The sequence below is a fragment of the Cucumis sativus genome, chromosome 6 (genome assembly GCF_000004075.3).
Source record: "Cucumis sativus cultivar 9930 chromosome 6, Cucumber_9930_V3, whole genome shotgun sequence".
Lineage (NCBI taxonomy): Eukaryota > Viridiplantae > Streptophyta > Magnoliopsida > Cucurbitales > Cucurbitaceae > Cucumis > Cucumis sativus.
In genome coordinates this window covers 17,574,057-17,624,818 of record NC_026660.2, presented here as the reverse complement: position 1 = coordinate 17,624,818, position 50,762 = coordinate 17,574,057, and the positions used below count along the sequence as shown (strand labels likewise).

Below are 50,762 nucleotides of genomic sequence, written 5' to 3'. Positions count from 1 at the left end.
CAATTTCTCTAAATTAAAATAGATATAATATTTCGAAACAACCTTAGAGTTGATTTCCTTCAATTTCTTCTTCCTAAATACCAATTTTCTATCTACCATCCTCACCATTACCATCGGCATCCACCAATTCGTTAATTTGATTTTAAATTGCAATTTCATCACTCATACTTCCTCCCCAAATTGCTTACTGGGAAGTCAATCTTAAGAGTAATTTGGGCTATCTTATTCTCACGCCTTGAAAAAAAAAATTCATCCACACATCAAATTCCATGATAGGATGCAATATACTCGATATTATGCAGCTTCAATGAATTAATTTTTGTTTTTCTAAGTTGGTAACAAATTATTTAAAAAGTAAATTTATTTCATTCAAAATTTTAAACGAAAAAGAAAAGGAAATATAAAACTCGATCCAATTTTGAACATAGGGAAAAGTTTGTGGTATAGTTTGAGGAATTTTTCACACTGACGATGATGCAGAGGACGGAGAATGGTAGAAATATTTTATGGAAATGGTAAACAATATAATATTTAACAAAATATTTATGCTAAAAATCAAGTCTAACATATACGTGAGTATAATAGTTTTTCTAATTTTTTCTATTTTTTTTAAAAAAAACATTTGTAATGATTTATTCTAATTTTTCTAAAATATGAAATTGAATATTTGTTTAAACTATTTTTAAAAAATTTATTTTAAAAATAACTTATTTCCTAAATTAATTCAAAATCCCTCAATTCAGCGGTAAAAGATGACAGTAAAATTTCTAGCAATAATAATAATAATAATAAAATGTTCATAAGGAATGGGAAAAAGATAAAATTTTGTGCTCATAAGGATTAGAAGGAAGCTCTCAAACGGGCATAGCCATGGCAGCTTGGGGTTTATAGGTTTTAGCCAGGGATATCGTTTCATTTTCAATTTCTTTGCACTTCCATCTCCGCTTTTCCTTTTTCACTTCTCCTTTCTTCTTCCATGGATACTTCTTTCAGATACGCCGCAGACTCCAGAGCCTTAAGAATCCACGCCAAGGAGAAGATTTCTCTCGACTCCAACGTTTTCTTGCAGGTACACCTTTTCCTTCTTTAACTTTCTCACTTAACCATTTTAACTGCCATTTTAACTGTGTGTTTGGTAGGATTTATGCTCTGTTATCACATTGATTGGGAACCCGTTTGCTGATTTTGAAGAATTTTGGATTTTACAAACCTTTGTTCTTACATTGTTACATTGTTACATTTTCCCTTTTCTCTTCCTCGTTTAAAGGTTCGTGGCGAGCTAGATACAAGAATAGGAGAACCGAGTCTTCTCGCTGCTTCCGTTAGACAGTTTTACCCGGATGTAAGGTTTTCTTGGCAACCAATTCACTTGGTGCAAGTCTTTGTTTTTCTATTTATTATTGTAAGTCCAATGCAGTTGTCTGCAAGCGCGGGTTTAGGAGTGCAGTATGATAAATATAAGAAACTTCATTATGTTGGCCGTGGGAAAATGTCTTTTCCTGTGACTACCGATGGTTTATTGAGATTTACTATTAAAGGGCAATCTCATCTTGACAAGGATTTTAAGCAGGTTAGTGATGAATGATTATATCTCATCAGGACACAGAAAAAAAAAAGTGTGAACTTCGTATTTCTTTTGTTTTCCTTTGCAACCAAACTTTGTTCCATTGTTTTCTTTGCAGTTTAAGTACAAAGGAGCTGCTGAATTTTCTTTGGGTGTACTAAATTTTCAAAGGGAACAAGATGTAAGAGTCAAAGTAGGATATGAAGTGTTCGAAAAGGTAGAGTAATTTACCCTTTTCTTTTTTTAGCGGTCAGTTCAAGTGTTATGTCTTATCTTATATTTTCTTTCTATACTATATGTTATTTGATTGTCTTTATGTTATCTCATGATTTATTATCTTGTGGACATGCTCTAGGAAAGAAAATGTCAGAACGGTATAACAATTTGAAAAAACAACTTAGAAGATCTCTTTGTATATCATCCACGTCTTAGCCCATCTTCCTTGTTCTTGGTAGTTGGTAGTGAACCTAAGAATGAAATGTTGGCTTCTGGGGCCTTGAGGCGAGGGAACCTGTCTCCTTTATCTTTTTCCACTTTGGCTGTTGATTGGACTTAGATGGCTGTTGGACAGGGGCATGGCTTCCAATTTGATTAAAGACAGAATCGAGTATTCTGGGAGGCATCGTGTTCATTGTTCATATAAAAGCTTACAATAATGGCATAATCTTTTTTGGCATGAGAAATAAAAAGAAACTTGAGGACGGTTTCAAACTCAATGCCTATTAAGTATGTTACCATGAAGCTTTCATACTACAGGAAGTTGCCCACTATAAACTTAGACGTCCCGTGGCACGTATGTAAACACTAAACAGAGCTGAAGATAATATTTAACCAGCCGACTCTCCAAACTTCAAAGAATGTAGATTCACGCTCGCTTGAGTTGCCCTCTCAAATGAATCCTTAAAAAAAAAAAATAATAAAGAATTATTTAAAATATTAGTGAGCATCACATCCGAGACTTTCTTGCGGATTTTCAAATAAAGTAAATATTTGTCATCTGGTAAATAAGGAGACAGTCGCTTATTAGATGCAAAGCTTTATCTTTACCTGATAAAAGGAAAGGTTTTAAAAGGCTAAAGGTGGTTTTAGACGGGGGAGAAAGGATTTTAGGGTGTGGAGGCCTAATCCTTTAAAAGCATCCTCTTCCTCGAGTAACTCCTTTTTCGTAGGTTTATTGATCCTTCTCTATTCGTCGAGTCAACTTTTTCTGCTCTATAAATCGCCTTGTGAAGAAGATACCTCTTTAGTTGGTTGGGTTTACTATGTTCTTTGTCACAAGGTCGATGAAGACTTGAATCACATTCCCAGCAAGTGAGGATGGTCTGGTGAAAGACGACTGCAAATGATGTCGAAGAAGAAAAGATTGAGAAATGGAGGAGAAAAGGGAAGTGGATAGAAAACCAAAATTTTGAAAATGCCACATCTAAAATTTATTATAAATTAGTAAAGTCTGTTTAAAATGACTTCCCTCAACCATCCCCAAATGGTCGCACAAGCTTTTAGAAACTACCAAGCTTGGGACATAAAGTATCCGTTTTGAAACCGTAGCCTCATGAACCAAAAGTATGTTGTGCCGATTATTTTTGTATCTTCATTTTGGATTTTACTTCCAAAAGAATTTTAACCAATGCAGATTGGTATACTTTACTTCCTTTATTTTCTAGTTTAAGCCTGGGGCTATATATCATTCCTAACATGGCAGCTATATATCATTCCTCGTTTAAGCAATTTTACTGGTCTGTTTTGCTTTGTTGTATATTGAAAATTTCACGTAATTTCACCATTTTCATACAGATACCATACATTCAGATAAGGGAAAATAACTGGACACTGAATGCTGACATCAATGGTAGATGGAATGTGAGACTCGACATATAAGAAACAGAAGTTGAACTTTCTCCTTCCTATGTAGTAGTTTCAGTTGCGGGATTCCTTTCTGAGATGTATTTACCTTCATTTCCATTGTTTCTATTCTATTCCGATAAGCATTGTCTCAACAATTACATCTTGCAATTCCTTTATAATGATTGTTATTATAACTTAGTTTTATGTTAAGTTTCATGCAGCTCTTATGTAAGGCATGCGACTAATCTATTTAACTACCACAGCAAATCAAATAGACTTGGTAACGTGAAATGTCTATGCTCTGTTTGTTTGGATGACAGATAGAGATGCTGTTTCATAGGTGTGTGGATATTATATATTTGAGATTTAAATGTCTAAGATGACTAATGTATATGTTCGAAGAATATGCAAATAATTAATGTTCAAGTGTGTACTATAGGATAACGATTTAGTTTAGTATTATTAAATATATTGACACATCTTTATAAAAGAATTTTGTATAACAGTAATTGTATGACAATATTTTTATACAACATTAATTGAAAAAATGGTAAAAAAATTTCTCCATTGAAATCTTCATATTTTGCTATATTTTAAAATATTTTTTTGCAATTTTGTTGTTTTATAACATTTTTTCTTAATCAAACATAATTAAATTATTTTATTAAAGAATAATCAAATAAATATAAAACAATTAGAATATGAATAATTAGTTTGTGAAGTAATTAGGTTATCTGTTTGCTCTTCCATCTCCCAGCTAGGTTTTAAAATTCCACTAGAAAATTAACTAATGTTAGATGAGGAAGTTATCTAAATAATAATATTCTAAACTCTAAAAATGGAATTATATGACATAAACAAAAAGTATTAAATATCTATTTGAAATCACGAAATTCATCCAAGTTAAACTTAAATGTTTCATTGACACATACGAGAAATTTTTGCCATGGAGTCACTTTGCTATGTCCGGATTGGCAAAACTCGCTAAGGCTTGTGCTATGTTTAATGGTACTTTTAGGTCCATTCAACCTAGCATTTTTTCAATTTGAATGGAAACTTATTCAATTTTTTAGAATACTTTTAGCTGGAAAATGTCCTTACACTAGTCATCAATGAAATCTAGATTTCCATCGATGTTATTCAAGAGCTCTGTTGAAATGGATCTATCTATGGTTATTTTGGATCATAAGTGTAACAATGTTTGGGCATGTTTTAGCCACCCATAAAAGATATAGTTTTTCTATTGTTTGGCTTGAAGGTCATCACTCATCCACGAGACTTATTTTAGACCTTTAGATTTGTTGGCTTGGTATGTTGTACTATGAAAAAATCACAAGCAAACCCTTGAGGTTAGTTTCAGTGATCTCATTTTTCTTTTTTTTTTTTGTAAGAAAATAGTATTTCAATATTTTCTACATAAAATGTATATATGTATATATTTTAAATAAAATTAATATAGTAGGGAGTAAGAAAACTATGATGCCAGACTGCCATTTTATTAGTTAGAACTATTGTTCACTGGTGGAGGCATCTATAATACAAAATATATGTACTCCAGCTTGTGTTAAATCAAAATCAAACCAAAGCCTTAAAAAGTTAAGAGCAAAGACGAGAAGCTTTCAAAAATCTAAACCAATCACAATCTCGAATACATTGATGCATACAAATTACATAAACTTAAACCAAAATTCAACATAGGAAAAGAATTTGGACTTGCTGTTTTCTTCTTGTTCATCCTTCCATAGTGCAGCAGCAAGGAGCAGATTTGCTTCCAATCTGGGAAGGAACAGATGAAGTTTCTATAGAGAGTCAAGACTGCCAATTTGCATCATCCTCAACTCAATTGTTACTACCTTTCGCAGCTTGTCTCGCACCGACAGAGAAGAACTCTGCAATGACTTCAAGAGGCATGCCTTTGGTTTCTGGGACTTTCAAGTAGACGAATATCCATGAAATTATACACACAAAGGCATATATGCCGAAGACACCTGCCAGACCTATTGCACTAAGCATCACAGGCAGAGAATAGGTTACAATTATATCACCGGTCCAGAAAACCATAGAACATATCGCAATGCAGAGGCCACGGACCCTTGTCGGGAAAATTTCTGAGCAAAGGATGTTTGGAATTGGTCCATATGCCATGACAAAGACGCAGAAGTAAACAACCACACATATGGTTGAGATTGCTGCATTGACGATGGTGCTCACTGTAACAAGCTTGAACACGATGAGAATGAGGAGTGATACTATTAGCACAGGGATGGTTGCGAGTAAGAGCCACCTACACAAAAACTTTGTTAGCTAGAATTCGATAAGTAAACTTAGAAATTCATATTTAGTGATAACAAAATGTTGCTAGCAAGTATGCTTGAGGCTCTATGATGGTGAATATTCAACAATTTCATGTTAATAAATAAACCAAATTAAACAATTTCATTGTTTCTTATCCCTTTTTTTAAAGAAAAATAAACGAGTAATAGTTTAACAATGTCATTACTTGACTTACTTTTCAAATTTCGATTATAAATAAAAATCTTCAAAGTTAGGTTATCAAATGGGCTCTAAAGACATTATATGAAAGAAAAAAATCAAAACTACCTTCTGCCTGAAACATCCATGAGCCTCATTGCCACACCAATACAGGGAAGCATCAGGAAGGTTGTGAATGCACTAATCAGGAATGATGCGGATTCAGAACCAATCCCCATATTTGAGAGCAAAACTTCAACACCTGCTTCTTCAAGAATTTGAGGAGTATAGTAAAGAACTCCATTGATCCCAGAAAACTGCAAATCAGTTTGAAAAACAGACCAAGGTTCAGTCACTTCGACTTTAAACACAATAAAAGCAAACTGCAAGAGAACCAGCTTTTGCCTCACTTGAAACCAGCAAGAAAATGACGTGCACTTATATGTAAAACCAAGAGCAAGTATTTTAGTACCTGTTGAAGAATCTGAATTCCAATTCCTACAATTAGAGCATGCTTAACGCCTGGTTCGAGTAAAGCAGACCATATTGGAGTCTTTGAAACAGTTTCAGATGGATGAACCATCGCAGGGCCAACCGGGTGCTGATCTTTAAGTTCTTTAGAGACAAGAGCAGGCTGGCTGACCAATGCTGCAGCCTGGATGACCTCACCATCTGCATGGACATCTTCACCAGGAAGAGAAAGAATAGATCCACGTCGCGACCCAGGAATATCCTCTGGGTGCAAATAAATACGTTTAAATCCGCCCTCCTTGCCATCCTCTCCTTTCTCAGACCATTTCCATGCCAACTGCCAGCCCCCACCAATCCCAGTATTACCGACTGTCTCGATATTTCCTTGCATGAGACTGCTGTGGCGCCTCACACTGAAGATACTACCATGGGAAGGAGGGGGGACGATGTCTTTATCCATGCTGGTTGTTTGGCGCGAAATCAGTGGACTATGCAGATTGTCATCTGAGTCCATTCCACCAGCCTCTGATGCATAGTCATCTCCTCTTTGGCTCTCCTCATCCCACTGCTCATTTTTCACATGAGGTTCGGCCGTGCTGAACATGCTGCCAAAGTTTGGAAAAATCATGCTTCCAGACTCGGGGAGCTTCTCATGAACACTACCAAAAAGGGTGACGAGTGGGTCCATAAGCATACTTCTATTGATCAAACTTCCTTGCCGAGATGCAAGCACGAGAGAACTCTGTCCTGTGACAGGCTTAGCAACCCAAGATAGGCCTTCCCCAGGTCCATATAATCTAATTTTATCTTTTTGATCAGCTATGTCCCCATCAATTTCTTCAGCCGGACCTATTATATACTCTTCTATGGATGTCTCACCCCCAATCCCAAGACCTTCAACTAGCAAAGCCATCTCACCTGTTGAGGAAGGCAAAAACCTTGTAAGAAAATAATGGCTTTGGTATTTTTAATGTATGTGAAACCACATGATTCATTATACAAACTCAGAACATTCATTTCTAAAGCTAGTCATCATAGTTCCTAGTAACACTGTAGTGCAAGCTGGCTGAGGAAAATTTTCAAAAGCCCAATACCAAGATGTTCAAATGTCTTTACTTATCAATTTTCAGGTTCTTGATAACATTCAGTAAAGCAAATGATAAATAAATCAGAAATATTATAAACATGCTAAGAAAGTTAAAAACGGAGTTGTTCTCTAAAGCTAAAGAAATATCCTAATAAACTCGTTCCATGTCATGCACTCTTCCATATATAATTGGTAATGTGATATGGAGACTAAAGTAGACGGTTTATGGATTCACTGCCTGTCTTGTTTTCATTTCTAAGAAATTCAACAGCACTCAACATTTATCACTTTCTTCTCATCTTGGATATCATACATATTCATTATTCCAATTTTTTATATTAGTGAGTGCTCAGGTCAGCTTACACACACCTTGATTGATCTCGTGGGACAACCTGTCGAACCTTACAACATTTGGATGTCAAAGAAACTCGTAGGATATTAGTCCTAGGTACTTGAACATCATGGATTAAATACCATGGATTGAAGGACTAAGAGGTCATAACTCATACCCTTATTTACCACTAGGTAAACAAATGACGGTTTGCATACTAAAAATTTTGTCCATTAACTACCCGGAAAATGGAAGGACTAAGCGGTCATAACTCATGCCCTTATTTACCACTAGGTAAACGTATGACAGTTTGCATACTAAAAAATTTGTCCATTAACTACCTGGAAAATGGCATGGCGTAAACATTTTAATAGTGTGGTAAGCAAATGAAGCACTCACAGGAAAAAGGATTAACACAAGCAACTGTTGAAATCAAAGACAAAAAGAATGCTATGGGAATATGAAACTTAATCAATAAAAGAATCTTGGTTCTCATGTGTGTATGACTAAAACACACTATCATAAGGCACACAGCTAAAAGACCATAGAAAATCAGAACTGAAATTAAATAAAGAATAAAAATATGAACCTGAAACATCCTCTATGCCACGGAGTCTCTGGAGAACCTTTTTTGCCTCAAGCATCTTCCCTTTACTAACCAGCCATCGAGGAGATTCAGGCAAGAAAAATACTGTTAGTATAAAATAGAGGACGGATGGGATTGAGAGAACTCCAAGCATTAACCTCCAGCTCGTTGAGACTGACAACGACATGTAAAATACCATACAGTAGGATATGAACATGCCACCTGATCCAGTAAACTGTGGGAGAGTATTCAACAATCCTCTTATTTCTGATGGGGCAGTTTCTGAAATATAAACAGGAACAAGAGTGACAGCAAGACCAATCCCAAATCCATCCAACAACCTAGCTATGCAGAGTACCAACACATTAGGCGACCACAACATGATCAAACCACTTAGAATATAAAGCAGTGATGACAGTATCAACATCGGACGTCGACCGACCCAATCTGATACCGGTCCTGAACATGTAGTAATGATTGTAGCTCCAATGAGAGATATGGCCACTATAAGACCTTCCACTGAAGAATTGAGGACCATGTCTTTCTTGATGTAGACCATAGCCCCTGATATACAAAGGCATTGAATACAGTTTTCAGCGAAAGGAAGAAGCAACAAGAGCATGAAACTTAGAGAAATACAAAGAGTGAAAGAAGTTATAGTGAAGGAGTACCAGCAATGGTGGCATTATCCCATCCTTGCAGAAAGTTCCCAACGGAAGCAGCAAGAGCCACTAGCACAGCTCCCTTCATTTATTCAATCCGAGCTCCAATTGGGTCTCAGAGAGTCTCCAAGTTAATAGCTAGCTCTAGCTAACACCTGCAACACCAAAGCGAAGAGAAGAAAGAAGAGAAAGATGTGAAGTTCAAAGAAGAGAAGGCAACTATTGAACAATAGATCTCAGTGAATCAATCATCAAGCCCTTTATCCCCCTAAAGCCTAGGAACCTCCAAAAACCAACAAAACTGTGACACTCTGCCAACCTATTGAACATCAAATGAAAACTTCAAGAATGAATTGAAAAGCAAAACCAACTAAGCTAGAAACAGTAAACTCCAGAGTAGTAGTCATTACCGCCCAATTGTAAAGGAAAAACAGTGGACAACTCGAAAATTGAGATAGTTTACTCAAAAAGGCGAGCTCAGAAGGGAGAAAAAGGAGACACCCAGGAGAGGGAATGGGACAGAGACAGGAAAGATAACATATCGCAGGCAGAAAAACGCATGAGGACAAAAGGGCTGAAGATGGGGAATAGTCTGGAAAGAGAGAGAATGGACAGTGAAAAAGGCTCAGTAATCTTTCTTTCTGTGAATTGAGAGCACTATGAACTGGCTAGTTGGACGGATTATTGAGAATATAGACAAAACTCTCTCTATCTACCTGTTTTCTGTTATTAATTTTCTCTTTGTCTTTCGTCAACAAGCTTCAGATGCCATTTTTAATCATTATTATACTAATAATTAACATTTGAAAGACAGGGTGGGATGTGGGATGTGGGATCGATCCGATCGACCAACTTTATGAAAATAACATTAAAAAAGTAAAAGAGGGAAAGAAATAATCAATCAACGACGAACAGCACTTCCCATTTCTCCTTCACCCCTTTTATCTCATTCTACAGCTCTATCTTTCATGGTCCACACACACATGCTTAGTGATTTGACCAACTTCATACAAATTCAATCAAAGATGGGAAGTGGGTTTGTTTGAAATGTGTCAAATCTCTCATCCCCCTCCCCCATGTCGTACATACACGGAGATAGCAAAATATTCTGATTCCCATGTGCGAACTAATTCTGAAATCGAAAAGAAAATGAAATCCTCCAACTTCACTACACTCATTCATTCCCCTTAAAAACTGAAGTTAATAATAAACAAATGGGTTACAGAGAATCATTTCAAACAATAAGTAGAAAGAGAAGTGAACCTTGAGGATTTTATGAAGATGAAGATCCAGAGTCCAAGTTGGAAAGTATGTTTTCTAGTGAAAACAGGACCTGGGTATTGCTATACTGATAATGCGGAATCGACAAACAAAAGCTTTCTTTTCTGATTTTTTTTTTTTCTCTTATAGTTTATTAGCTTTTCTTCCTTTTTGCCAAAATGGGTCTCTCTTTTTCCTCCTCAAGTTTTGGATGGAGAAGGAACCCACCAAAGAAAAAGAAGAGAACAAAAAGAACATGCAAACTAAAAAAGAAAAACAGAGTTGAAGTGATTAAAAGAGAGGAAAGTGGTTGAGGATCCAGATTGGTAGAGGTTTTCTTGAACCAAAATCAAAGGAGAAAAATGTATATATAAATTAGGTAACGGGCCAAATACAATTAGGGCGGGGAGAGTGATCAATCAGGCATCAATCATCATTAAAATTAAATGCAGAATATGAATCATTTCATAGTGTGTGTACAGTCACATCATCTTCCATGTGGATCCATGTCACCACTCCTTTGAAGTTTGAACTTGCCATTTCAACTCTCTTCTTCAAAATAAAATTATATTTCTTCTTCCTTATCTTTGTTAAATCATTTGCTTCATTCCTAAACATTCAAAACTGTGCTTCTGAGTTAGCACCTTTCATTTTCTTAGACTGTACTGTTGCATATTTCTTAAATAGATCTAGCCCAATGCTTTTTAGAAAATACTTTCAAAACTACTATTTTTCTTAACTTTCAAATTTTGGAAACATTGATAAAAAAAGTGATAACAAAACAACAAAGTTGGAGCATATGACCATGTTTATAAGCTTATTTTCAAAAAACTAAAACCTAAAAGTCAAATAAGAAATATCAAATGTGACCTCCTAAATATACTATAAGTTAGTCTCATCTAAATTTGACTCTCATTTTGGTTAAAGTTTTATTATAGATACTTCATTTATTGAGCTGTGTTTATGTTACCGATTAACAAATAGCCACATATTTTATAATATCAATTTGTCTTTGTTATTATTATTTTTAATAAAATATTTACTTACATTTGTATCCATGTCACACTGAAAAGGGATTTAGTGAAAAGGGAGATTTATTTTGAATTATTCTCTTTTCATTTTTTAAATAGTGGCATGCACGTAGACAAAGAAAAAGAGACAACGGAGGTGTTATTTCTAAATGCCTCTCTGTACAGAAGAAAAACACTCTTGAACATGAGAGAATTGAGGCTCACATGTTCTTAATTATATATCTGAATTTTTTTCTCTCATTTTTCTTCTCAACTTTACCAATAACTGGGAGATTCAAATCCAACTAGGCCTCTTGTTGATACAACGTCTACGACCGAAGAACAACTGCATATAAAAAAGAAAGAGAGATCTTCGTTGAAATCCAGAACCTAAATATTCAAGAAGGAAGTGGGTAGTTCACCATCATGTATTACATCTGTTTTCGTATAAATTATTATACACACGACAAGTACTAATGGAGGATACAAATGTTAAAGACGTTAATTTACAAAATCAAAAAGAGTAATGAAAGTCGAGTTAGAAGGTTTAAAGAAGATATGATGCTCCCACAGTTTATGAAATCACACGGGGATACAGTGAAGAAGTTAGTATAACGTATGAACTATTTTTCCCTCTTGTAATATATAATAAACTTACAAGACAATTGAACATGTTGCTACCCTATAATCATGGCGAAAACATAAATGAATATAAATATAAGTTTAGTTAATTAATTAGTTGTAACATATATCCCTAAGTTTGAGATTAGTATATATGGAGTGACAAATTTAAACTATACATGGTTAAGTTTATTTTATTAAAAAAATTTAAGAGCCGAACCCAAACATTTGAAGGTAAAAAATATGAACTGTAACTGTGACATAATCGGTGGAAGATTTATGTGCTAAACTGATCTTAAAAATGAATAAATAAATAAAACTTCGTTAACTTAGTAAGGTGTAATCAATCAGATCTATGCATTTGATTTATATATTCTTCTTTTTATTATTATTTTGAAAAGAAAAAAGATCTCTACCTTTATTAGTGGAGAAGCAAAGGTATCATATTATATATATACACACACACAACGTTCCAAAGTTTCATACTGATTGATATTAAAATGATATATACTATCTTTTAAAGATCTTATGACGATATTATTAATTCTAATTAACTTTATTATAGCCCGAATTTAGGGGTGGAATTAATTAATTAAGTTTGGATTGGAGATGCACTCTTTGTATTTGAACGTGTTGAATTTTTCTTTTAAATCTCCTTAATTATATTTTGTTCCATCTAGAGAATGAAGATCAATTAGGGTTTAGGAAAATATCCTCACTTTTCTTTTTTTTCCTTTTATTTATTCAAGGTTTTTAATACAGATTCTTCCTCATTTTATATTTATTTTAACAAATATATTGATTAAATATCAGAAATAAATTTGTTAAATAAACTTAAAACTATACAAATTTATGTGATAGTAGACGAGAACATAATTTAAAAGAAATAACATCATCTTGAATGGGTTGCATGACAAAAAAAAAAATGGTATATTATTTGCTAGCTATGGCAGATAATAATTGATTTTAGAAGATGTATCCTTCTTGTCCCTATCTCATTTTAAATAAAAATTCTGAACCTCCATTCACCTTTACTTTTAATAAATGATTCATCTATTAATCATGAATTGAATCTACAGTCAAAATGAACATAACTCAACTAACATATTGTTTACATTATCGTCTTTGAAATTAGAGGTTCGATTCTCCCGTATTTCATGTATTTATTTAATATCTTGACAAATATATATATACACATACATCCAAACCTTCAACTTTAGAATTTACTATCATATCGTGTCATCCTCTTTAAATTTTGTACCGTCGAAATTCTGTCTAAATCATGCCATGCATCCTCATATGGAACATGAGCTAATAGGCCAAATGTATTTTTATATGGAATATGATGTTATACCAAAAAATATACTCCATTACAATAATAATTAGTAATTATACTAGAAAAAACATAGTAATTAATAATAATTAGTATTTAATTTGAAAAAAAACGAAGCACAAGCAAGTTGGACAACGATTGATAAGCATTTTTTAAAACAAAAAAGTTAATTATGGAAACTTCACTTTTCTAATACAACCTTGTTGAATCGATAGAATTGGAACGAGAATAAGATGGTTGAAAATTAAGAATGCATGTATTTGGTTGTGCATGAAAATGTTATAATGTTATTAAGAATGTATGAAAATAAATTCTTATTGTATTTCATTTGTAAAATTAGTCGTGAAAACTCTATCAACTTTTAATATATTAATAGAATAAGCCATTATTAAAATTTCAAAAGAAAATAATTATTTAACTACTAAATAATAATATTAATTACTAGGTATGATAAATTTATATGTACATATATAAAAGTATAACTAATTATTTAGGGTAGACAATATTGGAAGTGTATCTCGAAGGGCATAGGAAGACGAAAACGACATCTTCTGGCACACAAACCCTTATTTTCATTTTAAAAGTTAAAAGATCATGTTTCTAATTCTTATAGTGGCTTTAAATTTTGTATATTGTAGGCACTAATTAGAATGTCGACAATGCTTGAAACTTCTGTATGTCTTGTACTTAATTATTGCACAAATTAATTTAATCTATGTTTGTAAATTTGTTGGACTTTTATTTGTGTATAAATGTTTATAAAAGATTTTGATTCTAATATTTATGCATAAACGATTCGGTTTTATTTATGCATAAACGGTTCGGTTTTATTTAACTGAACTGATTCGGTTTGACACACATGAACAGTTCGATTCAGTTTCGAATAATTTCTTTTTTTGCATTTTGCTGTTCGATGCGATTTTAGCTTCAAACCAATTAATACGAAACTTACAAAAACTAATTAAAAAATTATATTTAAATCTTACACTATTTTTGTAAATAGTTTTCATACAACTTGTTTTTTTCTTTTTTTTGTTCAGAATGGCCCTATTTTAACCCTAATGCAAAAGAAATTTCTCTCCAAAATTCTCCATTATCTTCAAAATTTTACAGATCCTCTCTCTAATAATGTGTGTTTTTTCACAAGATTCACAAAAAAAACCCTTTATTTATAGACTAAAAAACAAGTCAGGTGAGATGAACTACATGAACACTATAGTATATATTTGTATGACACATGACAAGTAAGAGGTGTATGATTGTAGTACACATGGACAACACATATACACAAATGGGTTAGTAAGTGAAAAAAGGTCACTTGTTTCTTAAGTCATTATGTATTGGGCATATAATATGTATTATAATATATATTTTGTAAAAGTAAATGTTGTTTATGATTTCATAGAGAGAGATTTACAACGAGACATATAGTCTAAGATTACTTGGCAGTGTGGCTTAAACACTACTCTGATCTATGAGTTAGATTCTATCATTATTTCACTCTAATTTTATTGTTTTCTTAACCTCCTTTTCTATTTATTAATTAAATTTACAGCAATTGTCTAGAGAATAACGCTTTGAGGTTGAAATTAAAATTTAATTTGTATATATATGGAATATTAGTAATGTTTTGTTTTTCTTTCTATGTTATTCAACCTCTTATATGGATACCAAACGTATGTAAATATAGAAATGTGGATGAAAGTACTGAGATACCTAAATTAGAAAAACGTAATAGTGTAGTGTTAATTGAGGTAGACATTAATGTCTTTTCCTTCTTTTTAAGGAAAGTGATGAATTGAAGGTCACATGTAAACGGCCCATTCCAAGAAGACTCCTTGATTACTTACTTGTTTAAGAATTACAAAATATTTGAAACTACAAATTGTGTATGTATTTGATTTATTTGTTTGTTTGAATCAATGGGTGTATATAGTGAAACTTAAGGATTGAGTGTTCTTTTCCATCTATATTTGAACAATAGAAAATAGGTTAATGAGTTTTTTATGAAGTCACAACTTCATGTACGAGTTTGTTTTTACTAAATATGGAAAAAGTAACATTCATCAAAATTATCCAAGTAAAAGGATACAAGTAAATAACAAATAATATGATGTTCTTTTCAAACATTCTTTTACTTATCTATTCGACCATTGTAGTTTGAATAATTTTGCAAGCTAAGCCAACCATCTTTCTATCCTTTTATTGTTGCTATGATATGGTCAAATGATGCATTAAGCCATTGGAGGGATGTTGATCCCAGTTTTTTTATACTTATTTCATCAAATGAAGATGACAGAAGATGACAGAAGATGACAGATGGTTGATTTCAACTGCTCTTAATTTCAAGTACCCATTGTTTAAACTCTCTAGAAATCCTCCTCTCTATTTGGTAAAATTTAACCAAACCTCTTAAGGAAAAAAAAAAAAGAAAAAGCTGTACAGTTTGTTGCCAAAAAGGAAAACACAAAATATCAGTTTTACAAACAGATCAAATTAAACTGTAAATTTCATTGTAAATTAAAATTTAAAAGGATTGATGACATTATGATATAAAGTTCAAACACTGCACATATACTCTAATATCAAACCCATGTTAAACCTTCATGTTTTTTACATAAACTTTCAATAATAAAAGCCATGTTAAAAACATCTAAAATCTTTGCATAAAAAAATTGTTACAGAAGGTTTTCTATAGCACTTTTTTACGGTTTCGAAATGTGATTTTTTTATAGTATTTTGTATAGCGTTAAAATATCAACTATCTTCTGTTTCCACACGAGGCTTTATTTTCTACTTTTTGTTTCTAAAAAGCCATATATGTTTGTTTTCCGAATGAGCTTTTCACCTTCTTTAAAATTGCACTTAAATTCTAACAAACTCATTTTCAAAACACAAAATCAAGTGTTTAGTTACAAACTATAGACTTTATTTTGTTTTGAATTTCATAAGTATTTTATTAAATGAAATAGATGATAAAGCAATAGAACAATTTTTAAAAAGAGAGAATTAAAAAGATTTCAATCTCACGACTATATAAATAAATATACGGATATATCAATATGTACTTTTGTAATTTACCAAACTTATAAGATTTATTTAGATTAATGATTAAGTAGTTGTTTTTACTGTCAAAGTAGGGGTATGAATAAATATATATTTTCATGTTTTATGAACATTTATAAAAGATGTTGAAGATATCTACGGATGTTTAATATCAACGTTGAATCCTTCAAAATTTACGAACATATAGATAGATATATATATCAACAACGGATCACAACACCAAAATACTAAAACTTCTTAATAAGTTCCGTAAACCTGTTGAAGCCACATCCCAAACCATGCCAGAAGAACAAAATTAATAGAAGAAAATACACTTTTAATTTCTAATGTATGGTTTAAAGTTGCATTTGGGATCTTCAGTTTTAGTAGCAGTTTGGGTCTGTTAAAAAATAATTTTCTTTAAGTTTCTAACCACTAAATAATTTATTTTTAAAAGTCTTTCTCCCTCTCTTCCTTGTATTTTTTTTTCCTTCAAAATTAATAGCACTTATTAATAGGAGCTAATACTGTATGAATCCAAATTAAGTGACAGTATACCACATTAATGAAACGGAAATAATAAGAATGCTAAAAGAGCGTCAGTGGAAAAACCGTATCTTTTTCTTAAAAAATACAATTTGAGATAATAATTTGTAGGCTCAAGAAGAACTAATAAATAAACTAATTAATCTAAGCTTCCAAAGCAAATAAGAACAATAGTAAACTAAGTTTTAAGGAAATAGAGATGACACCTGTTTATAGTAGTTCATCCAAATGTGTGAGCTATATCCAATTCTCTGCTACCGATACAGGTTCCGGTAAAATGATTTGAAGAAGAAACTGTCAAGAGTTTACAATGGTCGAAGAATAATTTCTATCAATTTTCTTTAAATGGAAAAATGCTCATGGATCACTTAATTTTACAATAACATTCAAACTCTCTCTAATAGAAAGAAAGGAAAATACAAGCAGTGAAAACACCAAGAGAAACAATGAGGTTTTCATCGTCTTCTTCAGCAAAAATAGCCACAATGGGAGAGAGAGTGAAATTGTTACTGCCCACTGCTTCTTCTTTTTCCCACAAAGATATATTTTTTCTTCTCACCTACAATGCTACAACCTAGTCCACATGCAGTTATTTTATATATATTACTGACATGATGGACCTTGATCTGTTTTGGGCTCCATGTTTCTCAACCGTTGTCGCTGTTGTCATCTCCGACCTCGCCACCGCCCATCGTTGCGTTGTAGTTGTACACACGGCTTGACATTGGATTGTTTTTCTTTTTTTCTTTCTTTCCTTTTTCCCAACACCGATAGGTGGCTGGACAATCATGAGACGAAAAAGATTTGGAGTACAAGGAGAAAGAAAGAAAATAATTAGGTGCAAGTTGATTACACTAGTCTCTTGTACAACATCTGTTGTACCTAATGAAAATTGACAAGTATGATCAACTTTTCATTTAAAAAACAATAATTAAAAAAACTTTTCTTACCTAAGACTCAATAAGTATTGGAGATTAAAAGAATGAAAAGAAGAGAAGAGTGAGAAAAAAAAAATTGTTACACTAATGAATGTCTAGTAAACTTTCTGATAATAACTAACAGAAAATGTGAGGAATAAACACTTGGGTGTTTCCAAAAACAAAACTTAGAGCTAAAGTTATTTAATTTGAAAAGTAAGAGCCCTAGATTATAATCTAACTCAAACCCAAAGAACTGAAGTAGTGTCTTATATTTTTCAAAAATAAATAAAATACAATGATCATTTAAAAGAAAAGTTGAACATGGATATATGCAAACAATTCTACGAAAATGTCATAAATAAAGCAAGTCCGAAGTAGAGATATTAATATTATTGTACTATAACATCGATCTTGGAGCATCATCAAACAGAAGCAAAATAGTAAGAAGAATAATGCTTCGGGATCTGTGTAGTAGAGAATAATAATAATAATTATAATAATAATCTTAACACAAAACATCTGACAGACTGACACCCAATCATCAGCACCCTCCGGACCAATTTTCATCGGATTGATCACCCCGAGCACCTCTATAAGCAGCGACGTCGACCAACGTGCCGCCACTGTCAACACCAAAACTGGAGGCCTGCTGGCTGTCGCAGCCGCCGTCGAGCAACAAGGATGGGTTAAAATGGGGGTGATAGTTCGTGTCGGTCATTTGAATTGATGGTGGCGGCGGCGGTGGTGTCGTCAAATGTGGGTCGTGGTTATTTAAGCCAAATGGAAAGAGGTTGGGTTGGAAAATGAAGTGTGGGTTGTTGATGATGAAGCTTTCCAGGCCATTTTCATGGTGCTGAATGTTGTGTAGAGGTGGTTGGGATTGGATGTTGATATGGTTTATGGATTGAGTTGCGTTGAGTAACAATGATGGTAGAGAGATGGGAGAGGGAACTGTTTCTTGGAAGGACGATTTAGGTTTTATCTTCTCTCCGGATTTGTGAATTATTCTACATAGAACCCACTCGTCCTGCTACAAAAGATCATTTGAAAGAATATAATTAAAATACAAAAGAAAAGAAAGATACCCCTTTGATCTCTTCATGTTACAAAATTTGCTAACATTGCAGTAACAATTTGATTTCCAGTTTCGTTTAGAAAAAAAATGGTAGGTTGGGATTTCGTCCAACCATTTTCTTCAATCTAGCTTAAGCAAAAGAGCAACATTCTTCGTCAAATTTCAAAACATAAACAAATTTTTAAAACTTATTTTCTTTATAAGAAATTTCGAACTTGACTTGATTTTTGGAAAGAGTCAATTAAAGCTTTATAAACTAAAGAAACTTTAAAAAGTAGATACGAAAGGCTTAAAATATATGAAATTTGGCCATTTCTCATTGTCTTTTTCACTAAAATTTTATCATTTGTTTAAGAAGTTACTAAATTTTAAAAACCCATCATTTTAAAACATCGAAATTATTCATTTGAAACAGTCTAACTAAAAGATTAACAAAAAGGGAAGCTAAAGTAATTAATGTAAAGGAACAGCATAAAATTCAGTCACGAAACGTGAAGATATATGGATATGAGAAAATGAACCCCACCTTGCAGACATTAGGAGAAGCAAGATCAGAATGAAGGCGATATTCATGCATAACCCACTTGGTTTTAATGCCTCTAGGAGCACCTCCTTTATAAAACACAAGTGTTTTCTTAGTTCCAAGCTTAACTCCATTACAACTACTATGAATTTGCCTATCTTTTCCTGTTGCTTTCCAATAACCAGCCACTGTTGCTCTATTTGTTCTTAATCCTGTTGGGTATTTCCTCACTCTTAAGCTGAAAAAATACCACTCTTTTTCACCCATCTTTGCCTCTTCTAAAAAAAACACAAAAACAACTCATCATTACCTTAAGCTTTTGAATTAGCTAGTACGTAATACACACACACACGTACATTAAGTTACCTGGAAGTTCCCACGGCTCACATCTATTGAGGTCGACTTCCGCAATGTTGACACCGAGATCAAAGTTTGAAGGTTTGAAGACTTTTGAAGCAAGATAAAAGGCAATGAGTTCTTCATCAGTAGGGTGAAACCTATAACCTGGTGGCAATAATCTATGGTGCTTCTTGATGATGAACTCTTTACCACTTCCACTTTTTTCTTCATGATCATCTTCTCTATTTAGTTCTCCAATAACTTCTTCAATTCCAAACATTTGTTATTAGAGCTACAAGGAGAAATAATAATAACAATAATAACAATAATGAGTGTAATAATAATTTGAGAAGGGTCTAAGATATAAGAGAGGGGAATGATTTTTTTTTTTTTTTTTGGAAAGAATTTAGAAAATGTGAGAAATTAAATGAATAAACTAAGTTATGAAGGGGTTGATGTAGACAAATACTTTATTAGAATTATTTCAACTTTTCCGGACGATTGGTTGTCTTAAGAAAGGACAAAAGAAGAAGAAAAAGAAATTTAAAAGAAATTGAAAGTTAACGGATTGGTGGGTCAATGGAAGAAGGCATTGAATGCAAAGAGATCAAAGATCAAAGATGCCTTTCTTTTTCCCGTTGAATTGAAAAAAAAAAATCAATTTGAATTATCTCTTTGATCTCTTTAAAGTTCAAATTCTACTAATGATTTTTATACTCATTAAACAACCCTACTCTTCTCTTGCACGTCGACTCTAATCATTCTACCGACTTTATTCTATTTGAATATAGTTCAATTAGTTAAAGGATATAGATGTATCACCGATCAAGAGGATAGAAATTTAAATTTGGAGTCTACATCAATCTATTGCATTAAACCACACTGAACCTACACTTTTATTAGATTAAAAAGGTTAGAGGTTTGATATTTTGTTCATCTAAACAAACAATATTATTCACATTTTAAATTTTAATCTTGTACTAATGTTCAAAAAACTTATTTAATTGAACCCAAAACATGCATAGATCAGTTGACATGTATAAATAAATTACTTTTTTTATTATTTTTTTCTGGGAAAGTTACGTTAAACAATCTTTCAAATCTGAATGATCAGAAAGGATTTAGAAATTGGAACTATAGGCGTCGGGCAGAATAAAATATGTGAATGGGATAGGAAGACGAGTCAAAATGGGAATTACACACAAACTCTCTTTCATATTCTTGGGCTGGTCCTTAAATTTATGTATTCCAAATGTAGTTGGTGCATGAAAACAAGTCAACAGTCGACACCATTCAAGTGGGGGCTACTCTTAAATTAAACTAATGCTGAAAGTCATTAACTTTTTCTTTTATTTCATTTGAACAACCAATATTCAACGCCCCACTTTAAACAACAACAAGATATTTCCCCTAACTCCCTGACACCAAAAGATAATTAATCACTCCCCGTAGCTCATTATTTTCAACTCCTATTTCCAAAATGGGAATATGTCATTGCCATTGCCATTGCCATTGCCATTGACAAGAGAATCATATGGAAACCACAAAACCACGGTTAGCGTCGTGGTTGGAGAGAGAATATCATCGGCCGACGAGGTTAAGGTAGTAATAAATTAGGAGGTAAGGCCATGTGGGGGGGCTTTATATTATTACTTTGATCTGAGCTTAAAATAAATATGAACTAGGAGAGAAAAGAAAGAAGAGGAAGAGGGTGTGGAGAGTGGTGAGAGAGAGATAGAGAGACCATGCATTGATTAGAAAGGGAAGGCTATGACCGACCTTCAATTAGGGCTATGAAAAATAATAGAAGGGATGTGTCGTCAGGATTGACTGTGATAAGTAGAAAGAGCCTTGGATTCTTGTTTTTCAGGAGGATATGATATGATATGATATTAATAAATAATAATAAGGATATATAAATATATTTGTGTGTGTGTTATATAGTGTGTGTTGTAGAAATAAGGTCGTCATTATATGTAGGGTAGAGTCATTGTTTGTTCTAATTAGCCCCCACTATACATACATTTATAGACCATGGACTTGCCTAGGAATCTACTCTTGTTTTGTTGGGCCACCTTGACTACTACAATTCATTTGTGTGTGCTTATTAGGTTTATGGCCACTCTCTCATTTGTGGGGTATATTGTTTTTCTATTACATGTTTTTTCTTTTTCTTTTTTGAGGTTATGATAAAGCTAAGAGGTAAAAGTATGACTTTTTTTTTTTTTTAGGTTTGGTTTGGTTGGGTTTCCTTTTCTTTTCAACTTGCTGTTCGAATGTTGATGCTTATTCAAATTAATATTCAGCAAGTGTATGTTCATGGTTATAAAATTGTCTAAAATATATCTTATTTAAGATATTTTTCAAATTTAGGTTGTAATGAAAATTTATGTTGAGATAAATAAACTTTACCCCCGTGGAGTTATGGTGTCCAAGTTAAACTAGTTTTTGTTAAATAAAAATAACTTTTATGGTTCAAATAGTTCTTTTAAAACGAGGGGTGTATTTTAGATATGATTAAGTATACCACAATTTATTATGATAGTAGTGTTGTAATAAGTGAAATTAAGCAAGGAACTTTTGGGTGGTTCGTGACCCATTTGAGGTGAGTTCATCTTGCTGGTTACAAGCTCGTTAAAAGATGCAATGGAATCAAGATCCTTGAAGTCATGACTATTTGTGAAGGCCTCTCTCGCGTGTATTTACCCTTTCACATCTTTGATCTGTCAATGTGGAAAATTTAACTGCTTGGAGGTGGTTAACCTTCTGTCTTGGATCTAATCGAAGTTTCCTTCCTTTTTATCCATGAGACGAAGACTTCATGAGCAAATTTTTGGTGATATTTCTTACCAACACATGTTCATTAGATGGAATAATGTCCTATCACATTTTTTAGCTTCGAAGGCTCTGAAGGGAGCAAGTAGATTCTCTTTTTTTTTTTCAATCATACCCTTTGTAGTTCGAATCTTTGATTTCTACTGATGCAATTCCTTAGGTGGTTCATGAATGTCTCTCAGAAAACTAATAAATAAAAAGGCAAGGAGCTTAGAAGATACAAAAACATAAGAGGGTAAAGCATCAAGGTAGTGGTGACCAAGGTGACTTTTTAATGAAGTCAATTTGATTCATATGAAAAAAATTGCTCCTAGTTAAAGTTGTTTGACGGGCAATAACACAGAATAGAAAAAAATATAATTAAATCTCTTATCCATCCCAAGATACACTCATTTATATACCTCTTCAATTGCTAAATTATAGTTTATCACATAATAATTTAATTTTTTTCATTTAAATTCTTTTTAGTTAATATTATTAGAATATAAGATCCACAAAGATGAGTGCAGTGCAGCTGTGGTACGTGGCTAAAAAGACTCAAATAAAAGAATTTGGAGATGAGACGAAACCACTAATAATACATAGGGACAAAGAGGCAAATTAGGATGCAGTGATATAAAGTCTTCCAAGGTGCTTAAGATTGGAATGGCTTAGATTGGCTAAACAGATTCTTCACTTTGTAGCAATGATAGATTGTATCAGTGTATTCTCATTAACTCTTTGCTTAAACTATTTTCATTCCCATTTTTTATGTACCATTTAGTCATTTTAATAGTCTATTTGTTTGGTCTCTTCCCTTAAAAAAGACACTAGAAAATTGCAACTGAAATATATTATTAGTGAATAATTTGGAATACAAATTAATGACATCTCTAAGTTTAGAGAATTTATTTAGTCAAAATTTGTAAACAATACAAATAGGAGGATCAATATAGTCCAAAAATGAATCTAGTTAAAGTTTATCCGCGTTCTCGTAATTTTACTATCTTTACAATTTTTCTAAAATATCTTAAACTGATTGTTATATTTGCAATTGATCTATTTATTTACAAGTATATAAGAAATATAGCAAGAAAATTTGTCAATGAAATTTAATTATTCTTCTCAACACCGACAAACTTATCATGTACTCAGACGCTCGAGCCATCCCAATTTTGTACTATATATGTGTGTATATGTATATGTTGAGAGAATCAATAATTATAGCTAGCTTAATGATAAAAACATGCTCCAACCCCCTTGTCTCATATTTGAATCCCATCCTATGCATTTATTTTTCTTTTTTGTTTCCTTTTCTTTTATATATATATATATATAAAGAGAGACAACTAAACTTTTGGATTCCCACTGCCTCTCAATGCACAAAATCCAAACAAGAAGAGAAACAAAAGCAAAGTAGAACCTCAAAAGATCTCTTGGAGAACTATGTATTTGGGAAGAATAGGGGGAAAGAGAAAAGAGAGGAAGGAGGGAGGGAGAAAATGATAGGAAATATATATATATATATAATTTTTAATTTTATTTATAAATTTTAAGAAATTTATTTCTTTAATTTTCATGGTTTTTCAATTTAGAATATGTTGCTAAAGTAGATATTATACAATTGAAAAAGGAAAACACTTCGAATCCAATCAACACATCTCGAATATCACTTTTTATCTAAGTGAACTATCACTTTTCTCAATCGTATTTAATTTGCAATTAGTGCCCAAATTAGTCCAATCATTTTCAATTCTCAAGTACAAAGCCATTATGGGAAACTTTGATAAGTTAAGGGAGGAAAGTTCATGGAATTTAATGTCCCAGGTTAAACACAAATAAAATTTAACATAGAAAAATACAAAAACCCTATTCCAATGAAAAAAATTCCATGGCCATCATTTTTTAGTGTTTGGGTAATGCCAGTGCTCGGTTACCTTTTCATTATACTCCCAGTGGTGGTTGGGAATCAGCCACTGTAGGTTGTGCTCTGGACTTCATAACCACCACTTCCAAAATGCCATCAGGCCGGAAACTAGGCGAAGACAACCGTGGATCAACCGGACCAGGCAGCTTAAAAGAAACCGTAAAAGGTCCTGGTGGACAAAGTTGCTGGACTTTCATCTGGTACATAGCTGATGATTCTTTTAAGAAACCTGGACCTGACATCACTCCTTCGATCTGAACCTTACCATCGCTTTTGATCTCAAATTTTACCTTACCTGAAGATTTGTCCAATTGGTTATCTCTTGAATAAGCAAACACGTGGTATAATGGATTGGTCCCAGAATTAGTTTTTCATAGGAACAAGCAGGATTATTAAATCTATGCAGATGCTAGATTGATAGAAAAATAAGGCGAACACAAAGGCTTACTTCGATCTTTTCGCACGCCAGGCAATGCAACACGAAAGAGGTATGCACCTTCACTCACGCCAATATCAACAAGACCAATAGGAGGGCCAGAACTACCTTCCTTGGCTGTTCCAGTTAAAATAACTGATGGCTTCAGCATCGTCTGATCACCATTGCCTTCCATGCCAACTTACGGCACTTTCTAGAGTATTTGTCTGATGTTTTCAACTCACCTGCTAATGAGGAGGATAGATCTTAGCAGGGATACAAGAACTTTGGCATTTGGTCCATGATGATCAACGAAACCTTTGTATAAATGTGTGAAATTTCAAAAATATCAAAGAATGTAGTATAAAAAATATATGCAGAAATTGCAATAATTGACAGAAAACTAATGTATATAAGCCTTTTCTAACTTATAAACAAAATACGGCAACGATACTTAAATTCTGTTATTTATAAAAATGTATTCATCCTAAATACAAAGGTACAATGTACTCAGTACTAAATCCACCTTTATGACAGTACTAAAACACATTAAAATGGTTGCCCTTATATATCTGTTCCCTCTCCATCGTCATTGAAGGAAAAAAAATCATAAAAGTAGTGAATATATTTCTGAATTTAAGGCAACCTGATTTGCTAGAAGGCTGCCGTGCTTCCTTAACTTGTGTGAGCATGCATATTGTGTGTCTCCGTTTCTTAGGTATGTGGGGTGCTCCCACTTCCGCTAATATCCCTTTCCTGTTACATTTTTACCTTAAAAAGAATACATTACCTAATAAACCAGGTAAAGGTATTTGGCTATAAACTAATTTCCAGAGGGACATACTTCCCCTTAAAACATCTAACGGGGTGTTTCGGGGAAGGAAAGAAATATGGGGGAAAGGAATAAAGAAAAGGAAGATTATGAAAAGGAAAGAATTATTATAAACCTTATTTGGGGCAAAATTAAGTAGGATTTTTTCTAATCTTTGTTTGGAGAAGGATTATGTGGGAAAAATTATGACCCAAATTTTTTTTTTCAAGTTTTTCCATTTTTTGTTTTTTTGTTCAAATTGAAAATTTCAATTTCCGTTCTTTTGTACAAATTGAATTTTTGTACAAAAGTGACATTTCTATCGTAAATCACATGTCATTACCTATTCAGAGAACAATGACATTTTCAACCGTCCAATACTATACGTTTGCTGACCTCTCCATAAATTAATTGATTACTCATCATGCAATATTGAAAAAGAAACTATGATAAATAGTTAATGTCCATTACAACGTATAAACGGGTAATGCAAATTAGGAAAACAAAAACATGAATCCGATGAAGATAAAAAATTATCTTGTGAAGGAAATAAAACACCATAGTCATGGGTTATAGCGAAGGAGGACCCTACAGTATGCGACCTTCATCGGATCGGGCATCCTGATGAAGTTTTTCATTAGCGACACCTTCTCCGTCACTATCATCACGCATTTACCGATGTCCTCCATACTAAGGTCCGGAATAGACTACATATGCATCATGACCTCCTGCATCATTGTGTCTTCTTTCTGGCTACCTCTATTTGGCCTTTCTGCAATGGCCCTAAGTTGATCATTCGCAGTGTCCATAGCATCCCAAATATGGTCGTAAGTCTTGAGCGTCTGCATGTCGCACTTTCTTTTTTGACCGCTAAAACCCAACCTACAGTCGCTGGACCTATCAGATCGTCCGATCATCATGTCGTCCGACAAGAGGTTCATCCTCGAACTGCACATAGCTGGGAACTCCGTCTCGAGACCATCCTTCGTGGAGACACCGACGTTGGGTCCTGGCACGTTAGACCCAATGTCCGCAAACGTCTCTGCATGGGCCCTTGTCGCAGGGTTTTTCCCAAAGACGTACAACAACTCGTCGTTACACAACTGTCATTCGTTGAACATCAACTCTGCAAGGACATCCCTCCATTGAGTCCATTTGTTTGAGACCTCAATGTAGTTGATTTCGTCACCACTAGAAGTTGCATGTGTTGAGTCACCCTCGTCTTTGTCATCCAATATGTTAGCGTTCGCCATCTCCTGATTTATTAAATTATGGAGGAGACAAGCCATAATAGTTCGACATTAGACTTGAACCAAGTAGTGGGAATTTCCTCGTAGTATTGCCCATCGACCCTTCAACAACCCGAATGCTCTTTCAATGACATTTGGTGCAGAAGAATGTTTCATGTTGAAGAACTCCTTCGGTGTTGTTGGAGCATTCCCGACACCACGTCACTCTTATAGATGATATTTTTGCCCTGTATATGGCGCCAGAAAACCCTCTGCCTTTGGGTATCCCACGTCACACAAGTAGTAAAACCCTGGAGATATGAGGTTGCATAGTGTTGAGCCGTTAATTAAAGGAAAAAAACAGATTTCAAACTTATTTAGCGTGGGTTAGTGGAAACATATGATCTCACCTTTTGGAACCTTCAGATCATTAAGTCGGGAAATTGCATTTCGTAGGATATGCGAGTCCGCAACGAATCCTTCCTAGCCGACTAAGACGAAAACAAAGTCCCCCTTTGTATCACAAACACCAAGGACATTCGTTGCCACTTCGCCCTTTGGGGTTTGATACCTTGGTCAATCAGCTGCGGACACGTTAACTTTGATGTATGTGCCGTCTAATGCCCCTAGGAAATTCTGCAGCGAATATCGAACGACGATTTAGAGTTTGGATAAGTTCCAAGTAAAAAAAAACCGTAAGTTATTTTAGCCCTAACCTCAAAAGACCGCCACCTCACATTTGTGCATGTGCTCGTCATAGGCTGTGGTTGAGCCAATAACTCGTCATGCAGACGAAGCATGACCATCAAGACAATGTTGAAATGTCGTGAGACTGTCTCATCGGACCGTACGAACTTCCTTTGAATCTGGCGGTTCTTCACATCGTGCGCCAGCACATGAAGGAAGATAGCGACCATCTCCTCAACGTCGACGACTTCCGTCAATTCTAAACCGGCCCTTGTTCGTAGTAGATGACACAAAATTGTGAAACATCGTCTGTCCATCCACGTACTTTGCTGACACACAAGGTCAGACGCGTGTATCATTATATTCGAAAGTACGCTAGGTGCCTAATCCTATTTCTAGTGTCGGCTAGTATTTGAGTTATCCTCTTGTCGTCATTCAACAGTGCCTCCAATATCATTAGCATCTGTCGTTGGGTGATTGCGAAGGAAAAGACAACGACGACGATTTCGTTTGGATCCAATTTTTAGCTACTATGAAGGGAGAACCTGCTAACGGTGAAGGGAATGGTAAGAAGCTATAAACCAAAATATGGAAAAGGACGTGGACGTATACCTTTGACTTTAGACCTACCATTATGTAGGTATGACAAATAACAAACTGTTAAAGTTACATGCACCCAAAAAATATAAACAAAAATATATACCGAAAGTTTTTCTTCTTTTTTTGTGCCTTAGAGGAAGGAAGTTCGTTCAATATCAGAAAATCAAACTTCATACGTATGTGAAATAATCGTCACGTACAAAATGTCATCAAATGCGGTGATATGAAAGGCATGACACGCACACAAAGTCAAACACAAGTTAAGAAGTGGAATGTAGCACGGCGATCAAATGTTGTGACATGAATATGCAAAAGGGAAAACACGATACCGCACATGCCAACTACACACAAGGTGTGTATGGAGGAGTAAAAATCACAAGTCAATGCTCCATTAAAGACCATACCAAATAAGTACAGCTATTGTTAATGTCATAAATGGAGTAGACAACACAAATGAATCAGTATTATGGTCAAAGAGAGACAAAATAGGTCAGAGAGCAAGAAGAAGAAAACAGTAGGCATATGTGACCATCAAAGCATAGTACAGGACATGAGATTGGTCTTTAACAACAAAAAATTAAACATGGGATGTATATATATAATGCACACAAACAGAAAATACAACAAGTTGAGAAGTTCAACCTCCTTCAACAGATGAAAAAATATGGTAACAGAAACTCGTCGTACTTCAACAGGTCGAATGAAGGAAACATATGCAACTAAATGAAAAAAAAACACAGCTATTTGTCTATGACAGAGCACCGAGAAGTTCAACAACACATCTAAAGGAAGTTTCATTCAACATGCGCATTTTTTTTTTCAAACTAAGTTTAAAAAAATGGAACAATCGGTTAACAGACACATTAATAAGACAGAAGTAACAACGAATCCGAAATCAAACATGAATCAATTTCCATTTCCTCATCATCGGCATTTAGAAAGAAGGAAGAAATCGTTACCTCAATCCCTACCTTGCTTGGAACCACAGAGGCCACAACCGAAGTAGTATCTGTTACTCATCGTAAGAGGGGAATCGAAGCGGCAATGGCGTGACCCGAGCGGCAAGGGGAAGACGGAAGATGAGTAATAGATCCAAGCGGCAAGTTTAGAAGACAAGCCATGAATGGAACCAAAATAGTCGGTCAACCAAAAACCAACCCACATGAAGGGTACGGAGGTCCCAAACATTTTTGAAATGGGGCCATTCGACGAAAGTCATACCAATGGTGGAAGGTGGAGACCAAAAGAGAAGAGAAATCAGTATCGAAATGGTACTAAAAAAAGGAGGAAGATAAATGATGGAATATGTACCCTTGAATGGTGGATAGTGAAAGTTCGTGGCCGAAGGGGGTTAAGATGAAGGAGATTGGCGGCCAAAAGGGTTTAGGATTTGAGATTCATAGTGGATCGACGGCCAAAGGGGACTCTGTGAAGAAATAAGTGAGGAAAACAGAAAAAAAATGGAGAGATACAACTAACAAACAGTAAAGAAAATGGAGAGGGAATGGAGGTGGCCGGATGAAGAAGAGATAGGGTGAAAAGGAGAAAAGGAAAGAGAAGAGGAAGAAGGAATGAGAAGGGTTAAGTGTGAAGAAAGAGAAGGAATATAGGGGGTTGAGATGAGTTAGGAAATAAGAGAGAAGGAATATGAAGGGAAAACGAGGGAGAATTTTTTTCCTTTTCTTTACTTTCCTTTCCGTGGGCCAAATAGCCCCTAAAACTTCTTTTGCAGAGGCAAATCAAGATTACAACAAGATATTTGAAGTTCAACAAGATTTTCTTAAATGGCTAACCTAAAAGAATCATAATTGTTCCTAACATTTTCTAAAGTTCTTCATGCTTCTGTAAGCATAGAGAAGTATCTTTTCATGATAATGCATGCTAGTAGAAAACATAAACTGAAAACCAAAACTGAACCACAGAATACATCATGGAAATGGGCTCAACCATGCTATAAGTCTGCTGATACCATTACGCTATATCCCAATGGCTAAGCAGTAAACTATTAAAAACAACAATCGTGTGGGCCGAGTGGCTGTTTGACAAACCAAGCCAAAGAGAATGAACTTAATGCAAGGACATTTTCACTTATTCCTCAAAAACATAATCAATATAATTATGTTTATCTTCCTGAATCTTTAAAATATGAATGCAATTCAAACCTTCCAGTAATAAAGCAACTCAAGTACAGATGAAGAGGCATTCAAACCCCAAATTTCGCTATCAACGTTTCAAGTTTGTTATCATGTGGATAAAAAAATTGAAGATGGGATAAACAAGAATATCTAGGTGTAATATCATGTTTTTAACAAAAGATCAGTAAAACAAATCCAAGGACGATAGCAGAGGGGGGCAAGAAAATAATATCACACCTGAACTTCGTAAAGGTAAAAACAATCAAATGATACTGAATCGCTATACATTATATAGAAGCTGTCTTTGGCAGGACCCTCCTCATCTTATGAAGAACAGAAAGATCTCATAGACATATCTGTTAAAAAAATAGTTGGCTAGTTTAATGGAAGAGAGTGAGTTCTTGAATAAGAAAAATGTTTCAGTTACTCTGCACAAATATTGAATCTAGAGCATAAAAGTCTTCCTATGATGGCAAAATTGTTACGCTTGTAGCTCCTAAAAACCAAAGAATCAAAGTATGTAATCATATTGATTCTTGAGAACAAATCATTAAGTGCAGGTTAAATTCATCAAATAGAATTTGGTCATGAAACTAATTCCTTCACGTGCTGAGTTTTTCATTTTTAAAGGATTTATGACCAGTTGTAGCTTCTTTTTTTTTTTGCTGGAAAATGTTATATCTAAGTACTAATAGGCACTTTACTTACCAATTTGATTGGGTTGCTAGATTATTAAGTATAATCGTAGATGGAGAACACTCAGGGATATAGCGCGCACACAGAAATATATATATAGGTGTAGACATTTCTGTGACATGATTTTGGAAGTTTGGGGGTCGAATTTCATGTGATTTAAAAATTACTTTGAATAAATTTTCAAATATAGCCAAGAATCATTAACTTCAAAGGCTATTCAAGTTTAGGGTTAACAAATTGAAAGTTCGAAAGCCAAAAACAAGATAAAGATGAAGTTTGTAAATCCACACAGACACAGTCTAAATCAAAGAAGATAGCATGGGGTGGTTCTACAAACCAAACCAACCAAGAACAAAGACATCGACCAGATGGAAAATTTTCAAATTAGAGGATGATGACGATGAAGATGAAGAAGAAGAAGAAGATTCAGTTACCTAATAAAAAAAAGTAACAGTAAAAGAACACGGGGAAACACGGATTTATCAATTCCACCAAGTCCAGCAATACGAAAAATCTGCAAACAACAAATGAAGGTGGGAAGAAGTTCATTTCTCAAGCCTTTGGAGAAACAAGACGAGGAAAGCAACCAAGACGTAGAATCGCACAAGGAAGTTGAGAGTACCTGAAGCTGCCACCGGAGAAATGAAGGGGAATTTGAGGGAGAGTTTCAGGAAGAATGTGTCATCTGGTCCGGTGGTGGGAACTGAAGGATGGGGGCACCGGGGGAGGTGGTTTTTGGGAAGTTTAAAAAGCAATGAAAACGAGGAAGAAATGGAGGGCCGAAAGTTTGCTATAGTGCTTATTTTTTCGTTCTTTGGACGAATATCAAATCCCGGATTAGAGTTAGAAACAAGAGATGTGTGTTAAGAAGTGAGCATGTGAGTCCTAATTTAGGATTCAGGGTGGTTGCTAGACTGAGATACGATGACTAAACGAAGAGTACAAAAAATGATGGGGTGAGAGAGGCTCGAACTCTCGACCTCAGGATTACTCTTAAAGCTATGAGACCTACGCGCTAGCCAACTGCGCCACCACCCCTATTGTTGACCTTCGACTACAAATATTTGATTCTATAACCATACTATTGGTAAGAATTTTTAAATGTAACCCTAAATTCTCTCTGTTATAATAAATAATATTGTTAATTCATTTAAGGAAAAAGAATAATTTCAAATGAACAAAATGTATATGGTGTTTTATTAGAAGGAAGATATTTTCTAAATGTCTTTACTTAACAAAATAATAATAATAATAATTACGTTTAAAAGAATTTCTAATCAATGTGAAGGGTGTAACCTTAGTTTTTTTGTCCCAACTTTTGATCAAGTTATGAGGTTTCCTCCATATTTGAAATTTCATTGGGTCAATTATGAAGGCATGTAATTAATTATACTATACTAATTAAGTTTCATTAAATGGAATGATTTAAGATAACGGGATGATTTGACATTACTTCAATGCTATACGATAAACTATTAAATTGTTAGGTTAATAACGATGTCTTTCTTGACTTTTAAGTGTTAAATTTTAAAAGTAAATCATTTTGAAAAAAAATTAAAGCATTTGAAATACTTTTAAATTTATTTTAAATAGTTTTATCAAAAACTTTAAATAGAAACAACATTTTTCTCTAATTAATCCAAACTTGTAACCTATCAAATCAAATATATAAAACTTTAGTTACTCACAATATATGAGTTTTGACGTCAACACGAGCGCAACTCAAACTAACATAAAACTTGTACTATCAACTTCGAAATTAGATGTTTGATTCCTTCCACCCACACTTTAATTACAATTTTGTCAAAAGTTGAATATATAATCTATCGACTAAAACCATGTCTTAATTAGTTGAATTGTACATATATGAACTATAAATTCTAACTTCTAATAATTTCTTTTTTTAGAAAAATATAGCTTCTAATGACTTTATTTCTCTTCAAATTTAAATTTTCAGTTATGAAAAATGAATTTAAATTCAAACAACTTACATAAGAAAGATATTTATTTTTAGTTGAATTTTAAAAGTAGTGTCTATAATTAGTAGAACTTAGTTAGTTTCAATTAAATATCTAAAACTTTTTTAAGGAGAATTGTTAAAAATAGCAAATTTGACAAAAATATTTACAATATATACAAAAATTTCAGATTCTATCAAACAATAGATATTGATAAACACCACATGCTTCTATTAGTGACAATGATATACACCTACAATTTCTATCATTGATAGAATTTAAAATTTTGCTATAATATGTAAAGTTTATTTTATTATATTTAAAAATGTCCATTTTTCTAATAACCAATTCAACTATGTTTTGTTATCCATTTTTTTTTACACATTTCGAGTAATATTAAAGTTTTTTGTCCACAAAAGCCAAACAACGATGCCCCAAACTCACTTTTTAAGTTTCGTTCGAAAACGATGAAAAACGAGCCAATCCTATAACCTAGAAAGAAACTAGCTACTTAACTTAGAACAATCTCAAAGGTCTTAAAAATTCACATCTAACTACTGGGTGGTTTCATTTTGAGTAACATTATAGTTTTTCCTCACAAAAGCTAAATTGTGATGCTTCAGACTCAGTTTTTTAGTTTCGTCCCTAATCGTCGAAAAAATGGCCAATGTTATAGCCTAGAAAGAAACTACCCAACTTAAAATAATGTCAAATGTCTTGAAAATTCGAGGAAAAACGTTACAAGTTAGGGGAATGGAAAATGAAATCTTTATCACTCAGACTCCAAGTTGTCACTTATAGTATGGTCGGAGAAGAAGAAGAAGAAAACATTTACAGATGGTTGGTAGGCTAGTCCTTTTCACCGTTCTCTCTAGGGTTTGACCGGTCTATTCAAACATCTTGGTCGTTTATGCCCATGGAGAATCTCTTTCTTGATAGAGATGAAGTTCTTTTATAGGCATCTTTTTTATGGAAAATTTATATTTTTCTAATCATGTCAGCCTTGATAGAAGTCTAGTCACGTTACATCAACTTCATCTACCATCCTTGTCGTCTAATGAATCTTGCACACGTGATGATGTGGTTCTTCGTCTAGATGTGTTAATCGCTAAACGAGTTTCCATTGCGTAGCCTTTGCTCGAGAGGTCCCTTGCAATTCACTAGTTTCTTCCTTTCAAATCATTCTGTTAAGACATGGAAATAGTGTAAAACATGCATAATGCTTATGTAAGATGTATTTCTTAATGCTTATGAATTTACAATATAAGTTACGGATTTTGATTTATCTTTTTATACGTTTTGGCCTCATTATTCTAATAAAAGAGGTTATAGTAATGAGTATGTATGTACATTATTACTCATTTAGTATAAAATTTTTGGATGTGGCAGATTTTTTAAAAGGAAATTGCATTAGATGACAAAAAAACCAATTCATAAAACCTCTTTTTGCATATTGCAAATATGACAAGTAATTAGATATATCAAAGGGCTATCACATAACTATAAAAAAAATTATTAGAGGACTATTCGTTTTTATATTTGCTATTTTTACAATTTAAAGAATAGAGTTATATGGGTCCATCAATTATTGGGCCACTTGTTTTCAATTGAAACTTAACTGAAATTTAAATGGTGTGAGAAGAAATTAAGTTGTTTGATATATTTTCCTTTTGATTTATTATTTTGGCATCATTGCTAACGGTGGTTGTAATTATAAATGTCAACCTTTTTCTTGTCTAAGAATTTTGACATTTTGTTTTTTCTTTTTAATAAAAGTAAAAAGTTCAAATAAAAAAACTACCCTATTTTCTCATGCTATAACTTTAGCTTTAATTACCCATGAAAACTTAAACCTTAAATTGGTGTTAAGTAGGAATCATAACAAAAATAAATGGTTCACTAGCGACAAATATACATTAGGTCAAGACTCAAGACCCACAAGGACACATGGGAAAAGGTTTTACTTTTCATTTGTTTCATAATGGAAAGTTAAGAAGTGGCTAGAGGAAATAACTATGAGAGTAGTTATCCTAGTGGTGGCTAGCAAAATTGGAGGAAGTAAAAGTAAAATACAATCTACCAAATTGAAACTCTGAGTTCAATGAGAAACAAAAATAGTTTTTGTTGTAATAGAAAGGTTAATTTTTAAATTTTTAGATGAATAACTTTTCTTTTTCGAAGATAAATACAAGTTGAGATGAAATCAATTAAATTTCAAGTAATAGTTAATATAATTTGGAGGTGTCAAAAAGTAAGAATACTTTTTGCGAAAATTATAATTCAAGAACAAAAAAACAACTAGCTACTTGTTTCTTTTTCCTTTTCATATTAATCAAATTTAATCATCTGTTAAAAAAATCCATTAATTTTGGGATCCGGAATCATGTAATAAACAATAGAAATAAAATGAGAACTGTTAACTTTGAGATGCGGTGCAAAACGATTCGTTTAATTTTGAGTGTAAACAAAATAAATTTAATTTTGATTTTGAAAAAAAAAAAAATGAGAAGAAAAAATGGCTGAAGGAAATTACTTATCAGCTTCCACATTGGAATTTCACAACACTAATTATCAATAAGAACACATCAACAGAATTATTTTGTGATTGTACTAACAAAGCTGAAAACTACTCAAAAAAAAAAAAAAAAAATGGGATCCAGAATCTCACCGGAACACAGTCGTGTTTCTCTACTTCTTGAATCCCAACCCATCATCCACAAAATTCCCCAGATTCCGACCGTGGGTGCCATCGCGGTAGACGGTAAAAAATTTCCATTGAACTTGAAGGTGGATATGGTGGAGGGGACGGTGGCGGAAGCGTCGAACCCTGCGGTTCAAATGACGATGGGATACAAAGGTGGGTGTAGAAAAATGATTTCTGTGATTCCAAAGCAGAGAAAGTTAGTGAAGACAATGATGTATCACTCCATAAAGTGTTTTATTATATCATTCTTTCGTCTATCGTTCTCCACTGCTACCGGTACCGGAGCTCCTCCGTAGATGGAATAGTCAAGATTTCTTTTAGTGTTGAGTTCAGAAGTCTGTGTTGCCGTTTAAGGTCTCCCTTCCTTTTCCTTTGTCTTCCCATATTTTACTTTGTAATTGAAGAGAGAACAAAGCAATTCTCAGCATGAGATATGAAAAAGTTATGTTTTGTCGTTGGGGATCATTCCTGTTTAATTATAGAAGAATTATACTTTTGGTTTTGGATTGTAAACAGTAAAGTTTGAGTTTGTGTTGTTGGGTTGACAAGCCTTAACACCTAGACTGAACTTGTGCTTTCTTGTCTTATATCTCACGTAGTGTATTTTTATCTCGCCTGAAAAGAATACCTTTCTTTTAGCACGTATACTGGTCAACTCGCCTACTGACTAAAATGCCTAATGATCAATTTTTCAAATTGACACTTGTATAATTGGTAAATTCGCCTAGTCAAAACCCTATCACAAAACAAAAACAAGTTAGAATAAAATGGTTGAGTTCTAGATCTTGCTTTCTTTAAGACGTTTCACGGCTTTGCTTTTTGTGCAAACAAATTTGTATTACTCCGTCATCCCCGTAATAAAACAGTCATGATCTTCAATCAAGATTGCACTGAAACTAAATTGAAATTTCAACACTCAAATAGACACTCTAATGCTCAGTATACTAAAAACGAGAGAACTTTTGAGAGAAGATATCGTTGTGTTTGTTGTGATTGGGAGAAGAATGAGACCAATATATATAGTGAGTGGGGAGAGAGGCTCCAATGGTCATAATATTAATGACCAAATAAAAAATCACTAATTGATAATTATCATTTGATTTGAAACGGTTTTGGTTTTGAAAAAATTAATTTACAAAAACATTTATAACATAAGAAACATTTTTGACAATTAAAGATAGGTTTAGCAAAAATATATTATATGATTATTTTATTCCTCTCCTCTCCTCGCCACACATGTGTGACCGACAAAGTTATAAAGTAAAAAACAATGCGTGTATGGAGATATCAACAAACCTACTTTTGCCTATCTCCTCTCCCCTTCCAAAAACTTGGGTGCCCTATCTTTAGTGGATTCTCTAGAGAATTTGCCTAGAATTCCATAGGAAGCAACCCTCACTTCCACGTTTACAAAGGTGAATCTATACTTCTGTAGTCAGCCAGGTACCTTACTAATATCAAGTATGAAATTCATTAATAACTAAATTCAACCTTTTCATATGCTTTAGGATGTTATGCTAATAATTCAATCATAAGAATGTAACTCATAGGTATTTTAACATGATTCTCTTTATATCACTTGTGATAAGTTATTACTGATTAAACTTGTTTCTTGGGATCTCCAATCTTTCAAGTTGGGTTTACCTCATAAGTAATTCAATTTTCTATAGACTTGAGGTCTCAATCTTTTTGGGGTTTTAAAAACCTTCTCTCTTCTAATTCTTTCGTCAAAGGATTAGCTAAGTTGTCATCAGATCATACAAAATCCACTATCACTGCAACAACAGTGAGAAATTCTCTAACGGTACTATGTTTACTGCGTATATGTTGTCTCTTATTGTTATTATAACATTCTATATTTTTCAAGTGAGAATCTCTGATAGCAAGCTTCGAAGTCAACTTGCTTCTTCACTAACAATAACTAATGCTATCATTTTTGACTGCATCGTTAACTAGACTAAGATGATCTGTTTCTTGAATTTTTTAAGCAATAACTCCTCTTGCTTGTAGCGTTTGAGTCATGTAAGAGGGAGTTCCAATTATCCATTTATAATGATCTTGATGTTGCTGTATCAATCCAAATTTTAACTACTGACAGTTCTATTACTTTAAACCTCAAACAGACCTAAGGCATTCAGTTAGACTCTTCCGTAGGTGATTCATAACATAATTTATCACTTTATTTCATTTAAACTAAAATCAACTCAAACACTTTACTTGAAATTAATTTTCTTTCAAAATCCTACTAAAATAGACTGAAAAGAAGATTAGGTAACTCTTCCGGAGTGAAAAATAATAATAATAGAGATAGAAGAGAGAATGTTAAAAGGAGAGGAAATCAAACCATGATCCCATATATTAATATTAATATGTTCTTCCACCAAACAAAGAATGGGGAAAAATAAAAAGTTACAACTAAGAAAGTTGAAATTTTCTACAAACCTAACATTCCCATAAAATATTAGGAAGGTAATCAAATGTTGATCTAGGTGATCATTCATTGTTTAAAAATGCATGTCAGAAATAAAAAAAAATAAAAAATCAATTCAGCAAACACAACATCATATGAAACCATGTCATGTTCCGTATATATATATATGTATATATTCCTATATGCATAGATATAAAATCTCTACAGAAAGATAAAGCAATCCAACGAGATTAAAGGATTATCAATATCTTCCATAGCCACCACTGAATCTAAATCTCCAACAGCTTCTTTAACAGCAACTTCATCAATCTTTGAACTTATCCTATGAATGCAAGTAATTTCCTTCTTCATTGCACTATCCCTCACCGGTGAGCGGCTTTTGGGACGAACACCATTGATCGGAGCCAGAGCCACCTGACATTTCTCTCGGCTGAAGCGTCTAGTTGGTGAGGGTGACGAGAGAGGCCGCTGAAGAACCTCTTTTCTGAAGCTCTTCTGCCTAATTGGTGATGGCGAAGCCGGGCGGGGTCTCTTCTGGGGTATGGATCTTGACACCCTTTGTGGGGACGGATGGCGAAGGAGGAGGGGGGAAATCGGCTTGACAGGCGGCCGAAAGGCGTGAGCTTTAAGGGAATTGATTGGGAAGAGGTGAGGGTTTTGGTTGTAGGGAGAAGGAAAGTAATGATGTGAGGAAATTGGGGAAGGTGAAGAAGATGCAGTTGAGAAAGAGGTGTTGGTTGAAGAAGGTGTATTTGAAGAGAGGCAAGTGAAAGAAGAAATGGAAGAAGAAGAAGGTGAAGGAGAAGGAGGATAAGGAGAGATTTTGTTATGAAGAGAAAGAGAAGGAGTTGCTGATGTTGTTTTTGTTGTCAATAATGGAGAAAGTGGTTGAGGAATTACAACAAGTTTGTCTTGAACAACAAGATTGTTGAAATCAAAAAGAGGTGGTTGTTTCATCATCTTGGGTTTGCATTTGCTAATGCAAGATCCCATTTTGATGTATGGGTTAGTTGATTCAATAGATGAACAAAAATGACAGGAAGAAACAAGAATTGTTGAAGGGGTATTCTTTCCTTTTTTTTTTTTTTTTTTTGTTTTTGGTTAGATATTGAAGGTTTTGAAGATATAAAGGGAAAGGTAGTGGAGAAATGGAGCCCTTTTATTTTGGATATTTAATTGACTTTTTCATTTTCATTTTTACTTTTTGAGAGATTTTTGAATTTGGTTGCCGCGCGGATGAAAACCGTTGTACAACGGTTATAATCTTTACATAGATTTATATTTATAATTCGTGGTGGAAAATAATGGCTCCTTCTACCATACTAAACTTCTGCTTTTACAAAAGTTTTTTTTTTTTTATTATTATTATTTTATTTTTAAACGTCTGAAAAAGATCATAGTGTGTTTTGAAATGAGAGGTTTGTTTGATGATTAAAGAGAAGAAATGAAAGTTGAATTTGAAACTGGGCTTTACTTTTTATCTTCTTTTAAATTTGAAACTGTGCTTTACGTTATGTTTTCTTTTAATGAATCTTATTCGGAAAGCAAAGCTTTGTTTCGTTGCATTCAAATGATTAATTAATTGGAGGATGGATTGTGATTGTGATAATACTTAACTCGAATTTAAATGAGGAAGTATAGGTGTATTATATGTTTACGCATACTACAAATCCATAAATAAGGAAATTGGAATTAATAGCTGAAATTTGGAATGTAGCTTCCATTTCTTCTTATCAAAAATAGCTAATTAGTAATCCTCAACTACTAATCACTAGTTGGTTTTTTCATTATCAAATCTTAAAAGAAAAAAAAAATATTTCTCAAAAGTTACCCATAATTTTGAATATATATATGTCCATCTACTCTTTTTTTCATATAAATATTAAGCATATAAAAAAAGGAGATTTTTCTTTAATTTTTTTAAGGTATTAGATAGTATGTCATTCAACTTTACTCATTTTAGAAAGGAAAAAAAGAGAGGGAAAAAAAAAGGGAGATTCACAAAATATTAAATGAGAAATTGCAATGAGTGACAAATTAGTTAGGAGTTTTTTAAAAAATATGAAAAAACAAGTAAAATATTTAACAATTCTGAAAAACGGAAAAAACTTGGGTCGGTTCGTTGGAGCCAAAACCAGTCCATTTGGGTGTTTAATTAATTATGTATGTGATGTATGTTGGGTCGGTTCGTTGGAGCCAAAACCAGTCCATTTTAGAGTGTTTAATTAATTATGTATGTGATGTGTGTTATAATTGTTATAATGTATAATATGAAAATTAATTATAATCCATATTAATTTTTTTTTTTTTTTGCAAAGGTATTGTAATAAATGCTGGGGTGGAGATTTGAACTTAGGACCTCTTGCTCACAAGAACATACAGGTGCATGTTGAGCTAAACTCATGTTGGCATATTAATTAATTTCTTTATATAATTGTTATACATTATTTGTTTGTTGGTTGAGTTTTATAGTTCTTTCATAATAGTTATAAAATGAATTAAACTTTTAAAATCTATAACAAAGATAACTTGCATGCTCACCTAGGTTAAAAAATATATACTTTCTTTGTTGAGTTATGTCGATATCTTATAAAACTGGTTATAAGAGGCTCACCTGATTAGATCTTGTCAACAAGTCAGATAAGATGACTAAGGTTTGAAGATTCTTAAGTTGACGATTTACGGAACACCTTCTACCTGAAGATCGTAATTAGTTCTTGAGCCTAATTTAACCTAGCTTTATGAACATGTGTGAGAGATGGTAATAAAACCAATTTATGACCTATACATCGTAGGTTAAAAACCGATATAATGGTGATGCTTGAATGATTCACCCAGACTTAGGATTTGTTTAAGTTAGCATGAATAAAATCCTAAAGTAGCTAAATACTCTTAAAACCATTATAGAACACTTTAGATAGAGAGAAGTAATGTACTTTTAACCTCTAGTGTCCCTAAGAGTTCACACAATGAGGTCCATGCAGGGCTTTGCGTCATGCATTGGAGTAGACACCCTTCAGAGAGTGTTTGCATGAATCAATATTAAGGTGAATAGGGAAAGTAGTTCATAATAAGTGGGTAAGGGATATGTGACAACACATCCCACGGTCTTTTCCATTGGGTCACACCATGAGATTCCTATAATACGCCTTCTTGTCTGCACAGAAGCGACGTTCCCTTCGGAGGGCTGTGTTATAGGATTCGGAACACCGTGAACTCTAAATGTGGACAGGGTCTCCTTAATTAGTTTTCATGTTGACTTTCTCATTCAGGAGTATAACGATTCTAATCTCTGAGATTCGAAAATGGAGGGTTACACTTACAAAATTATAAAGTTAGTATATTTTCGACTGAAATAGCGATAACTAAATGCTATAGCAATATGAGATATTCAAGAGTTTGAATCTAGTCAAGATTGTCTTGGTTCAAAGAAGGAATAATTGACTGCCCTTCGGTGGAGATTATTCTAAACCTTTGGAATATCGTTGCAAAACTATAATGATGGGTACATTATCAGTATTTGCTAAATGATTTGCTTATTTAGTGATTATGGTTTCTAAAATGAATATGTTTATTTTTCAGCATGAATAGCGCCATAGTTCAACTTTTAGCTTCTGAAAAACTTAATGGCGATAATTATACGGCATGAAAATCAAATCTTAACACAATATTAGTGGTTGACGATTTAAGGTTTGTCTTAACTGAGGAATGTTCTCAAAACCATGCCTCTAATGCTAACCGAGCTGGTCAGGAAGCATATGATCAATGGGAAAAAGCAAATGAAAAGGCCCGTGTATATATTCTTGCTAGCATGTCTGATTTTTGGCAAAGAAACATGAATCCTTAGCTTCGACTAAAAAAATTATGAATTCATTAAAGGAAATGTTTGGGCAACCAAAATGGTATTTAAGACACGAGGCAGTCAAATACATTTACACTAAGCATATGAAGGAAGGGACCTATGTTAGAGAACATGTTCTGGACATGATGGTGCACTTCAACATCGTCGAACTAAATGGTGGTTCTATTGAAGAGGCTAATCAAGTTAGCTTTATCTTAGAATCTCTTCTGAAGAGCTTCATTCCATTTCAGATGAATGCGTCTTTAAACAAGATAAAATTTAACCTGACAACCCTTCTGAATGAGCTTCAAAGGTTCCAAACTCTTACTTTGGGTAAGGAAAAGGTGGAAGCAAATGTTGCTACCACTAAAAGGAGCTTTTCAAAAGGATCGTCCTCTAAAAGCACAAGTGGACCTTCTAAGCCTAAAACTCAAATGAAGAAGAAGGGAAAGGGGAAAGACTCCCAAGACGAACAAGGGAAAAGAAAAAACTGCAGAAAAAGGTAAGTGTTACCATTGTGGCCAAAACTCTTTTCATTTGAGAGTCTCAACATAAAAAAAAAAAAAAAAATCTAAAGGTTAGGTTCCTCCAAAGGATATCATCTCTCTATATTTCCTTCACCATTTTTTGAGTCCCATAACTCGGTTCCAATTCCGGAGAATAGCGGGTAAACTTTAGTGGCAGTGCTTACTTCAAATTCATGAAGAGAATACAAGAGAAGAAAAACTTCAAAGGTAAGTTTTTCTTTTAACCCTATCTATGTTATTTTAGGATTTTTTTATGTATGTTAATCACTAAACTTGTTTAGTTGCAATTAGAGTAAAATCCAATATTTATACCGTTGCGCATGTCTACCGTTTCCATCAGAAACGTAAAAAGAAAAATGAAGTATCATATACTCAATTTCCTCCAAAGTGTTTTACTTAAAATTAATTAATTTAGAAAATACAAATAATTATTTATCTAAGTCCATTATTAAACTAACCTAATGTAACTCTTATATTGAATAGTTTAACAATATATGATTATTTTATTCATCAAACATTTTCATAAATATAATGATGTATTGCACATGCTTATAAAATATTTGACTAATTTATTTTCTAGGTCGATTCCTAAATAGGGTGTTTTGTTACCTCCTAAATAGGGTGTTTTGTTACCATCAACTTAACTACCCAGCCTAGGTAGAGCATTCCTTAGACAAAGGTCCCTTATAGACAAATATTTTATAAATTTAATATATTATTGATATCAATTTAGTCCTATTAAAACGATAAAATATTAATCATATTTCTAATCTAATTAGAAATATTATTCATTAAGGTCTAGGTGAATTAATTTTAAACCATTTAAAACTAATTGTGACCTTATGTTAGCATGAAACTCTTGATTATAGATATTATTTCTAAATTGATGAACTTATAAAACTTATAAAGACAAAAGAAAAAAAACTTTAAATATGAATTTCTAAAGTTATTAATCTGTCAAAGAAAATGAAAAAAGCTTCAAGAACAACGAAAAAACAAAAAAATACATAATATTTGAATTTTTTTCAATACTTAATAAATTAAAATCGTCAAGTATAGTTTCATCAGCGTTTACAAAAATAGCAAAAAAAAAATTAAGATAATAAAATATATGCCACTATATTTTTTAAATGGTAAAAATAGTAATATGCATAAGAGAGGTACTCTTTTTTTTTTTTAATTTTTTTTGTCATCAATTTCCTAATTCGCTCCCCCCAGATCGTTTGACGGTGACCCACTCCGACCAGGCTCATGAACAATGGGATGCAAGTACCGGAGCATCAATAAATCTTCTCTCTAATATCATTAGAATTTATTTATTTTGTTTTCTTCATTAGCGCCGCACATGCATTGAAGTGCTTAGGATTAATAATTTATCCCTCATCGATTAATAGTTTACCTTCTTCACTTTTAGCTATAAAAGAGTCAGTCTAAAAGCACTGGTCACCATTCATCAGTAAAAGATGTTGATGCTGGAGTAGAAATATCTGAATGCTTGTATTAGTGAGAAATGCCCATGGCTATTGCTTTTCTTTTACCTTTTTTTGACTCAATTTTTTTAAAGATCTTATTGCATGCGCATTGGCATACTTGCATACATGCGTACCCCATATAGATGTAATTAGCTATAGAGACTAGCAGAAAAGCAAAAACCAGATATGCTAATCTCAAACATCTATGATTATTTTGGATATTTTACACGAATCACCCTATCTTTTGAATTGTTTAGTGGCAATATTGTTGAGAATGAATATTTTCTACTATTCACTACTAAAGAAAAAAAAATTCATATCTTTTTCTTTCTTATCCATGTTCTAACTAAAGAAGCCAACCTTATCTTTAAGTTATTGACAACTAATCAGTAGAACGAGATTGAAGGTTTGTTCTACTTCTAGCCTCCGCAATAAATTTTTCATCGACCACACTTTTTTTAATTCAACTTATCATACACCTATTTCATTGCAGTCAGTTTGTAATTTATGAGTGTGGATTCTGATCACTACGAGTGGGAACATACCATCATGGATCTTCTTTTGAATTTCTTTCTGCTTCTTTTGCTCGCGTACTTGTTACCACAATGCAATCATACCGTCCGTACTTGTTTTATTAATTTTTCTATGCACTTGGTTGTTCAGCATGTCTTGTTCCTTTAATCTGTACAGTTGACTTAATTTTCAAGGATCCACTCAGTTAAAAACTTTCATATAACACCCATAGATCTCCATTTGAATTTCTTTCTGCTATAAACACCATCCTCTTCATGGCATCTGGGTCTTTGATTGGCTACCCAATTGCTACAGCATCTGGTTAAATATGGTTACTAGTTGTTTTTGCTATCATAATTCAATATATATACTCAAAAAAGCCTTAATACGTGTCTAAGGAATGTTAAATATGGTACTCTGCCTTACTGTTATTTTTATTTGCTGCAGTGGGAGTACTTCAAGGGTTATGGAGAGATGATTTGGATGCAGTTAAAGGAGCCTGCCCAAATTGTGGAAAAGAAGAATGTTAATCTATCAATAACTTTTTCCAGTACTATTGTTTTGATTCTTTTGAATGGCTTGTGAAACGTTCCTTTATGTTTTTCCCCCTATATTATCGTAGTTTATGGATGAATGCTATTTTCTTTCCAGTATGAACTATATGTCAAAGGGAAGGACATGTTCAGCATATTTTCACATGTTTGAATTAATCCATCTTTTAGGTGTTCGCATTTGTGAGATCAAATCGCGTCAATGGCTCTCCTCATAGACAAGACTGTCATGTTTGTGAATGCTTGTTGGAGTTCTGTATCAAGTTTGAGGTAATTTACTTTGGTTTTGTTTAATACCACACTGAGTTGAAAAAACTCCAATAAGCTATTGCTACATTTTTCTAAAGACTACAGGCCGAATATGATCATCATGCAATTATTTTTTTCATTCGGTTGTTGTATGTATGCGATGGCCGCACATCACCCAATATTTAAATGTAATTTATGTTATTTTTCCATCGTGTATACTATTTTTTTGCATACTTGATGTGAATCACTCCAAAAACTCATCGTCTAAATTATTCATGGAACCAAGAAACTATGGTCTCAACTCCACAACTTTAGTCTTTCTCTTTCAATTGCTTATTATAGTTTCGTTTGGGCAGGGTTTATATTTGTGGAGTATGAGATGGCCACACATTGCCTAACATTTTAAGCTTTTGTAAGAATTAGTGTATTTTCACTAATTATATTTAAATTTTGGTTTGAGGGATTTCAGGGCTTTTATGCATCCTCCAAAACTTTTTTTTGATAAAGATACTATATGAAAGAAGATGCAAAGGGAGATCTTCACAAGGAAGACGTTCCAAAGCAACCCCTTCAAACCTGCTTCATTAAAATATCGGAGTCAAATACAAAGAAGCAGAAGATAATAGAGGGCTAGAGAGAAGCCCAGAAAACTTGAAATGCTAAAAAGCATTTAAGTTTAATGGAATAGAGCTAGTCGAGTAATTTTTGAAGAGGGAAGATCGGCTTGTCCAAAAACCCGTTATGGCTTGTATGTCTTCCCATACGGAATCAACTTTTTTTTCTTCCTCCTTAAAAATCCTTCTGTTATTTTCATTCCAAATGTTCCAAAGGGTAGTAGCCACCAGGTGTTGATTGATGATTTGCTTTTTTGTTTTACCTTTTGTTTTGAAGAGATCTTTGCATAAGGCAGTGGAATTTGGAAAGAGCAGGGGTTTGCCCAGGATAACTTCAACTTTCTTCCAGAGCAATGTTGTGAAGGAGCAATGGGCGAAAAGATGTTGTCTGTCTTCCTCAGCAGCTTTGCAGAGGATGCACCAAGAGGGCTTTATAGTTCACGTTGGAAGTCTTCTCTGCAGCATATCCATTATATTGATACACTCATGTAGGAGAGTCCATACGAAGAATTTGCATCTTTTGGGGATGGTAGATTTCCATAAGTTGTTATAGATTTTCCCATCATCTTCGTTGGTCTCGTCTTGGTTGTTTAGAGGTCTTGCAAGTTTGATGGAAGCCACAGTGAAGCTGCCATTGTTGTTCAAAATCCAACGATGATTGTCAACTCCTGAATCAGGCAAGGGAGGGAGGGAGGCTTTCATATATTCCCAAAGAACTTCCTTGACACTTCTTAACGGTTTTTGAGGGTAGAGGTCCCTGTCGGCTTTTTCTGCATTCCACATGTTTGCAATGGAGTCTCCTTTCCTGGTAGAAAGAGCAAATAATCTTAGGTTGGTCTATGCGAATGGACTAAGTTCATGCCATCGGCTGTGCCAGAACGAGAGGGAGTCTCCCCTTTTAATGGACCATTTGATTTGAGGAAGGACCCAGTCAGCTCCTTTAATGATAGACATCCAAGGTGCTTTGGAGCTGCTATATTTGCTTTTGATTGGAAGTTCACCCAAGTATGATTGTTCATATTTAGCAGTGATTATGCGTTTCCATAGAGAATTTTTTCTTCATAAAATCTCCAAATCCACTTGCTTAGTAGAGCGAAATTTGTACTTTGAATGCTGTTAATGCCCAGGCCACCTTTGTTGATAGGAGACAACATCGTTGACCATTTGATGAGATTGATGTTTTTCTTATCAAAGGTGTTTCTCGAGAGGAAATTTCTCCATATTGTTTTAATATCTTTGTAGACATATTTGGGGGGCTTGAAAACCAAAATGTGATAATTAGGAAAGCTAGCTAATGTAGCTTTAATGAGAGTTATCTTGCCACCTTTGGAAAGAGAAGCATATTTCCACTTGTTGATTTTTCTTTGGAGTTTTTCCGTTGTTTCAGACCAAAAATGTCTAGGATTCGGTTTACCGCCCAAAGGCACTCCCAAATATTGGATAGGTAGGAAATTAACTGAGAAGCCCCATTTAGCCGCCACATAATTTGTTCTCTGTGTATCAATGTTGATAGGAGAGATCGTGGATTTGTTGAGGTTGATGTTGAGACCTGAGGCCAATTCAAAAAGCCGAAGGGCATTCCTCATATTATTAATGGTTTCTTCATCTTCCTCCATAAAAAGAAGGATATCATCAGCAAAGAGGAGATGAGTAAGGTTATGTTTCCCATTGAAACTAACTCCTTTTATCAAGTTTTTTTTCTCCAAGTGATTGAGAAGTATACTGAGATAATCCATCGCGAGAACAAAAATGAACGGAGAGATTGGATCACCTTGCCGGATGCCTCTTATGGGTTTGATTTTACCTCTTGGTCTTCCGTTGATAAGGATGGAGTAATGAACACTAGTAATACAAGCTTCAATCCATTTACGCAATTTTTGTGGAAAGCCTTTTTTATGCAGCAGAAAATCGATGAAAGTCCAGTTGATTTTATCAAGGCCTTTTCGATGTCAAGCTTGAGCACATATCCTTTTGTTTTTTTCTGCTTCTAGAAATCCACCGCTTCATTTGCAATCAAAATGACATCCGTAATCTGCCTCCCTCTGACGAAAGCTAATTGGTTCTCTGAGATTATATCAGGCAGAAGTTGTTTTAGTCTTTCGGCGATAACTTTAGCAATAAGCTTGTACATACCAGTTGTAAGGCTTATGGGCCTATAATCCGAAGGGGCTGTGTGTCACGGACATATTTTTCCAAAGTGTGTTTACCTTTGGTTATATGCTCCGATTACCCCCAGTTTATCCCATCTTTACTTTGCATAACTAGTTTAGGTGTTTGCTTTCCATTCTAGGTCATAAAGCTTGGGTGTGACGTTTCGGCACTTTCATATGCAAGCCTGCCAGAGAAGAAAATGTTCAAAATGTACTATAGGGGAGGCATACCAGTTGAATCCCCGCCCAAGCATTAGTTGTACTCTTTGCAAGCAACCCATTTTCCTTGCAATTGATAGTCTTTAATGCTTATTGTAACGTCTATATCAATGTATTTCTTTCTTTCCCGCGTTTTATAAATAAAATTTTCCTAAAACGCAAAGGAAGGTTACGACATACATCGACGTTACCCACAACTCTTGGATTTTGATCGGCTGACTTGTTCGTGAGTTAGAACAAGTGCCGCACAATCGTCCGTCTCGAGGTTGAAACGCTATGATTGTGACACTGTGCATGTATCCTTTTTTGCAATGAGAGCAATAAAGGTAGAATTCACAATACTGTTGATGATGCAATTTTTATGGAAGTCAATGAGATTTTCAAAATATTTCTTTTGTGAAATTCCAAGTGCCCTTGAGAAACTCTATAGTAAAGCCATCTAGTCCTGGAGATTTATTTTTGGGGAAGTTATTTAGAGCATTGTATATCTATTTTGCAGAAAAATTTTTGCACGGGTCATCATGGTCTGTCTCTTTTATAGGAGTCCAGAGGAGGTTGTCGATGAACTAAAGATCTCTTTTCTTTTCCGTATAGATTTCCCCAAAATGATCGATGAAGGTTTTCTTAATGTCCCTATCAGTTGTACACAGAGCACCTTGAGTAGTGGAAATGCTTGATATGAAGCTTCTTCTTTGCCTAACAGAGCATATTTTATGATAAAAAGCTGAATTTTCGTCACTTTCCATGTTCCATAACCGTTTGCATTTTTGGGTCCAAAGTTGTGCTTCTTTCAGGGCCATTTGTTTCAAGTCAGTTTTGATGGAAGTTCTGCAAGAGATGTGAAATTCAGTGATATTGTTTTCTGCTTCCAGTTTGTCTATGCACTCGAGTTCTTTCATCAGTGTCTGTCTTTCTTCATCATTTGTTACTTTTATATTTTTACTCCAGCTTTTGATTGTACGTGATAGTTGCTTGAGTCTCCATGTAAAGGAATAACCCAGGTGTCCTTCTTGTGCCGTGCTTTTCCACCAATGCTCAATATTTTGTTTGAAAGATACTTCTCTGAGAAAGGAGTTTGTGAATCTGAATGGGGTGGGACTCCATTTTAAACTGTTGGACTCTAGTGCAATGGGATAATGGTCAGATGTTGTTTAAGGAAGCAGCTTGGAGAAGTGAGGTTCGAAAAAGTTCTCCCAATCAGGAGTGTATAGGAACCTGTCGAGCCTTGATAGGGTAGGTTGAACTCTGAGATTTTACCAAATATATTTGGCATTTGCAATGGGTGGATCATTAAAATTGCATCCCGAGATGAATGAATTGAAGTTGGTCACATAGTGGGGAGCAATGCTTTTTGCTGTAGTTTCCGATTGCCATCTGACAATATTAAAGTCTCCTCCCATAAACCATCTTGGAAGGCAAAGTTGGTTTAATCTCATCAAGCTCCTTCCAGAAATCTCCTCTATTGTGACGTTTAGATGACCCATAAACTGTTGTAAGCCACCAATGAAGATTGTTTGAATCTTTGTGGTTGGAGATTTCAATAGATAGAGTGAAATTCTTCACATTAAAGTCTACCACTTTATAGCTGGTGTCATTCCACATGATTAATATCCCTCCTGAACTATTGACATCAGGGGAGAAGTGTCATTTCACACTTATAGGACTCCAAAGAGATTTAACAATTTTTTTGTTAATATGTTGTAGTTTAGTTTCCACAAGGATCACAAAATCAGGACAATAACAAGAAAGTAGAGATTTTATTTATGCTCTTTTTGGGGGAGAGCTCAACCCTCTAATGTTCCAGGATAGTACTTTCATGGGGAACTAGCTTGCCCCTTTTCATACATTATCATTGCATTTTCTTCTTCATTTGTCTCATTTACAACTTTTTCAAAATCATCAGCAGAGCTTGTAATAAGCTTCAGGTTTTTGTTTTTTAGCAAAGCTAACAGCTTCTTTTTAAAGGCCTCGTCTTCATTTTGCTGTTCTGTGTCATTCAAATCTGCATCTTCCTTGTCGCTAACCATCATGGAACCAATGCTATCATTTACTGCCTCAGCTTGTGTTGCAGAGAGATGATTTGTTGTTGAGAGACTTTTCGGACTTGAGATTGCCACATCAGTAATAGGGGAAAGATGACCCAAATCTACTGTGAGATTTATACCTTCCATATAAAAAACTTCATGTTTTGTTTGACTCTGTTTTTCCTTCTCCTCTTCTAGATTTGTTTTCTCTAAGCCCATTGTTATTTGTGGAGTCTTCACACGGTAGATCTGTTTGTCTTTCTTCTTAAGATTTGCTAGGCTTTTCGGGCTTTCTTTCTTATTGGTCTCATCTGGGCCTCTTATTCTGATGGGCCTAAGGGGTGCACTTCTTGGGTCAAAGAAATAAATTTTTTTCTTTGGAGAAGTGAAGGACACCTTTCTTTTTGAATTTTGTGGAGACCGTTGGTTGGAGCTTTCCCCTCTATATATTTTCTTTTCTTTTTTCCAGTCAGTAGATGTCCTTGTCTTGTCAAAATTGCTTCCT

At 33.9% G+C, this 50,762-nt stretch overlaps 5 protein-coding genes and 1 non-coding gene across 21 annotated transcripts; 1 reads left to right on the top strand and 5 right to left on the bottom strand.

Moving 5' to 3' along the window:
• Positions 1–802: 802 nt before the first annotated feature.
• On the top strand, positions 803–3,700 carry LOC101218230 (outer envelope pore protein 21, chloroplastic). The gene is made up of 5 exons (XM_004144199.2): positions 803–1,069; positions 1,268–1,342; positions 1,418–1,570; positions 1,683–1,781; positions 3,359–3,700. Exons 1-5 carry the CDS (start codon positions 977–979, stop codon positions 3,440–3,442), a joined length of 504 nt encoding a protein of 167 aa, XP_004144247.1. The 5' UTR covers positions 803–976; the 3' UTR covers positions 3,443–3,700.
• Positions 3,701–4,875: 1,175 nt separating this feature from the next.
• On the bottom strand, positions 4,876–10,536 carry LOC101218469 (monosaccharide-sensing protein 2). Of its 2 annotated transcripts, none has more exons than XM_004144200.3 (6): positions 9,429–9,871; positions 9,028–9,173; positions 8,360–8,920; positions 6,354–7,270; positions 6,011–6,198; positions 4,876–5,693 (listed from the first exon to the last, which is right to left on the bottom strand). In XM_004144200.3, exons 2-6 carry the CDS (start codon positions 9,104–9,106, stop codon positions 5,249–5,251), a joined length of 2,190 nt encoding a protein of 729 aa, XP_004144248.1. In that variant the 5' UTR covers positions 9,107–9,173; positions 9,429–9,871; the 3' UTR covers positions 4,876–5,248. The 2 variants fall into 2 exon arrangements, with proteins under 2 accessions (XP_004144248.1, XP_011657333.1); XM_011659031.2 differs by lacking the exon at positions 9,429–9,871 and adding an exon at positions 10,282–10,536 and having other exon boundaries at positions 5,159–5,693.
• A 7,519-nt stretch (positions 10,537–18,055) lies between these two features.
• LOC101209131 (protein CUP-SHAPED COTYLEDON 3) lies at positions 18,056–20,088 on the bottom strand. 3 transcript variants are annotated; one of them, XM_011659029.2, is made up of 3 exons: positions 19,718–20,088; positions 19,355–19,626; positions 18,056–18,783 (listed from the first exon to the last, which is right to left on the bottom strand). In XM_011659029.2, the coding sequence occupies exons 1-3, from the start codon at positions 19,968–19,970 to the stop codon at positions 18,295–18,297; spliced, it is 1,014 nt and encodes a 337-aa protein (XP_011657331.1). In that variant the 5' UTR covers positions 19,971–20,088; the 3' UTR covers positions 18,056–18,294. The 3 variants fall into 3 exon arrangements, with proteins under 3 accessions (XP_011657331.1, XP_011657330.1, XP_004144293.1); XM_011659028.2 differs by having other exon boundaries at positions 19,355–19,629; positions 19,718–20,081; XM_004144245.3 differs by having other exon boundaries at positions 18,056–18,780; positions 19,355–19,629; positions 19,718–20,078.
• A 4,076-nt stretch (positions 20,089–24,164) lies between these two features.
• Positions 24,165–31,869, bottom strand: LOC101218704 (increased DNA methylation 3). 13 transcript variants are annotated; one of them, XM_031886845.1, is made up of 8 exons: positions 31,627–31,861; positions 31,439–31,518; positions 29,133–30,664; positions 27,603–28,118; positions 27,297–27,522; positions 25,493–27,197; positions 24,880–25,091; positions 24,165–24,726 (listed from the first exon to the last, which is right to left on the bottom strand). In XM_031886845.1, the coding sequence occupies exons 7-8, from the start codon at positions 25,040–25,042 to the stop codon at positions 24,449–24,451; spliced, it is 441 nt and encodes a 146-aa protein (XP_031742705.1). In that variant the 5' UTR covers positions 25,043–25,091; positions 25,493–27,197; positions 27,297–27,522; positions 27,603–28,118; positions 29,133–30,664; positions 31,439–31,518; positions 31,627–31,861; the 3' UTR covers positions 24,165–24,448. The 13 variants fall into 13 exon arrangements, with proteins under 13 accessions (XP_031742705.1, XP_031742704.1, XP_031742706.1 ...); XM_031886844.1 differs by having other exon boundaries at positions 29,145–30,664; XM_031886846.1 differs by having other exon boundaries at positions 30,546–30,664.
• Positions 31,870–31,956: 87 nt separating this feature from the next.
• Positions 31,957–32,042, bottom strand: TRNAM-CAU. The gene is given in 2 exon segments: positions 31,957–31,992; positions 32,005–32,042. It is a non-coding gene; the product is annotated as a tRNA-Met (tRNA).
• Positions 32,043–37,988: 5,946 nt separating this feature from the next.
• On the bottom strand, positions 37,989–39,222 carry LOC105435850 (putative protein TPRXL). The gene has a single exon (XM_011659025.2). It carries the CDS (start codon positions 39,088–39,090, stop codon positions 38,299–38,301), a length of 792 nt encoding a protein of 263 aa, XP_011657327.1. The 5' UTR covers positions 39,091–39,222; the 3' UTR covers positions 37,989–38,298.
• Between the last annotated feature and the right edge of the window lie 11,540 nt (positions 39,223–50,762).

Coding starts and splice junctions, on each gene's coding strand:
- LOC101218469 (XM_011659031.2), bottom strand. CDS start 9,106: ATGAAGGGAGCTGTGCTAGTGGCTCTTGCTGCTTCCGTTGGGAACTTT. Junction 7,271..8,359: donor TGGCATAGAGGATGTTTCAG/GTTCATATTTTT, acceptor CTTCCTCAACAG/GTGAGATGGCTTTGCTAGTT. Junction 5,694..6,010: donor ATGGATGTTTCAGGCAGAAG/GTAGTTTTGATT, acceptor GTTTTTGTGTAG/GTGGCTCTTACTCGCAACCA.
- LOC105435850 (XM_011659025.2), bottom strand. CDS start 39,090: ATGGGATCTTGCATTAGCAAATGCAAACCCAAGATGATGAAACAACCA.
- LOC101218230 (XM_004144199.2), top strand. CDS start 977: ATGGATACTTCTTTCAGATACGCCGCAGACTCCAGAGCCTTAAGAATC. Junction 1,571..1,682: donor TTGACAAGGATTTTAAGCAG/GTTAGTGATGAA, acceptor TTTTCTTTGCAG/TTTAAGTACAAAGGAGCTGC. Junction 1,782..3,358: donor GATATGAAGTGTTCGAAAAG/GTAGAGTAATTT, acceptor ATTTTCATACAG/ATACCATACATTCAGATAAG.
- LOC101209131 (XM_011659028.2), bottom strand. CDS start 19,970: ATGTTTGGAATTGAAGAAGTTATTGGAGAACTAAATAGAGAAGATGAT. Junction 19,630..19,717: donor TGAGCCGTGGGAACTTCCAG/GTAACTTAATGT, acceptor TGTTTTTTTTAG/AAGAGGCAAAGATGGGTGAA. Junction 18,784..19,354: donor CTTCTCCTAATGTCTGCAAG/GTGGGGTTCATT, acceptor GATCTTTTGTAG/CAGGACGAGTGGGTTCTATG.
- LOC101218704 (XM_004144202.3), bottom strand. CDS start 25,042: ATGGAAGGCAATGGTGATCAGACGATGCTGAAGCCATCAGTTATTTTA. Junction 24,727..24,879: donor TGGCGTGCGAAAAGATCGAA/GTAAGCCTTTGT, acceptor ACAAATCTTCAG/GTAAGGTAAAATTTGAGATC.